The sequence below is a fragment of the Pinus tabuliformis genome, chromosome 4_1, assembly GCF_031772625.1.
Source record: "Pinus tabuliformis cultivar Carrire ecotype Pingquan chromosome 4_1, CPIR1, whole genome shotgun sequence".
Classification (NCBI taxonomy): Eukaryota; Viridiplantae; Streptophyta; class Pinopsida; order Pinales; family Pinaceae; genus Pinus; species Pinus tabuliformis.
In genome coordinates, this window is record NC_142303.1 from 273,850,962 (window position 1) to 273,923,050 (window position 72,089).

A 72,089-nucleotide genomic window follows, 5' to 3' on the forward strand; every position below is an offset into this window, starting at 1 on the left:
AGACACCCACACACACTTACTCTTTGCCTAGTGATCTTCTCCTTATATAGCCTTAGGCCTTGTTCAATACCAAGAGCCAAAACCATAGAAACACAATACCATCAACTTCAAAACTAGGGATCGACACGCCCGTCGAGATACAATGGTCCGAAACCATAGGCACAACTTCCAAGGACTAACCGCCATGGACCAAAGGTGCTTTTCCACATACACGCGCTTTTTCTGAAGCCAACCTGCGTGTACACGCGACTTGGGCTTAACAAACCTGCGTGTATGAACTTCCTTGGCAAGCTGTACTAGGATCTGTCTTCTGAGTAAGTTGCCATCACCTGAACCAACTTCTGAGTATCTGTACCAACCTCTGAGTGAGTTTCCATCAAGGACAACACTTGAATCATAATGCCAACAATCTCCCCCTTTGGACTTGATGGCAACCACTACACCAAGTCACTCTCCCCCTTTGACATCAAGGGCAAAGGGCGGACCAAGATATTCTCTTCTTTGGTATACCTTCTGCTGTCCATACTCCCCCTGAGTACTTGCTGAAATCTCCAACTATGCTCCCCCTTTGTGTATGCCAAAGTGTACCAATCTATCCATCCTGCTCTTGCTGAATTGTGCTGTTCATGCTCCCCTTGACTGTAGGCAAGATCTGCAAAAGATGTTCTTCAAGAAGAACAAGGACTTATACATTATAGAAGACCTTCCTATCACCAAAAGACTCAACATACATTCATCATTCATCCCAGGCATAGTGGGGAAACCAACATAGGCCGTTACATGACCTTGACACCATAAAAGAGATATCACAAGAGATACATGACATAGAGACGAAATATCTAGACCAAGACTTATGAAAGCCACCAACAGCATCATGATATAAGCATCAGCCTGCAATACCATTCCTAAACAGTAAGATGTATCATTTATCTTCATAGACTTTATCAACAACTTCTAACCATAATGCCAACAATGCATTATTTGAAGAATATTCTCCCCCTGAGTGTGAGCCAACCATGTCTGAACCATTTCCTGAGTCTGTTCTGCTGCCCTTTCTCCATATAACCATCTGTTCTGCTGCCCTTTCTCCATATACGCGACTTTGCAGCATGTAACTCGCGTATATACGCGACTTGTCTTCATTATCTCAGCGTATGCAGGATGGAATACTGAATCTCATCACTTTCAGATTCCCCTGTGTCTGTTATGTCAGCTGACTGAGTTGTCCCACACCTTTCTGTCTCTGTCTTCTTCAATTCCTGCAACTGTGATGATGTATGGTCCCCTTGTCTTGAATTTTGAAATCTGCTTCTGCATTCCCTTGCTTTATGCCCATAGTTGTTGCATGTATAACACCTTATATTTTTCATGTTCCTTTTATCACAATCAATTGCTTTGTGTCCATATGCATTACAGGCAAAGCAATACCCTCTGAAATACCTGGGATGAGATGATCTTTCTTGAACCATTCTACTTCTGCATCTGGCTGCAACATGTCCAAGATTATGACATACATAACATTCAACTTTATTCAGCGGAGGAAATAATCGTCTATCACGTCCATAGTTAGGAGTAAAGGATCTTCCTTGAGGAATTTCTTTTCTTGGTTGTTCCTTGAGCATTTCAGATTTCTCATTAGAGTTTCTTGTCTCACCTTGTGAACTAGATTCACCTTCAACATATTCATGAAAACCAAGACCAGTCTTGATAGCAGGAGATCTTTGACTATTAAGAATATCATCCAAGACTTTAGAACTATCTTGAAATCGTAAAAGCTTATCCTTTTCTTCTAGTTTACCTTTCAAGATATTTACCTCAACTTGATGTTGTTCTTCCTTTTTCAGATACTGCTTCCTTAGGTCTTCTTCAACTTTTCTCCCTTCTTCTACTTGTCGCTTTAGTTTGATCACTTCATGTTCTTGATCTTCAAGATCTTCTTTTAGAGAGAGGATCTTTGATTCAAGTCTCTGAATAGTTGTGCTCTGATCTTTTGCTATATCCTGCAATTTCTCCCTTACCCTGGTTTCTGTTTCCAATAGTTCTTTTAATTTGGCAGCTTCTTCAGTTTCTGCATTCTTCTCTTCATGTGCCATGAGACTTTTAATATCCTCGCTATCATTAAATGAACTTTTAATATGGGAATAATAGCTTCTACCATCTTCTTCATATATCCTTTCTTTGTTATGAGGACATCTAGCAGCATAGTGACCAACTCTACCACATAGAAAACATTTGAAAGGCAGCTTATCTTTGAACCGTCCAGTTCCCCGTTCAAGATTCTTGACAAAATTTACCTCATCTTCTTCCTCTGACACTTCGAATGCGGCCTCTGGTGGTACCTCTAGTCGCATTTCAAAAGCAGTTAAGATCCCGTGAAGCTGTGACATGGTAATTTTTCGCACATTCTCCTTTTCTTCTATGGCAGATACTTTAGAATCAAATTTAGTAGACAGAGATCTCAAAACCTTTTGAACTAAGACAACTTCCTCAAATTCTTCACCCAGATCCCTCATACAATTCACAATCTCATCCATACGCAGGAAATAATTAGCTACGCTTTCATTACTTCGCATCTTAAGAGTTTCATATCGGATTCTGAGAGTTTGAAGCTTCGCTATTTTTACCTGATCATCTCCTTCGTAGCTTGTAACGATTTTGTCCCATATTTCCTTAGCTGATTTGAGATGCATGATCTTCATAAATTCTGATTGAGTCAAAGTACTCAATAGGACATTAACTACTTTGGCATTGAGCTCATATTGCTTTTTCTCTGCTGGATCTGTAGGAGTTGCTGATGGGAATTTGTATCCTCCTTCTATGAGTCCCCAAACTTCTGCTCCAAGAGACTGTAGATATGCAGTGGTTCTTATCTTCCAGTGAGTAAAATTGTTCCCGTCAAAGACTGGTGGCCTGATGTGTGCCTCTCTTTCTGGATTAGCCATTTTGATGGATCTTTTCCTTCAAGCGATCAAGCTTCCTCTGAAGGACCTGCTCCGATACCAATTGTTGGAAATAATACTGAGAGGGGGGGTGAATCAGTATTATCAGATCAATAAAACCTTTTCAATTTCATACTCAGAAACATATACGCGACTTCAGTTAAGTGAACCCGCGTGTACACGCGACTGTGTCTAAAGCAACTAGCGTATATGCAGATATCTTATGATTCAGTTAATCTTATCTTCAGTAAATGCATCAGAACATTATTAAGCAATTTAGCAGTAAACAGGTGCAGTATAACAGAACAGAACATCACACAAGAGCCACACACATGAACACCATGATATAAGGTGGAAACCCAATGTGGGTGAAAACCACCTGCTGCAATTCGTCTCTTTCTTCTTTAATGAGAAACTTCTTTTACAATATACTGGTGCAGTCCTTTACCAGTATGCAGGCTACAACCTGCAGAGGGCTACAACCCTCTCTCTCGTTTTCCAACTACTTTTGGAAGGGAGCTACAACCCCCTCAGCTCTTGTACTAGCTGATCCATTTACTAGTACGTAGGTGCTGACCCTACAACCTTCAGGGACCACGTTTCATCAATTTTCAGACTGGATCCAAGAGTACAAAGCAAACATTACCGCAATACAATCATCAACTTATACTTGCATCATAATTCATTAAACAACCCAATACCGAATCACTGAAACCCTGTCATCAAGAACACAGAACCCAAACCAGAATCTAGAACTCTGCAACAACCACCAGAATCAGCAACAACCTGAAATATCAACCCTTATCATGCATACGCTACTTCACTGTACCAAAACCGCGTGTATACGCGCTTTCTCCAAAGGCAACCCGCGTGCAGATCTAGAAATGATTACTCCTGCCTTTGCTGTCAGATCCGACCCTTGCCAAGCGTCCCGAACAGATAACCAGCAATACCAGATCCTCTCACTGCGTCAGACACCCACACACACTTACTCTTTGCCTAGTGATCTTCTCCTTATATAGCCTTAGGCCTTGTTCAATACCAAGAGCCAAAACCATAGAAACACAATACCATCAACTTCAAAACTAGGGATCGACACGCCCGTCGAGATACAATGGTCCGAAACCATAGGCACAACTTCCAAGGACTAACCGCCATGGACCAAAGGTGCTTTTCCACATACACGCGCTTTTTCTGAAGCCAACCTGCGTGTACACGCGACTTGGGCTTAACAAACCTGCGTGTATGAACTTCCTTGGCAAGCTGTACTAGGATCTGTCTTCTGAGTAAGTTGCCATCACCTGAACCAACTTCTGAGTATCTGTACCAACCTCTGAGTGAGTTGCCATCAAGGACAACACTTGAATCATAATGCCAACATCCTTCAAGATACAATCTTCTTCTTTTAGGCCTTGAGACCTTCCTTTCCCTTAACAAGTGAACCTCTTTGTGTCCTTTCAGCTGCCTTCCTTGCTCACATTATCTCTGATACCATGTTATAAAATGTAAAGTAGCAGCTTATTATAAATTATTTTCCTAATCTTGATACTTTATTGTGAATCTTAGATATCCTCTTTATGTTCTTTAGTTAGATTTTTTCATCAAACAATATCAAGAAACTGCAACAACAAAAGAGGACACAGATATATGCTCTCAACCGAGGAAAAATCCCTCCAAGGGGAAAACCCAGAAACTCTTCTCTTCTTAGAATCTACTTCAAATGAGATATTGTGACCCAAGCTCTAGTCCAAGTCCTCTCAGTACCAAGTCAGCCCTTTCCTCAATACCTTCCCTTAAATTGCTTCTTCGTTGCAACTTTGTCATGCTAGCAACTGCCTAGCTACTTCGCCAAACAACTTCATCCCAGAAAATACTGCGGTAACCCTAATCTATCTTCCTCTAGATACCTTCCTGGAGCAAAAAAACTCTCCCCAAGGTCAACAAGGTCAAGAGAAGGATTTCACTCTATCTAGCAATTTTTTCATGCAATACTACTCCCCAACAACAACTTCACTCCCCAACAATTCTAACCTACAACTTCGACCACTTTGTGGTTGCAGAAACCCTAGCTTCTTCGCACAAGTGAGAGAGATAGAGCTAAAAAACAACAAGTTTCGTCCTCCCAACTTCTCCTAGAATTTCACTCTCCTTTTCCTTGCTTCCCAACTACAAATTGAACTCTTTCCTTGATAAATCGAACTTGTGAGTGAGTGTATCAAAATAAGGTTGAACTACTTCCTTGTTTAGCCTTCTCAAGGGGTCAAATTCCCTCCTTTAGGTCGACTTGAGGATCGTAGGGCTGACTTGTACTTTTGGAGATTCCAGGACTTTCTAGACTTGAAAATAATTCTTTTTACATTTACAAATTGCCTGGAAGGGTCTAATAAACATGATGTTGACTCTATTGACTCATGTCAATAAATATTAATACCTAAAAAACCCTAGAAATATGAAGAACGTGATTTTACCTAGAATACCATCAATAATGAGCATGAAACCCATGCTTTAATAGTAATACATTTCTTCATTCTTTTATTGTTTTCTCACAGGATACATATTGAAATGAGTACGACAATTATGATGATCGAAACTAGTTACATTTCTCAACAATGGTGACAACACAGTTGACTACCATCTCTAGAATGGGCTACTCTACAAATTAGATAAGTTATGTGTTCCTAAAGGTGAGTGACTGCATATGATCAAAGAGGATCATACCTCCAAGGTTTCAAGGCACTTTGGTGTATGTAAGACAATGCCAAAATTGCAGAGGTATGTGTATTGGCCCAATATCCAAGAATAGGTTAGATAATTTCATAAGAGGAGGCATGCTTTGTTGTACCAGCAAGCCTAGTAACAGGAAATAGGGTCTATACCATCCCTTTCCTACACCCACTCATCATTGGGAAATAATTTCCATGGATTTTGTGGGATTTTTACCAACAACTAGGAAGGGATATGAGTAGTTATTTATGGTAGTTGAAAGATTCAACGGTTTTTTGTTTTGTTTCCCTGTAAAAATACCATCAGTGGGAAAGAAACAACGAACTTGTTTTTTGTACAGGTCTGGATGCATTTTGAGATACCAAGGAGCATAATTTTTTAAAGGGAAACAAGATTTCTAAATTCATTTTGGACTACATTATGGGATAAGATGGGCATGAAATTTAAGAGGTATACAACATTCCATCCACAGACAAATGGGAAAACATAAATAGTCAACATGAATTTGGTGCAACTTTTGAGGGGTTACAATCAGAAGCATATGAAGACTTGGAATGAAAACATGGTATATATACAACACTCTTATCACAAAGAAATCCAAATTTGTACTTGTAAGTCCCCATTTGAAACCTCTCTTGTATATTTTCCACCTTCACCTTTAGATATTGTAGATGGGCAGTAAGGAAGGATGAGCGAGGATCTCACTTGGGATGCCTTAAGGGTGGATTTTTTTTTTTTGATAAAATAAATAAGATGCATATATAGGTACATGAGACATTGTAGAAGTCACAAGAAAAACACAAGGCCAAGCATGGTTAGCACATAACAAATAAGCCATTCAAGTGGGAGGCAAAGTATGGTTACAATTGAACAAGGAGAGGCTACAAGGTACTAGTAAGAAAATCAAGCCTTTGCAATATGATCCCTTTGAGATAATGGAGAAGGTGGGATAAATTCCTATAGACTCAGCCAACACCCGTACATGTGCATTTAATCATGTTGGAAATGAGCTCACTACTGGGGGATGGGGGGGGTGAATCAGTAATGTGAGGGTTTATTAACTTTTTAATTTTTTTTATCAAAACAACCAAGAATCAGTATCCCATCAACTAACATAAGTATTCAACATAAAATCAAAATATTAAAACATGATGAACAACATCAAACATGCACATTCTACTCAAATATTTTATTAATAGTTGAACAAATTTGTACATGGAGTAGCTAGCACCCACAAGATGGAAGACTCAACTGCACACGAACCACATTTGATGCATTTTCAAATTGGGCTCTCAAACCTACTCAACATGAGAAATCTAATAGCCTCACTGATCTAAATCTAAAAGTGATAAGTTGATATGCACACTCTACTCAACATGACTACAAATATGCAATATGCAAGGAAAATGTAACACCATCCTCCCACATCTACCCAAGTAACCAGCCAATGGGGGTAAACATGTGACGAGAGGCTACTATAATTGGATTCAACCTCCTAGGTGACCTTAAGGAAATGTAATTGATGGAAAAATAGCATACAGACCTTCCACATCAGCAACAGGACCCCTAAGAACCATCCCAACACTTCTGGTAACCAACCCCTGGGTCACGATTTAGAAAAGAAGAAAAGGAGGTTTGGTTCTTTCATTAGAGAGAGATAGATATTAGACTTCAGTGGGCAGAGAGAGCTCAAATTATGCACAACGAAGAAAGGGAGAATCAAGTTGTAGAGGGGTATTGAAGAAGAAAGGAGAGGCAACAAGCCTCTAGTTTTATATGAGTATTGTTTGTACTTTATTGGATAGCTGGAGGGTAGAGATAGTTGGCCTCATGAAATCCCTATAAAATTGGTGAATTGTTGAGCAACTAGTGGGTGAAGGAAGAAGGACCTGTGGAGTCCCTATTTCAGCTAGTAGATTGGTGTTTATTCCCTTGAGCAAGACCATCTCCTACCCTTGGAATTTGGATCAAGGGTGATGGCTGCAAGTAGCTTGGCTACAACTTGTCTATGGTTGGGTGGAGAATAGAAGTTCCAAACTCAGTGCCCCATCACTTCAAGATAAGTATTTTTACATACCGGTAAATCCAATGAATATATGTCTACATTTCCAGAATGGATATAGTGTATTATGTGTGCAATGCTCATGTGCATTGTCTTTAACTTGAAATGGTGTTGATGGGTAAGGCTTATGGACACCCTTTTCACTTGTGATTCTAATGACATGATAAACATTGTTTTTGAACAATAAGTTGAACCATGTTACACTTATGTATATGAGAATCATGGTTATAACTTCAATATGACAAAATAAATGATATGTGTAGTAAGCCTAAAAGCATTAAAATAATCCATAAGGACCTGAAAAACCCATGGAAGTAACTTCCATAAGTTTATTTGTATTAATGAGTAAGGGTACATTGGAGATACTTGTTTAACAAGGTCTTTGTATGCATACTAGATACAAGCATTTATAGTTACATGGCAATGTATTTCCTTTGAGGGTATCCCCTCTCTTTCTTGTAGTACCCTTTGAATGTTCCTAGAGGCCTCTTTGACCTTGCATTTTCAGTTGCATGCACCCTTGCTATAAGGAGGTTTATGTTGATGGTCATGCATCCTTGCCAATAGCCCAATGCTCTCTAAATCCCTTTGTGGCCCCATAGAGCTACTTGCATGATTTCTTAAAGTTGTGAATCTCTTGGCGTGTAGTAGGAGAGTTGAATTCCCTTCAGCAGACCACTACAGGTCCTTAGCAGAGAGTGGTTGTAGGAGCACCTATGCCAGCATATGTGGAATTCCTTGTCCATGAATTGGGAATGTCTAAGGGCCAGAAGCTTGCTAGATTGGTTTTCTTATAAGCTCAAGAGAGGTAGTGTTGTAAGGTGCTTTAGTAAGCCACCATCGCCATCACTAAGCATTGTTTTCGATCTTGACAATTTCATAACTTTTTTGGTAGAGTCATGGCCAAAATGACCAGCATAAGGTGCTTGATGAAGAGCTGGAGCAAGCTTTCATGATACTCATCAAAATCCAAATTAGGCGCATCGCTTAAGGATGGGAAAATTTCCTCTGGTTGGACCATGGTAGAGATTGAATGTAAGTAGGTGTTTCAATGCAGGAAGGGCAGAGCCCTAAACTTTTAAGATAAATTTGGGCTAACCTTATCCTTCATCTAGATTCAAAAAACTTGACATGGCACCCATGGATTAGCTGTCGGGATTTCCCCAATATCATCATTGGATAAAAACGACGATGTGGCATGGAGCTAGTGCCCTGGAGGCTTGTTTTGTGCAACAGAGGGATCAACCAAGATGACATTAGTCGGGATGATTTGGTAGACACGCCAGCCCTGCAGGTACGCCATTAGCTAAGAGGTGGGTCAGGATGCGCTGACAACCACGCCAGCTCGGCGATTACACTATTGGCTGAAGGTGTGGCCCATTGATCATATGGCCCATAGGACTTGTCCCAGAAATGAAAAGGAGTATGTAGAGGAGGCACCAGGGTAGCCAAAGCGGGATGACATGGAGTTGTAACCACCTTGGGTGAATTAGAAGTTAGGAATGTGCAGAGGTGAGACCTACCAACCCACGCAATCCCAGAGGTCTCATCCGAGAGGCACAAAAGGTGACAGGAATGAGAGCACCGAGAGGAAGAAGGTAAGATGATGTGATACAAGCCTCGCTGGCACAGTGCACACACCGATTGGTGGAAAAGTGATCCCACCAGACAGGTTAGCCCAACACTATGACCCCCAAAAGAGTAAAGATGTGAAACTAGGGAGGGCATCGAGATAAATGGAATCGAGGTGACGTGGATGAAATGGAAAATGAGGGTTGGAGGGATGGATCAATAGGGAAAGAGGTCGTGTGGCTCCACTACACACACAAGCTCAGTAGAGAGGCCCAAACTAATAAACAAAGGAATGCACTTAGAAGTTAATGGGAGGAGGAAAACGATATGACATGTTCCAGAGGGTTATCTAGGAGGCATAAGGAGGGATAGAGTGAAGCGTCGGGACAACGTGGTTAATCATAGTCATTGGATTAGGTTGGGCTCAGCAGAAACTTGGGAGCTCGAGCTAGGCATCATGATAGGCATGTAACCTCACACACACACACGCACACACACACACACATATATATAGATATATATATATATATATATATATATATAGATATAGATATATAGATATAGATATTAATTAGCCTAGTTACGAGGTTTCGTGGATGGTTTGAGAATCTCAGATGATGTGTCCAAACTTTAGATTGAAATCTGATTATTCAAATGAGAAAAGGATAAAAAAAAATATTATCCCATTCCTCTAATAACACAAGAGAAGTTGGATTAGTAAGTGGCACCTATCCCACTAAGGTAAGTAAGGTGGGGTAGGTTGTTACAAGGTTTCTCAGTGTAAAGGGGCCCAACAAACAAATATATTCCAAGAGGCACTACCTAAAGTCAAGCACTAATAAATACAAAGTTCTTTGAGATCTAAATGAATTAGAGAGGGAAAATGAAGGGAAGAGAAAACATTAGGAGATCCTAAATCTAGTTAGATAATCTTAAAGATGGTGTATATCCCTCAAAATTCCACCACAATTTTGGTTGAATTAAACCTGAAGATAGTGTGGATCCATCTTGAGTGGATCAAAAGGTCAACACACCATTGAAAAAGATATACGTCATGGAGGGAGAATTGGAAGAAGAGAAGGTGGAGGAATTAGAAAAGGAAAAAGAGGAAGCATAGTAAATAGAGGAGGAAGTAGATAAAGAATATGTGGAGCAAGGAAAGAATATGCCCATTGTTCTAGCATTGAATGCTCATCCAATAGAGACGTTTGAATATATTTCTTTCACTGGAGTCTTCAAGAAATCTCCAAATCTCTTCCTTCTTTTCTTATGGCGAAGGAAATATAACTAGGATAAGAGAGATAGTGAGATAGAATTGAATGTCCTTTTAGTTCAATAGTTAACCTAAGAATCTACCCTATCAAAGCGAGAGGACCACTCATTAGAAGAAAATCATGTTTTGTCTTTTCCATATTATAAGATAATCAATTATTAAGAATTCATCTTTGTACTCATGAAAAAAGGCTATTGTAACAACCCCTTTGTTAATCCCTCTTGTAAATATTATTATGGATTGTAAATTCATGTAAATAATATGAAATTATAAATATTGATTGGCTTAGAAAAGTGGACATGGATTTAAAGGATTGAGGAACAAGAGTTGCTTGTAAACCCAAGCCATTGCATTTAGTTCACCACCTATCTCCTTGTTAAAGTTATGGCACTTCTATGTAGACATTAAAGTGAGGAAATGGGTTTCCTAACTGGAGGAAAAGCCTATAGTCCATGTCTTTGCAAATCACGTTAGAGTGGTCAACACGTCAAAAAGGAAAGTGAGGAAAAATTCAAACGAAGGAAAAGAGGGAAAAAGGTGAAAGTGGGGGAATAGAGGGAGATAGTTGAGGAGAATTTGCATCGTTCTAGAAGAGCAAACAACAAAGAGATTGAGTTGACCAAGAGAAGAGCTCTCTAGAAAAGGAAACTCATAGCGTTGATTGGAGTAGACGTAAATATTCTAGGGAAAGATAACTTGTGTAGCCTGTGCACTATTTGGGATGGCATTCCTTGTGTTTATTGAGGCTAGTGATTATGCATGTGAGTTTATTTACTATAGAGAGTTCGGTGGAGTTGTGACACTCATGTTCTAGCCGGGGCTAAGAAACCAGATAAATGCTTGCTTAGAGAGTTGATAAACAATTGAGTATTGGCTTGCCTTGGGGATGAGAAATCGTTGGGGAACTTAGTTTGGTTACAAAACTAATTGATAGGTGAGGCACCCAGGAATTATTGAAAGGTCAAATTTACTCCTTAGTGGCTTGCCTTGGGGCTGAGAAACCACATGGATACTGGCTTAGTATGATGAGAAATCCCCTGAAGGTGTACTCTTTACTCTTGTAGTACTAATCCGTTGAAAAAAATTCCCACAAGGATGTTAGTTGGGTTGAGAAACTACTTGACTTGTTGAGACACCCAGGAATTGTTGAAAGTTTAGATTAACTCCTGAGTGGCTTTCCTTAGGGTTAAGAAACCTTCTGGATATTGGCTTAGTACGCTGAGAAATCCCTTAAAGTTGTACTCTTTACTCTTGTAGTACTAATCAGCCGAGAAGCCTCCATTTTTATTTATATACATATCTAGTCCTTCTCTGAAAACTAAGTTGAATTCTTTGAACCATGTATTAACCTTAGGGTTGATGTTTTATCAAACATAGAATCACTGTGGTGTTACAGTTAGGGGTTATTGAGAAATCACCTGAGAAATGGACCTTGTTTCTTACCATTCGTTGATTAGTTGTTGGTGAGAGCACTCTTGAGCTATTATCTCCTTAGACTCTAATCTGGCTTGGGGGTGGTTGGCTACAAGAAAGAATAACAGTGAAATTAGCCTACAGTCAGGTGGAGATTTGAAGTCCCTCCCCTAGTTGCTAGACATATAATTAAAAGATAAGTTGCTCACTCATATCATTGTACATCTTAATGCAACGTAAATATTATATGTTGTTGTTATATGGCAAACATTGTTATTGAAGAATGTGTGCATTCATGTGTGTTGGCGATAAGATATTTATATGTTTACTCTCTTGATATGAGGGATTTGGAAATCCATGTAATATTGGTATATTCATGGTAGTTACATGACCATGATGATTTTTCAGAGGTTTCATATAAATGTTGTTATGGTGTGTGTATTTTCATGGTCTATTTATTATACTTTAGAAAGGAATCTGTGTTAAGAAATGGTTGTTTAAAGCACTAGGTCTGCATATTACGTGATTATACAGCTTGCAGGGTTTGCAGACTATTATTTTCCTTACTCATAGAGTAGTAGAAGGAAGGTTATAATTGCATTGATACATCGACAAGGTTGAGTATTGTTGTGGATGAGCTCACAAGGCGTTGTTTGCCATGATTTGACTAAGTAAATGCCTAAGTGAAAGACGGGATCATGCTTCAATGAATGTGTATAATCATTGTTGTTTTTCACTTGAACATGTCTTGTTACCTTGAGGAGTCAATTTCTTGTGTTTAAGCATAGTTGGGACAAGTCTAGGCTCTCAGGAGAACCCTAGTCAAATCCCTGGAATGGCTAATCCAGAAAGATATTCTAAGTTTTAAGGAAGATAACATGTAATGGTCATTTTCAGGCCGGACTGAGCAGGTATGGAGGGCTTGGTAGATTTTTTACATAGCTTGAGTCTAGACCCTAACTAGGTCAGATGTGTGTGTGTGTGTGGATGGGTGGGTGTGTGTGTTATAAAACTATGGCGCAACAGAAATGGTCGGGCCCAGACCTGGGTTAGTCCGAAGTGGGACCTAGTCATAATAAAATATACATATAATACTATGAATTGGGGCATGACGGACAAAGTTCTATCTGTCAACTAATGGGACCACACTCTCCATTAGTGCGCCCTTCCCAAGTTTGGGTGTGATGGCAATGGCATGCTGACATGGTTGGTCCCATGTGGTTGACCATAGCTGCATCACATTCATTGATGGTGTGGATAAATTGAGGTGAGGTGGACCCACCACATCGTTGCCATGTAGCGGTTCTGGTTAACATGGCCAGTTTTAATGATCCAACAATAAAATGAGCATACATTTTGATTTGAGTGTCACATTTCAATAAAGTTAAAATTGTTGGAAAGATCTCGACGAGCCAGATTTGATGGTATTAACCAAAGTGAATTCCACTCACTTTGTGGATAAAGCATTTTAGTAGCCCCATTTCCACAATGAGATAGTGGAGTTTGGGTTAAGTGAAGGTAACACCTCCCATCATAAGTCCAAAGGGGGGTGGGAGAGAGTGTTACACCTATATAAGGAGTTTGATTTCTTCATCAAATTGATTTAATAAGAAAAAGAAAGAATTTGCTTCTAAAATTGTGTTATCACATAATATAATACTAACACAACTCTTTTTTAATATAGTCTCTGATATTACCCGGATGCGGGTGGTATCAAGTCATATTAATGATGAGCCGCATAACACAGGCAGCTGGCCTGGCAGACGGCAGGTGGAACGTTTGCAGGGTACGCGTAGCAGGTGGGCAACAGGGCTTAAGTGTAAGTGAATTCAATTCTGGGCAGTCTCGAATGTTAGTTCTGCAGTCCGGCGTTAATGCAGGCATGCGTGATTGGCATAGAATTTGGTATATTGACATGGATCGGTTCATCACGCCTGTTTCAGTCACTGGAGCGATTCATAGCGCGGCAGAGCAGTCTCAGAACCTCTGTCTAGTGTTCTGAATCTGGTTGTTAGCGTGGAGTTGTAAGTTCCTCGAAGCTGTTTGCGTTCCTCAGGTAATAGATCTTCTTTGTTTCAATCTCTCTGCTCGTCAATTTGTGCTTCTGAGGATGCCTCGACGCCGCGGTGTTCCTCGCAGAGGTAGTCATACAGGGAATAGAGGCCAACCTTCTCGCCCTGTTCCTCAGAATGTCATCCCTATTGCCTCTACTTCCCCCTCTTCTCCGCCTCTGGAACAAGCCAGGCCCATTCCGAATAGTTCATTCCAGACCGCCAGATTCACTTTCCAAAGCCGGCTTAATAGGCCTGTTTTGACAGCAAGCCTTACTATTGTTCTCGCGGAGGAAGACAGTAACCAGGTCAGCTCGGCTACAACTACCCCCTCTCAATCTCAGGGAGACAGTGTGCTTCTCGGGGACCTGACAGGGATGGTGTTCCAGGCAGATAATCAGCAAGAAGGTGGTCATGTCTCGGAGGTGCCACAACAACCCGTGGATCCGGCTCAAAGTGATATTGTGCCTTGCGGCCCGACTCAGTGGGCAGGCGGGGTTTTAAATTTGGTGACCACTCCTGATGGTGGCGAACCTGTTTATGATGACAGTGGGTTTGTGACCTGGGTCGCTTCTCCAGTCAGGTGGAAGCGGAAATGCCAGACACATCAAAGCATGCAGATTAGAACTGTTTCCTCTCTGTCGGGTGGTCCAAGCAATTTTGGGTATGTGTCGTCAATTCTGAGGATAGATGTCTCTGTCTGGTCCATTCTCTGGCTACGGAGAGGGGCCAATGTCACTCCAGTCTCTGTTTTATGTTATAGAAATGGTTATGTTAGTTGCTTCTCAATTTTTGTGGTCAATGTAGGGCATGATGAACTCAGTCTGGGTAATCTTTTTAAGTATGTCAGTGCCCGAACCAAAAATTTTGTAGTATGTTTTGTAAATTCGGCACTAAGCGTGAACTGTAAGGTCTCTGAGTCTTTGGTAGAGGAATGGCCGCGGCCTCCTCAGAGATTCTAACCTCTTTGTATATATTTTTATTTTTTCTTTAATAGAATTAGCATTTACGAAGAAAAAAATATATATATAGTCTCTGATATTTTTATATATATTTGATAAGAATTTTGATTTTATCTTAATTGTTCAAATTATCAAAACAATGTTAAATAATACAATGTTAATTATTTACTAAAATTTTACATATTATTTCATATTTAAGAGAAAAAATATTTTATTTAATAACTCATTATGATGTTTAAAAAACATAATAAAAATGTTTTAAAATTTCAAAATATATGACTAAAAATATATTAAATAAATTTTAATTTACACATGTTTTGTATAATTAAATATAATTGATAGGAAACATATTTTATTTGTTAACTCATTATGATGTTTAAAAAGCATAATAAAAATGTTTTAAAATTTCAAAATATATGACTAAAAATATATTAAATAAATTTTTTATATAAATTTTAATTTACGCATGTTTCGTATAATTAAATATAATTGATAGGAAGCACAATAAAGAAAGGGGTTGTTTAACTATTATGCTTTTTTTTAACTATATAAAAACAAAGTTTCCTATAATTAAAAAATATAACTAGCACTAAAGTTCAACATTATTAAATAAATATAATTTATAGAAATTAGTGGTTTAATTGTTTAATGTTTTTGAGTTTTTAAGTATTATTTTTTTTTTTTCAATTTTTGTATAAATTAATTCAAATTGCTAAATGTATTTACACACTCGAAAACATCTTTTAAACAACTTAATTTATGGTTTGACTTGGTCGAATCCCAATTGAAAAGAAAAAATATATAATAATCATAATCAAAATACTCAAAATAGAAATGAAAACGTTTTTAAGTATTATTTTTTTTTTCAATTTTTGTATAAATTAATTCAAATTGCTAAATGTATTTACACACTCGAAAACATCTTTTAAACAACTTAATTTATGGTTTGACTTGGTCGAATCCCAATCGAAAAGAAAAAATATATAACAATCATAATCAAAATACTCAAAATAGAAATTAAAAAAAAAAAAAATAGTGGTTTAATTATTGCATTTTTAAATTATAGAAAAAGAAAGAAGAAAGAAATTATTTTAATCTCTATGATGTTAAAGATAGTCTATGAGACATTGTTTTTTCGTCTGTTTGATGTATTCGGTCTTTTTTCTGTGAAGCTTCAAAATAAATGCTCCCAGCTTCTCAACAAAACCCTCGCTAAATAGATTATCCCAAGAGCTAGCTACGCATAACTTTCCCTATTGTCTTTAAAGGCCTCACATCCTAAAATGAAATGTTTTTTTTGTTTCCACTTTTCCGGAAGAATAAAAAATGCATACTCTTTCCTCCCACACTTCCTTTGGCCTTTTCTAGTGCCCTGTTTCACAACGGAGTTGATGAGAACTAGTCCTTAACTGAGCAATAAAAATTTTGGCTCTCCAAGAGATATTGGCCTCTATGCATACTTTTGGTTGTTGGAATTTGACAACTAATTGTAAATATGAGTAAAATAGTATTTGCTGCCAAGTTGGTTTTATAACAAAAATTGTTATGTCACGGAAGAGCCTCCTATAAAATGATGAATGATGAACTGTTGTAATAAGGAGAATCATTATTGGTTTAATAGAAAATCCAATCCCTTGCCCCGTGGATGTATCACAACGATCTATTGAGTGAGCAGTGAGTTGAGACCATGCTACAAATGCGCTAAAGGGAGATGTTGCAGCCATCAAAGAGCAGTGAGAGGAGTAGCCGCCGGACGTGCAGGGCCCGCTGATCGGTCAACAAAGTCAAATGCCTGTCTGACGCAACAATCTTTTTATTTTTGAAGGACATAGAAGTAAAAACCGCAAAGGGGATTTCCATTGTTCAGGCAGAAAAGATTTCCACTGTTCACGAAGAGGGCTGCCGATGTGGAAGAGGATTGTCACTGCCCTTTTTTTTTTGTTGTTTTGCTGCGGGAAAAAAAAAACAAAAAAAAAGGGAACCGTCTATTGCTGCCCTTTTTTTTTTGTTCTGCTGCGGAAGAAAAGGAACCGCCATTTTTTTGTGAAAAAAGTTCTCAGCGGAGACTCTGCCGCTGCAGCCACAAGAATGCTCTTGAGAAGGGACGCATTGTGAAAATCGAAAAACATCTCTGCCGTTGAGAAAGGAGAGCTGCCAAGATAGCTGCACACCCTTGATGAACTACAGAGATCTGAGCCTGTGCTGAGTTGGGGAAGTCCGTTGAAGCTGAAAGCAAACTGCTAATTGAACAAACCAGAACAACGGGTACTTTTTTTTCTCCTGCAAATCTGTTGAAGGGTTTCTGGTTTATAAAAAAAAAAGGGGCAAATTTTCTTTCTGGAAGAGTAACAGAAAATATGAATAAGGATTTTATAAGGAAAACAGATTTAGATTTTCTGTTTATAAACGGGCTCAATTTGTTTTTAAAAAAACTCAGAATTGTAGAAAAGAGTTTCTTTATTAAAAAAGCTCAGACTTCTGAAGAGGAAACCAGAAATTAAAGAAACCCTAAACCCTTGTTTTTTTAGAAACCTTAGTTGGAAGAAGGGAAATTAGCAAGGGAAATCATAAATCATAATTGTTTAAAGAAACCCTAGTTAAAAGAAGGATTTGTAGTTAACTTTTTTTTGCGCGCGCTCTCAACTCTCCTCTGCAGCGATTAGGTCAGGGATCGCTGTGTGGTCTGTGCCGCCGCCATGGGTGCGCCAGGGGGCGGGGAGCCCTCTCCCCCCCCCCCCCCCCCCCTCCAAACTCTTCTGCAGATGCATTTCGTAACCTCCTGTCTCAGAAAGGGAAAAAATGTCCAACACCTGAAGTCCCGACGTTCATCAAAAAACTTGAAGAAATACCAGAGATTGCTCTGCCTGAAGAACAACCGATCAAAATAGCTCTTGCCTTGGCTGACAGAGGTTTGGTCGGGAAATTTATGGGTCGATGGCCATCAACAAAATCGACAGATGAATGGGTTCAACGAAATTGGAGGCCTCTGCTGACGAACAACGTGATCTGTTATGCTGTCGGTAGAGGATTTTTCATTTTCGAATTCACTACCAAGGAAGACCGTGACCTGGTGTTCAGAAATGGTCCGTATTTCATGGGAAATCAAGGCCTTTTCCTGAAAAAATGGACCCCTGACTTCGACCCTTCAGTCGATGTCCCAAAGGAGGTTCCTGTTTGGGTCCGGCTCCCCAACCTGCCGATCCACTGCTGGAGCTACCAATCCCTGCAAAAGATTGGAAACGGGCTGGGTCGATTCATTGACAAAGCTGACAATAGGGGCCAATACACCTGTGCAAGAATCTGCGTGGAAGTTGACTTGGAAGCTGGTCTGCCGGAAGCCGTTAAACTTACAGTTGGAGATTGGCATCACTTCCAGAAACTGGACTATGAGCAACTGCCCTTTAAGTGCAAAATCTATCACAACCATGGTCACTTCCAACGAAACTGTCCTAAAGCCCCATCAAGGGACAAGGTGGAAGAAGAAGGATGGAAAGAGATAAAAAAGGGCAAGGTAGTCTCAAAGCCTTCTGAACAGACAAAATCTAGAACAATGGGGAAACCCCAGTCCAATTCTCAGACCAAACCAATCACAAAAGAAGGCCCCCCCCAGTTGAAAAGGTGAATGTAACAGAGAATCACGAAGAAACTGAAGACCACTTGAATAAACTGAAAGAAACCATAGAAAAATCAACTGTTCCTCTAGTAGCTGCTGATAAAAGGGGAACCAAAGGTACTGAGGAGCACATCAGTCTAGCCTCTAACTCAGGGGAAGAGTCAGAAGAGAGAGACACCGAATCAGATGGCTCACAAATCACTCCTATCAAGTCGGCTAGGGGTCGGAAATCCAAGAAGAAACAGAGAGAGGAGAAAACTTATCTGGACGTCCTACAAGGCTCCCAGAAAACTCTCAAAGGAATGATGAACACCAGATCCGGGCGCAAGCAGAGCAGGGCTCCAAAAGGAGCCACCACCTCCCAAGTCAGTAAATAATGAAGTACGTCTCCTGGAACTGCAGAGGGTTAGGCAGCAGACTGAAAGAAGAAGCCCTGAAAGACATTGTTAGGATGCATTCGCCTGAAATCCTTCTCATCCAGGAGACAAAGATGGAGGATAATCTGCTCCTCCAAACTAGTAAGACATTCTGGCGTAAAGGTCCCGGAAGAGCTGTCAGTGCTAGGGGCGCCTCTGGCGGGCTTGCCTCCTTCTGGGACAGCTCCAAATATGAATTGATTCAAGAAGAAAACTGCTCTCATTGGATTTTCATCCAACTCCTCCACAAAGACTCTGGTCAACAAGTAAGTATGTTCAATCTTTATGCTCCGGTCCTTCCAGCGGAGAAAAAATTTTGCTGGGACTCGCTTCAGTCCTTTCTTTTATTGCACAACCTAGAAAATATCATTATTGCAGGTGATCTGAATGTTACTCTAGCCATTGATGAGAAAAAGGGGGGTTCCCCAGTAAGGGATCCAGCTAGAGAATGGGTGGAAGACATAATGCTAGACTGGGATCTTGAGGATATCAAGCCTTCTGCTGGGAAATATACCTGGACTAACAAAAGATTAGGGCCCAACCACATAGCTGCTCGTCTGGACAGATTCCTTGTCCAATCCTCTTTCCTTACATGTGGTCTAACAGCCTCTTCTAAAATCCTTCCAAACTGCACTTCTGATCATAAACCTATTAGCCTCGAGCTCTCCCTTGATGGAAACCTTGGTCCAATTCCTTTTAGATTCAGTCCTTTGTGGATTCAGCAAGATGGTTTCCATGAAGTGGTTTCAGAAGCTTGGAATCGGCAGATCCTGGGATCCCCATTCTATGTGTGGGAAGAAAAATTGAGGGGCCTTAAAAGAAGACTCAAGGAGTGGGCTAAAACTCTGAAAACACCCACTGCCAAGAGAAAAGAATCCTTAGAAAACCTTGCTGCCCATCAATCTGCAATGGAGAATTCTGTTGTTTCTCAAAGTCTGCTTCAAAGAGAAGTTGAGTTGCAAAAAACTCTCCATAGAGCTAGTAGGGAAGAAGAGGAGTACTGGAGACAAAAATCCAGAAACTTATGGTTACAGGCCGGCGACAAGAATACTAGTTTCTTCCATAAGCAAGCCGAAGCTCGCAAGCAATTCAAATCTATTTCAGAAATTCGCTCCCATGATGCTGTGGTCAAAGATTCTGAAGGCATCAAAAGAGCTACTTTCACCTTCTTCAAAGAGCTTTATACGGCTCCTGAAAACCCTCCTATAGACTCCCAAGCCTACCCTTTTGATCTAATTCCTCATTGTGTTCACGATTCTGTTAATTCTATGCTGACTGCTCCGATCAGCATGGATGAGCTCAAGAAGGCTTTGGACTGCATGGAGCCGGATAAAGCTCCTAGGCCTGATGGGTTCAATGCCAGATTTTTTCAGACTTGCTGGTCTATAATTAATAAAGACCTCCTGAGAATGGTCAGGAAGTCTCAATCATGTTCCAAGATCGGAGGCAGCACCAACTCGGCCTTCCTTGCCCTGATTCCGAAAGAGAAAGGAGCTTCTGATTTTGGTAGATTTCGGCCCATTTCACTGTGTAACACAAGTTATAAACTGATCACCAAAACAATAGCCAACTGTCTCAAGAATGTTTTGCCGGACATCGTTCCGGAAAATCAAGGAGGTTTCATCAAAGGGAGAAAGATTCTGGACAATATTGTGCTGGTGCAAGAAGCAGTTCATTCAAGTTGCCACCGAAAAGAGAAAGGAATGGTGATAAAGCTCGATTTGGCAAATGCCTTTGACAGGGTGAAACATGATTTCCTCTTTGCTGTTATGAAGAAACTGGGCTTCTCTATAACCTTCATAAATTGGGTGAAAGCCTGCATCGCCTCCCCTTGGATTGCACCGCTGGTTAATGGCCGATCAACAAAGTTCTTCAATGCCTCAAGGGGCTTAAGACAAGGTTGCCCGCTGTCCCCGCTCCTCTACGCTATTCAAGCCTCTGTGCTTAGCTTCCAACTTGACTGCTGTCAACAAATCCAATCTCTGCCAGGCCTCAGAATGGTTCCCAATGTTAAAGACATTAACCATGCCCAATTTGCCGATGATACTCTATTGCTTGGAGGAGAGAGTATAAATTCTGCAAGATCCTTTAACAAGGAGTTGGACATCTACAAGGAGGTCTCGGGCAGCAAGATAAACTATCTAAAAAGCACTATCTTCGGCTGGAACTACTCAGTCAAGGAACTGGCTGATATCACCAGGTTCTTAGAGATGAAAGGAATTCAGACCTGGGAGTTTTTTAAATATCTGGGGATTCCAATCTTCAAATCCATTCCTAAAGTTGCCCACTGGATGCCCCTGCTTGACAAACTAAAACTTAGAATTCAAGCTTGGGGAGCCTCTTGGTTGAACAATACTGGGAAGGTTATCCTGATGAAATCTGTTCTCATAAGTTTGCCTCTTTATCAACATTCCATTCTGCTTGCTCCCAAAACCTTCCTCGGTAAAATGGACAGTCTACTAAGAAGATTCCTCTGGGAAGGGGGGAAAATAATGAAAAAATACTTCATTTAGTTAAATGGGACACTATTAAAAAGCCAATTCTGGAAGGAGGTCTTCAATTAAGAGATCTGGGTGCCCAGAATCTCTCCCTGGGCTCCAAAATTTTGTGGAATATTGTTGCTGGAAAGGCTAGCTGGAGTAAGAGAGTACTGTGGAAGAAATACTTCAATGGACAGCGGCTAAGGTGTTTGGACCAGCCCCCAAAAACCATTAAAGGTTCTCCGATCTTCAAACTCTGTCTTTCTGCTATGGAGCATTTCAGTCACAACCTTTACTGGATACCAGGTAATGGAAAAAAAATAAGAATTTGGGATGATCTGATCCTTGGTGAACAGCCTCTGAACCATGTTGAAGGCCTAGCAAACATTAAAATCTGGCTATAGTCCAACAACCTGAATACCCTGTGGGACATCTCAACTTGGACGGATGATACTGGAAGACGATGGGACAGTTGGTACCTGGGAGAGATTCCCCAAAGGCTGCAGGTTGAAGCATCGTTACTTTTAGATAAGCTCCAAGGAAAATCTCCGACCAAAGCAACAACTAAGGACAAAAGAGGGTGGGGCTCCCTCACTGGCAATTTCTCAGTCTCTGAAGGTTACAAAAGTATGACAACGATTCCTAATGTCCCTCCTGACCCTACTCAATGGAGATTTATTTGGGCCTTTCCTTCGCTTCCCAAAATTGACTTCTTCTGTTGGATGTTAGCTCATAATAGCATTCTCACTAGAGATATTCTGAGAAAACGTGGAATGGAAGGGCCTTCCAGATGCCCTCTGTGTGTGTCAGAGGAAGAGTCTGCTAACCATCTGTTGTTGCTTTGCCCTTTTGCCCGTGATGTCTGGAGGGGGGTCCTGAGGTCAGGGGCTGACAAAGTTGAGCTTCCTGGTAATATTCCAAACCTGCTTCACAACTGGGCCAATTTATCTCCATTCGGTCTATCTAAAAAATGCCTCCTCAAGACAGCCTGGATATGGATCCCTAAATTCACCTGCTGGAAGCTGTGGTTGGAGAGGAACAATAGGTTGTTCAGGGATGAAAAATGTACTCCTGGAAAAATTATCACTAAAATCCAAGCTTTATTGGGAGAGACTTTGGATACCAAACCTGCAATAAGGAATGAAGCAGCTTTGGATAGTGAGGAGGAGCTTTGGCTCAAAGATCTTGTTCCAAATCATGTTTTCAAGCCCTTGCCCCCTGCAATTTCCCATGCTAATTGGGAAATCCGCCTGGAAGAACAGGAGTTTATCAAATGGCGCTCTGCATTGGATGAACACTGCCTCTTCTTCGACAGGGCCTCTAAAGGCAACCCCGGAGCTGCGGGTGGGGGTGGGGTTCTCCTGAATCCGGATGGATCAACTGAGTTTCGGTACCAATGGGGGCTAGGCATCGAATCTAATAACAGAGCTGAAGCTCTGGCTCTATGGCAAGGGCTTAATCTGGCTATCAAAAGGAACTTTCTGACTCTGTCGGTCTTTGGAGACTCCAGGCTGATCATCCAAGTGTTGAACCTCAACTCAAATCCTTCGCAGATTCACTTAGTTTCCATTTTCAAGAAAATCAGGTTTACTCTGGCCCAATTCAGAAAAATATCCCTTTTCCATATTCTGAGGCACCTGAACACTCAAGCCGACCTTGAAGCTAATCTGGGCTCTACCCGTTGCAGAAGATCCCTGTTAGTCAACTCTGATGAGTCTAATTGCATCATTCCTTAATCTCCTAATGGTCGACCTGTTCACAAAATTGTTTTCAAAACCTAGCCCTGTAAGCTCGATCCATTTCATGTACTCAAAGATTTTGATCCCAGTCTCTATCTGGATCGACACGCCAACATCTCTCCCGACTTTTCACGACCTCTGCTGTCTCAGCAACTGGACAAGCAATAGGCGAACTCTGTCATCTGGCTCTAAGGGTGATGTTACGCTGAAATGGAGGTTCGTCAAAGTAAAGAAGCAGCCCTCTGGCTTCAGACTGGGACCTGTCCGTTTTACTGGCTGGTTCATTCAAGCTAAGGGCGTTCAAAGCCGTTTTAACATGCCAGTGCAAAGCCTCCATGGATTGATTAAAAAATCCAACCTCAGCTTCCAAATCTGCAATAAGGAAGATGCAAAGGCTACGCTGGACTATCAAGACCACCACTGCAAGCGTTGTGTAATTTCAATTAAGATTTCAGACATTACGAGGCTCGATTTCCACCGCGACCTCTTTAATTGTATCAAAGAACGAGATCCTTCACTGTGTAACAGGAATCTCAACTTCAGACATTGTTGTAACGCTCCAGTCCGCAGCAGCTGTTTTGCCGCTCATTAATCTCATTAATCGTTACAGTAAAAAAAAAGAAGGATTTGTAGTAAAGAAATGGCTAAAATGACAAATGCAAAGTTCATGGTAGAGAAATTCACCGGCAAGAACAATTTTGCTCTATGGAAACTGAAAGTTAGGGATTTGTTGGTGCAATAAGGGTTGCACAAAGCATTAGACGGGGCAAATAAGAAACCTGCTAGCATGACGGATTCAGACTGGGAGGACTTGGATGCCCGAGCTCTAAATACCATCAGGTTATGCCTGGTGGATGAAGTTCTTTTCAACAATGTTGAAGAGAGTACAGCTGCAGACTTATGGGAAAAACTATATATGACAAAATCGTTAACCAATAGAATTTATTTAAAAAGACAATTATACAGTCTTCAGATGAAGGAGGGTGCAAAAGTTGCAAAGCATTTAAATGTTTTTAATACACTTATATGTCAATTATCGGATATGGAAGTTAAAATTTAGGAAGAAGACAAAGCTATAACCTTGTTGTGTTTTTTGCTCAAGTCGTGGGACCACTTCGTAACTTCAATCAATTTGAGCACTGTTGATTCTTTGAAATTTGAATCAGTTGTGGGAGCTCTCTTGTCTAAAGAAGTACGAAGGAAATCCAGTACTGAAACCACTGCACTAGAAGCCATGATAGCCAAAGGACAGTCAAAGGAAAGAGGAGAAAAAACAAGGGGGTCTTCCAGATCAAAATCAAAGGGAAAGAAGTGTAAGGTAAAATGTTGGCACTGCAATAAAATTGGACACCTTAAGAAAGACTGTTGGAAACGAAAAGAGTCTAATAACCCGAAGAAGGAAGCAAATCAGGTTGATTTAGGTATAATAGACGAAGTTTTATCTGCTAAAGAATTATGTATGATAGATGAAACTTTACCTATATGTAATGTCTCTCAGGATTTTGAAAGTTGGCTATTAGACTCTGATGCTTCTCATCACATGTTTCCACATAGAAATTGGTTTACTTCATATGAAGATGTAAATTGTAGTTCTGTGTTTATGGGTAATAATGTATCATGTCACACTTTTGGGATGGAAAATATCAAGATTAAAATGTATGATAACACAATTAGAACATTAACTAGTGTTAGACATGTTTCTGAATTAAAGAAAATTTGATTTCTTTGGGAGTTTTGGATTCGGATGGTTATAAGTTTACATGTCAGAATGAAGTGTTGAAAGTCTCTAAAGGCGCCCTAGTTGTTATGAAAGCAGAAAAGGTCGGAAATCTTTACAGACTCAAAGGAAGTACTCAGGTCAGTGAAGCAACGATTGTGTTAGAGAAAGAAGAAGAAGGTACTCGCCTATGGCATCAGCAATTGGGTCACATGAGAGAGAAAGGTCTTCAGGTACTGATGAAACGTAAATCACTTCCTGATTTGAAATCCTTGAAGTTGGATTTCTGTAAACATTGTGTGTATGGCAAACAGTGTAAACAGAGATTTAAAGTTGGAAGTCGTAATAGTAAAAAAAAAATTAGACTATATTCATTCTGATCTGTGGGGACCATCTCCTATTGTATCATATGGAGGTGCTCTATATTTTTTAACGTTTATTGATGATTTCTCTCGTAAAGTTTGGGTCTTTATGTTGAAAAAGAAAGCTGATGTATTCAATGTCTTTAAACAATTTAAAGCAATGGTAGAAAAAAGAACAGGAAAATCAATTAAATGTTTAAGAACTAACAATGGTGGTGAATTTACTTCAATAGAATTTGAATAATATTGTAAGGATGAAGGAATTGTTAGACACAAAACTGCTATTTATACTCCTCAACAAAATGGTGTTGTTACACGTATGAATCAAACTCTTATGGAAAGAGCCAGAAGCATGATTAGCAATGCTAACTTGCAAAAGGAGTTGTGGGCAAAAGCAATATCCACTGCTTGTTATTTAGTTAACCGATCACCTTCAGTAGCAATTAATTGTAAAATTCCTAGAGAAGTTTGGTCAGGTCAATCTTATGATTATTCACATTTAAGGATATTTGGTTGTGATGCTGATGCTCTTATTCCTAAAAATAAGCGTTCAAAATTAAATCCAAAATCGAAATGTTATGTATTTGTTGGGTATGACTATGCGGTCAAAGGGCACAGGTTGTGGGATCCTACGTCACAAAAGATAATCATTAGCAGAGATGTAACATTTGATGAATCTTCTCTTTTAAAATCAAATGTTGAAATAATTGAACAGGAACAGGTATTGCCAAATCAACAAATTCAATTGGAGGCTAGACCTTTCTTTAAAAGACAAAAGGAAGAAGAGACTTCTGGAGGAAAATGTATTGAAGATACAAAGGAAGCTGTTGAAGTTTCTAAACCAGTTCAACGACTAGTGACTCTAAGAAGGTCTACAAGGGAAAGAAAAACTCCCAAAAGGTATGAAGATTATGCTTCATCTTTTGTTTTGATTACTGAAGACGGGGAACCTTCTTGTTATCAGGAAGCAGTGGATGATACGGATAGTGAAAAATGGAAAACGACTATGGAAGAAGAAATGGATTCCTTAGCCAAGAACAATACATGGAAGTGTTGTTGGATGCAAATGGGTCTTCAATCTGAAACAGAAAGTTGATTGAAGTATCGAAAGGTATAAGGCGAGATTGGTAGCAAAAGGGTATTCTCAGGTTGAAGGTATCGACTTTCATGAGATTTTTTCACTAGTTGTAAAACTTGTTTCTATTTGTACTGTGTTGGCACTAACTACATTACTTAACCTTGAGTTAGAACAATTAGATGTTAAAACAACTTTTCTACATGGTGATTTGGATGAAGAGTTATATATGGAACAACCAGAAGGTTTTGTACAAGGTCGCAACAGAAGATTAGTTTGCAAGCTCGGGAAATCATTGTATGGTCTGAGGCAGTGTCCTAAGCAATGGTACAAGAAGTTTAACTCCTTCATGGTGAGCCGAAACTTTATTAGAAGTGAGTATGATCGTTGTGTATACTTTAAGAGTTTCAGTGGCATATTCATTATCTTAGTTTTGTATGTTGATGATATGCTTATTGCAAGCAAAAGCATGGAAGAGATCAACAGGTTAAAGGCTCATCTCTCTAGGACGTTTGATATGAAAGATCTTGGAGCAGCAAAACATATCTTGGGCATGGAGATACATAGAGATAGAAAAAATGGTAAGCTTTGGTTATCACAGCAAAAGTATGTGGAGAGAGTACTTGAAAAGTTTTGTATGAACAATGTGAAACCTGTTAATGTTCCATTAGCTTTCCATTTTAAGCTTTCTTTAGTTTTGAGTCCTAGAATTAATGAAGAAAAGTAGTGTATGTCTCATGTACCATATGTAAATGTTGTAGGCAAATTAATGTATGTGATGGTATCTACAAGACCTGACATTTCACATGCAATTGGAGTTGTCAGCTGGTTCATGGCAAATCCAGGCGAAGAACATTGGCGAGCAGTGAAATGGGTGCTTCGATATCTAAGAGGCACAAGTGACCATTGCATCATCTTTAATGGTAGTGAAGAATCAGTCTGCGGATATGTAGATGCTGATTATGCAGGTGATTTGGACAAAAGGAGATCTACTACAGGTTATGTCTTTACTCTTGCAGGTGGAGCAATTAGTTGGATGTCAAAGCTTCAAGAAACAGTTGTGTTGTCCACTACCGAAGCAGAATATGTAGCTGCTTCAGAAGCCAGTAAAGAAGCAATCTGGTTAAAGGGTCTACTTGATGAGATTGGAAGGACGCATGAGAAAGTGAATGTACTCTGTGACAGTCAGAGTGCTATTCACTTGGCTGCAAATCCAGCTTATCACAGCAAGACCAAGCAAATTGATGTAAGGTATCATTTTCTGAGACATGTGATCGATGGCGGAAAAGTAGCTCTCAAACAGGTCCATACTGGAGAGAATTGTGCAGACATATTCATGAAGCCAGTGACAGTAGAGACGCTGCAATGGTGTTTAGCTTCTCTTGGCTTGCAAAAGAGATGATAAATGGGCATGGGCAAGGGATTAGAAAAATTTGTTGTCAAGGTGGAGTTTGTTGGAATTTGACAACTAATTGTAAATATGAGTAAAATAGTATTAACTACCAAGTTGGTTTTATAACGAAAACTATTACGTAACGGAAGAGCCTCCTATAAAATGATGAATGCCCGAACTGTTGTAATAAGGTTTTACCACGTAAAATCTTGTGTTTTTGCCATTCTTTTAGATTTCCATTCAATTTTTAATTTCATTTCTTTATTGTTTATGTTAATTGCTTAACTACTCGAACCAACATTAGTTGATGACTATGAATAAGATTAAACACTCAAATATAGCAATTTGTTTTTCTTCGTAACTCTTTATCCCAAAAATACATGAAAGATATTATAAAAATCCATTAAGAAATGACTGTTGCAACTCTGTACGGGTGTTGTACACATGAATGCGGTGTGAGTACGTGGATTCCCTGTCCTTTATCTATACGTCCACGTCAGCATTGGGATAAGCTGTTAATGGACGATGACGCGCCCCGACATCGACAATAAATCCGCAGGTATGACACGTCTTACTACCAGTATGACACGTAGGATGGACACTGAATCCTCACGTACGACACGTCTGACTAGTTGTATGACATGTAGGATCAACAGCCAACAATTTTCGTGTTGCCTGGTTGGCACGACATTTGCCGGGAGCCTGACACTGCGAGATCTGATAAAAACTCAATCCACCAAGGTCGCGTGGCAGATAGAATCGCTACCCAAAGACGAGCGATCATCTGCCTGTGTCAAGGTGCCGAAAGAGGTATGTAATGGGAATTGGAAAATTTTAAAATAGTAATGGGAATTGGGAATTGACAGTGAGGACGAGCTAGGCTTTTAGGCAGCCATGAAGAGGCGTGAGGGATGCTTCGAGGTCGCCATGTTGGAGGCCCGAGGAGGCCCTAGGCGAGGGCATTCTGCTGAAGGTTCTCTACAATATTGGCGACACAGGAGACAGGAATTGATGTCTCTTGCCTGCAAACGGTTCTATCGACTCGGCCGGCAAGAGAAAAATCCGGTTGCTCTGAGGCGAAATGCTGCCAAGGATTCTCCAGAGATACAGAGCTGTAGAGCACCTGGACTTGTCCCTCTGTTCTCAGATCAGCGATCGGTGCCTAGGGCTTGTGGCCGCAGCGTCTGGGCCTAGCCTGCGCTCCATAGATCTTTCGAGACTCGTCCGGTTTAGTCACCTGGGGCTCTCGTTCTGGCTAAGGGCTGCGAGAATCTGGTAGAGATTGATGTTTCTTATTGCGGGAGATTGGGGATATGGAGGCTGCTGCCATTTCCAATGCCAAGAATCTGCAGATGCTGAAATTAGTGAGGTGCCAGATGGTTTCTGACTTAGGTTTGAGCTTAATAGTCGTGGGGTGCAGGAAGCTCCAGGATTTGAATCTCAAATGGTGTGTGGGAGTTAGTGATTTGGGTGTTGAGCTGGTGGCTATAAAGTGCAAAGAATTCAGGTCTCTGGATGTGGATGTTTCTTACTTACAGGCATGCTTACTTCCTTGTAAGGTGGTCACATGGGCATTTAATTTCCAAAGAATAATTTCCAAAGAAGATTGAAAATTATAGATGCCAACTATTATCAATTTCCAAAGAAGATTGAAAATTTATAGATGCCAACTATTATCAATTATCAATTGGAGTAATCTCGTAGCAAACTTCTTCTGGGTGTCGAAATCTGGCGGTGTAGCAAGTCAGAGCTCCCTCATTCGGGATTTTTATCGAAATTCGATAATCTAGATTGACTCAGGTAAAAATTTTAGGGGTATTTTGGATCATGGTGGAACTACATGGAAAAGAGCAAAAAAAAAAATCCATTTAATTTGGCCTCATATTGAACTGTTTCCCAAATATCTGTCTTTTATAAATATGGACTAGGATTAACATAAACTCATTTAAAATTCATTTTAAATTTAAATTTAGATATGATAGGAGAATGAGTGAGCTTAATCATTTTTTTAAGAAGTCATAGGTTCAAAATCAGAGAGTAAAATATGTATGCCTCAATAGCTGTGCAGAGGTGAATACCTTATCCCACACACAAAAAAGTCTTATACGCCAATTTAATATCTAACTTAACAATAACTTTAAAATTAAATAATAATAATAATAAAAAATAATCTCAAAATTTGATATCTTAAATTCCAATATTTACCCCAGTGTATTTTTGTGAATTGAGTTACGCACCCTATTTTGAGAATCTCGTCATTTGATACATTGGCTATTTTTGTGAATTGAAATGTGCTCCCTAATCTGTTATGCACCTTGAGGTAGCATATCTTGAATTTCAGTATTTGATACATTGGCTGTTTTTTTAAATTGAGAATTGTACCCTTGAGCTTCGTAACGTTGAAACTAGGATTTAGATGAGTCAGCGGCTGTTTTTTTGAATTGAGAATTGTACCCTTGAGCTTCGTAACGTTGAAACTAGGACTTAGATGAGTCAGCTAGTGTCTACGTCTGATGTACTCAATAACACTGTCTAAATTCAATGCATACAAGCACTTTGATCGATGACTCATCCCCACCTGGGCTGTAGAGCACTTCGGCTTCGAACCATAGTTACCATGTGTGAATCCCAATTTCATATTTGGTACGATACTTAAAAAATCTGGATGGAAAAATTCTAGTACAGTGAAAATTAAGTAGTATACAATTTCAATAATCATCAAATGCCACCGTTTCCTTCCTAAATACTCTACTTAAATGCCAGAGCTTGCACCCTACGCTGATATGCACCTTGAGGTTGCATGTCCTGATTAAAATATTTGATATTTTGCTGTGTTTGTGGATTGAGATATGCGCCCTTGAAACCAGGATTTGGATGGATATGAGATATGCGCCCTCTAGCTTCGCAACCTCAAAATTAAGATTCATACAGGTCTGCTAATCTAATCTGCCTAATACATTCTTTAAATTCAATGCAACATTACACACGTGAACACACAAAATGTTTGCTCGATTGCCTGCCCCCTACCCCTACCAGGGGAAGAAAACTTGGCTTCCAACCATGGTTACCAAGTTTTGAATTTGAATTTGGTACTGTATGGAAAAAATTCAGTTGGAAAAGTTCAAGTACAGTGAATTTCGGTAGTATACATCTTCAGTATTCTGCAAATGTCAGTAGTTTTCCTCCTAAGTACTACTTAAATGCCAGTGGTCTGACAATACATTGGAGGGCATCTATCATAGATCCCAAGGCATATGAGAATGAGCTTTTATTACTGATTTGGCATTTCAATTCATGCCTAACAGTCCTTCAAAGGCACATGGAACTGGAATCAGCCTCCATGGACAGTGATCTGGCATGGCTAGGGATTTTAAGGATTTAATGGCTCTTTTGGGCTCTTGCCTTCTTACCTCTTCTTACCCGCAACATCTTGCTCAATTTTCCAATCAACTTGTTGAATTATCTGCAAGGGAGGATGTCCAATGTATTTTCAAACTAAAAAGGAACGTTTGATGACGATGATGTGTTTTAATCACGTCCACCAGCTCAAGCAGCCTAATGGACCCATAGGTAACCATCAAAGAAGAGCTTGCACAGCCCAAAACACTGCGCCTAAATCTCCCTTTCCTTCTGCATCTTGGATCTTCTACTGTGTATGTTGACCAGGAAATTTGCAACTCTTATTATCTTCTCTTTTTCAAACAAATTACTCAATTCGTTCACTTTTAGTGTCTCAATATAATTGATCTGGATATCCTTGTATGCTGAACATTCCATGATGTAATGCCATTCTGTCTCTACCACTTCTTGAGTGCAATAACTACACGTTTTGTCTGCCCACTCCTCTTTAGGTATCATCCATCTTCAGGTTTCCCTTCTAAATTGATGCAAACTAGTTCTTATCTAAGCGATTATGTCTTGAGCAGAAATTGATCGTGGACTGAAATTCATATTAAGTCATTGTAACTGATGCTTTGAACAAATATATGATACCACTTTGAAGTTTTTTCCCTAATTAATGCTTATTAACTTAAACTAACAAAGAATAAGCCATCCACACCAAAGTATTATACAATGAAAGATAAGAGTGTTATCACCAAATAAGTCGTTTGGCATACTGAACACACAAGGTGTTTGGTGGAACCCCACTCCAACCTGGACTGTAGAGCATCTCACTTTTTTTGGTGCAAAACACAAGTCGTGTGATAATTCTTTGGATTATTAACCCAAAATAACAAACAATAAGCCATACACATCTAATATTACATAATGAAAAAGCTAAAGAGTAATATGAGTGATCGAGGGTCAATGCTCCACATTACAAGAATTGCTATGAGTTGCACAACAAATCTTAGAATATATCCAAATAACCTAAAAGGTCATTTATGAAATAGACATATTTATGTGTGTGTGGGAGAATGCTGTAAGCTTTATATATAATGATTTTCCCATCATTTTTCATGCAGGCCAATTTCTGGTCAACCTACTGGTTAATTATGCAAGTGTCCTTTTCTTGGTTAGAGACACCATATGAAGAAGAATCAGTTATATTAGTTGAGATTAGAAATCGAGATTTAGTGTTGTCTTATGAGCAACTGAACTTGTTCAGTGGATAAATGCTTCTAGTAATTAGATGTATTGATTATGAATGCATGCGCTTTCTAAGTATCTTCATTTTGGAGTTGCTCCTAACTTGGTTGTTGTTGGTGCAGATAACAAACAAATGTATTGCCTCCATCACGCAACTTTCTTACCTAGAGACTTTTGTATCAGTTGGTTGTTTCTGTATAGATGACTATGGCCTTGATTCGCTCAAGAATGGTTGCAAATCATTGCAGGTATTTAACATTATTGATTTGTCACTGGCAGTATCCAGCTAGTTCTTGCGTAACAATATCATATGGTGTCTTTTTCCTGTGGATTTCAAGCTTAGTGAATGCTATAAAAGGCTGTGTACAATACTTTTTAAATAACTGTGTTATTATAGAATAGTAGGTTAGTTGACCTATGGTTAAATGGTATATGGAATCTGTTGATACTAGATTTTATGCATGTAGGATTCACTTCATTTTATCATTTGGGTAGAGAGTTTTCTATTTGGCTTACACATCCATCTTGTAAACTGGATTGAGTTGGGCTTTTAGGATATTTTAATTACTAAAAGTGTGACATTAAGCTGATCCTATATTGCAGAGGCTTGATGTTTCGAAATGTTAGATCATGAGTTTGACTGGTATAATTTCCCTTCCAAATGGATGTATAGCCTTGTGGCAACTAAGCTTAGCCTATTGCGTCCCTGTAAGTAAAAGGCAAAGATGGAAGTGATTGGAACTGTATACTTTTAACATTTTAGCTCTATTATTGAACCATACATTTCAGCTCTAGTATTGAACCATATAGTAGTGTCTCAAAACCTTCCTGTATTTGGTGAACAACAGGTCACAAATGCTCTTCTTGCAAGCTTCGACAAATATGACAGCCTGCAGTCGATACGATTTGATGGCTGTGAAGTTTCTGGCTCAGATTTGAAGTCTTTTGGGAAAAGCGGCAAGTCTCTGATGGAATTGAGCTTAAGCAAGTGTTCTGGGGTGACAGATGAAGGAATCTCAGCACTTGTGGGAGGATGCAGAGAGTTGAAAATTCTAGACACAACCGGTTGCCATGATCTCACTGATGTTGCTATCACAGCTGTTGCAACATCCTGTGGAGATCTTTCATGTCTTAGGATGGAATCCTGTGCCCTGGTCACTGAGAGAAGCTTAAATATGCTAGGAGAGCACTGCCCCTTCCTAGAAGTACTAGATCTCACCGATTGTAATGTAAGCAATACAGATTTGTACATTCTCTTGATGCCCAATTTAGTGTAGTAATTGGTGATACCTATATTGATGCATTTGATGGATATTTATATCTTTCTAGCATATGTTGTCCAAGAAATCTGCAAAAATGCTTAATCCTGGATGCTGCCTATCACTGCAGGACTGAAATCCATTTCCAGGTGCACTGGATTGACTACCTTGAAACTAGGCCTATGCGAAAATATATCCAATGAGGGTTTAATCCATATTGCTGCTTACTGTTCAAACCTCGAAGAGATTGATTTATACAGGTATGCATTCTCTTTCCATGACACAATCTCATGTTTTCAGCAACATTAGCTGACCATGTGTAAGTTTTGATACATTTGTTGTTCAGGTATTTGATTGGAAGTGCTTTTTTAAATACCCTGAACCTGTGTTTTTCAGACTAATCATGGATATTTTCATGTCAGATCTGTGGGAATTGGTGATATTAGCAGCACTTGCCAGTGGTTGTCCAAAGCTTATAATAGTTAATCTCTCATATTGTATAGGTATCACAGATCATGGGCTGAAATCTCTGGCTCAACTAGAAAACTTTACAACCTTGAGATTCGGGGTTGCTTCCCCGTAACATCTGCAGGGCTCTCTGCCATTGCCTCGGGATGTAAGCGTCTGGTAGAGTTGGATATCAAGAGGTGCTACTGTGTTGATGATATGGGAATAATGACTGTAGTTCAATGTTGCATAAACTTGAGACAGGTAAGGTGTTTTTGTGACTTTTAAGTTGTTTATGTTATGTGAATATGTTTATCTCACCGTTTTTGGAGATGATTTATCTTTGACTGTGAAAAGGTATGGCTTGTGCAGATAAATGTTTCATACTGCCCAATTTCAGATGCTGGCTTTTTGGCATTGGTGAATCTTAGTTGCTTGCAAAACGTGAATCTAGTGCATCTCAGAAATGTTTCTTTGGATGTATTTTCATTTGTTCTGCTAGCTTGTGAGAGCCTAAAGAAAATCAAGCTTTTAAAACAATTAAAATCCTTGCTTCCATCCAATTTAATTAGACATGTAGAAGATAAAGGCTGCAGAATCCGATGGGCGGAGAAGCCTCTTTTTATTTAATCGTAGAAAATAGCTAAACTTTGACCCATGTAGACCTCTTAATCCATGGTGAGAGCATGAGGTCTAATAAGTCCGGAGCCTTGTATTCAGCCTCTTAACTTGGCCATCTCAAAATTTCAAAAGAATTTTCAAGTAACTTGGCCATCTCAAAATTGCAAAAGAATTTTCAAGTCATGGTTGTTTGAGCCGAATTTTTTTATGGTAAGTTATTGTCTATAAGGTAAGTTCTTGTCTATATGAAATTTTTTACTAGGATATTTAAGTTTCAATGGGTAATATTATCTAATCAGCGTAGATTTATGTTAACTTTTAGGGTAGTTCAATTAGTTGAGTTTCTCTTGCTTAGTACCTTGTCAATGGGGAGGCTACAGGGTCAAATTTCTTTGACACCCTTGGGGTTAGACCCAATTAGATAAGTTGGGTGGGTATGCGAGATTATTACCCTCCAAATTTATTTATCAAATATACAAAAGAAATGTAAATTATTTTATCATTTAAGATATATGGGCATAGATGACGAAAGGGTTAATAATATTTGTATGTAAATATTATATTTATATTTATATTTTCTCTAACATCTTTTATACCAGTATGTATATCTAATTTCACCTTTTACCTAGTTTTATTTTTATAATATTAATCTTAGATCTCAAAGTTTTGTGATCCATATCGATAATCAGTATGTCTTCCAGATTAATCACATGTTATAGAATGGGTCGATATTTCGAACCAATTAATGTGGTTCATCTTCAGGACAAATGGTGAGAAAAACATTGGTCTTGAGATAGTCGTTAGGAACTAGCCGTTAAAAACTAGCAGTTAGGGGGTTAAGAAATAGTTAAGTGGAAAAGATATTTAAAAAGTGAGTTAAAAAATTAATTAAATTATATCTTAATTTTTTAAATATAAAATCAAATTAGAGTTTATAATAATAAATTCCAAAAATTAAAAATAAATAAATAAATAATAAATAATAAAAACAATTAATAATAATAACCTTAAAAATATTTAAATAAATAAATAATAATAAAATAATAAAAACAAATATAGTAATAAAAAACTAAATAAATAATAATAACCTTAAAAAATTTAATATATATATATATATATATATATATATATAATAAAACAATTAGTAATCCCTTTAAAGGAATGACATGTCGTATAATTTGCATGTCATATTACCGAGAGGGGGTTAATGAGGACAATGGCGACGAGTTTAGGGTTTCTCTGCAGAGACCGTCTGTAGCCCTCTGCTTCTGCGGTACGACATCGCCTGCCCCCGTAATAGCTCTGATGTCGTTCCCCCCCTGTTTCTCCACTACCCTTAACTGGAAACGGGCTCTCCACCGGCTCATTAGCTTCAAGTGGTTTGTTTTCTTTCTTCTACCCTCCCTCACTTCATCGACTACCTCCATTCCTGTTAGCATCAACCTTAAGGTAGTTGTTAGCAGGCGGTCTTGACAGTTATGGATGAGATGGTTGATTATTTCGCGGATCCTTCGGAGGATGTGCCCATCTGGACACACCCCAGGACCACAGCGGCGGGTTACTTTACCTTCAAAAGTGAGCTCTCCGATGAAGTTGATGCTCTTCCGCCCATCTCTCGCTCCCGTGTACCTTCTGTGACGCTGCCTGAGGACGCCCCATCGCTTCCAGACTTCATCTCCTAGCCACTCTCTCCACGTACTCTGGCTTTTGTGGATCCTTTGACAAACCCTAGCGAAAAAACCCTTGAAGCGGTTTCGATATCAAACCCTCCTTCGTCTGCCTCCTATATACCCTTGGCTAACCGCCTTTTGGTCTCCGCTGCACAGGAACTCGTCTCATCTGCTTCCTTGACCATCGAGGCTCCCCCTCTGGGAAATTTCACGGGATCGGTCCCATCCCGGGTATTTTTGCTTCCATTCCATCGACGACAGCTGCAGGACCTAGGGCATCCCCTTCATCGTCGACTGCACAACCTGCCTCGGCGCCAGAGACTTCTGCTGCTAAATTTTTCGGGGTTTCTAAGAAGAAGCGGTGCTTGAAGCTCTAGAAGTGTGAGGTATTCCTAAAACTCACCGAGGACACTCAATTACTGGACTCCATGGATACCGCAGAGAAAGTGCTTGTTGGTCGGGTTCGTGGCAGACATTTCAGTGTGGAAAAGCTTCAACAATGGACCTCGGAGGTCTGGGGTCATCACCTGAAAGATCCCCCAAAGGTTCAAACATTTGTTAAAGGTTGGTTTGCTCTCCGGTTCAGCTGTCTTACACACACCAACTAGGTGCTTTCTACAGTCTGGCACATTGATCAAGCACCAGTGTTGCTCAGAAGATGGACGCCTATGTTTGACCTGAAACAGGGGAGGGTTGATGCTGGACCCATATGGGTACGCCTTCCAGGGCTACCTCTACATTTCTGGATGGAGGATGTTTTCAAGCAGATTGGAAATTCCATTGGCACCTACCTCACATATGATGACTCTTTTCAGAGTACAGGGCGCATGGCTTTTGCCAGGATTCTGGTTCACCTGGATCTCTCCAATGGCCTTCTGGAGCACATTAACATTCAGTGGAGGAATGCAGCAAGGAGGCAGATACTGGATTATGAGGGTGTCCCTTTTAGATGCAGACGATGTCACAAGGTGGGTCACTTGTATAAAGATTGTCCACTTAACGGCAAGGGCTTCAAAAAGACCCCGATTCAGGAACTAGTGGCACAGGAGTCCCCAACTCAGGAGGAGCAGCCTTAGAATACGGAGCCTACAGAAGGGATGGTCGAGAAGCAGATGGCCTCAATAAACAAGGATACGGACCCACCATCAACCACTCTGAAGAAGCGTGGCAGACCTCCCCATCGACCTCCTCCCCCGCCTCAAGCACGAACTTGGGCGACCTTCGGTGACTTGCATTGTCCATGTAAGAGCTTACCCTTCACTTCATCCTCTCCTTGCTGCACATCTTTTCTTGATATCATCACATCTGGTTTATTTTCCGGTATATCATCTAGTGTAACATTTGGTTTGGGTTCGGCCTCTGTTTCTACTGCCTCTTTCCCGATATTTTTCCATGTTGCATACAGACCTGTTTTTACCCCCACTCCTTCCTCCCCTTCGATTTCCCCTCTTCCTCCATCTTCCACATTCTTTTAGGCACCCCCTGTAACTGGTTATCTAACACGCTCAAAAGCCAAGAGACAGGCTTTGGACCATGTCGGGCTTGATATCATTCCCTCCCCCCCTCCGCATAAGCTCCATAGGGGAAGACCCTCCTTGCTCACTATTGCTCAATCTGTGGCAGGAGATGAGATTGCTTTAGGCAAACAATCCACTATACCTGGGGTACTTAGAGCCAGAGAAACCCCCTCTGAGCCCCCTCCATGAAGATCATCTCCTTCAATTGCCGGGGGCTTGCTAGGCCTGACAAAAAACTAGCACTTTGTCGGTTAATTACAACCGACTCGCATGATATAATCTTTCTACAGGAGACTCTTGGTCCTGCTACTGTCATTTCCCATACCCTTCAAAATATGTTTCCTGGGTGGTTATTTATTGGATTGGATGCACATGGAAGATTTGGGGGTATTGCCTTGGGATACAACTCTCGTTCTATTAAGCTGCTCAATTGTTGGGGAGGGGCTGGCCATATTGGTGCTAACATTCATTCAGTGGACCTGGGAATGAATTTCTGGATTTTCAATATATATGGACCTTGTCAAAACAAACCTGATTTCTGAGAAAACCTCTTGGATTCGGACCTATTTTTGGCAGACCATCTAATTCTTGGAGGGGATCTCAATTTTTCCATTGGTCATGTTGAGTCTTGGGGACATAGAGCACAGAGGGGCTCTCTATCTGATTATTTCTCATCCATCCTGGATTCACATCAGTTGATTGATATCCCTTCAGCTAAATTACAAGCGACCTGGAGGAATAACCGGACAGGGGAACATGGTCTGGCTCGCAGACTTGATCGCTTCTTGGTCAAAGAGAAGGTACTTGATCTGGGTTTTCACATCAGACAATGGGTTGGATCTAGGGGGATCTCTGATCATCTTCCCATCTATATGGATATTGAAGGGGGTAGAACAAAGCCCAAGGGACCTTTTAAATTCTGCTCTGCCTGGCTCAGGGAAGACTCTTATATTATTATGGTCACTGAATACTGGAAAGAAAACCCTCCTGGGGTTGGGGGTAACATCACAAATGGTTTTATTCAAAATCTTATAGAGTTGAAGAAAATGTCTAAACAATGGGTTCACAACAAAAGGACCTTGGATGAACACTCCCTGCTACAGATAGAATCTGAGTTATCTGTCTTTGAAAATGATCAGGGAGGATTATTCACTTCTATTGAACACAAGGAGAAGTGGGGATGTAAATACCAAATTCTATCATAAGTTCGCCAATGGAAGGAAGGCGACCAATACTATTTGGCAGCTTCAGAATGAACAGGGACAAATTGTCAACACATTTCAACAATTGGCTGAGTTGGCAACCTCTCATTTCAAACGAATTTACAGTTCCCCGTGGGAGGCAAATCTGGCAGACATCATTAGAGTGGCACAACTTTTTTCGAGGTTCATAGATCAAGAGGAGGAAGAGGCCCTGACTAAAGCAGTTACTCTGGAAGAGTTGGAGGCCACCCTGAAGTGGTTTAAAAAAGACAAAAGCCTAGGACCTAATGGATGGTCAATTGAGTTCTACTTGGATTTTTTTGACATCATAGGTGAAGATCTGCTAAAAGTTGTTGAGGATACTAGAATCAGCGGAAATATAGTAGCATCCATCACTTCTACCTTCATAGCGCTCATCCCGAAAACTGATAACTCGGTCTCCTATGAAGAACATCGCCCTATCTCACTCTGCAATTGCATTTACAAGATTATTGCAAAGATCATTGCCAACCGGATGTGGCCCATTCTATCCAACCACATCCCACAGGAACAATTCGCCTTTCTACAAGATTGACAGATTCATGAGGCGGTGGGCACTACACAGAAAGTATTACACACTCTACATATCAGGAGATGCAAAGGTATGATTCTGAAAGTTGATTTATCCAAGGCTTTTGACAGAGTTTTTTTTTTTTTTTTAAGCTGTGGTTCACGGTCGGCTTTTGACAGAGTTAATTGGCTATACATTAGAATTATTTTAACCCATCTGGGTTTTCCATTCATATTCATCAAATGGATTATGAGCTGTATAACTAACATTCCCTTCAGCATTTTGGTTAATGGAAGTGCATCCCCCTTTTTTCTTCTCTGAAAGAGGTTTGTTGCAGGGATGTCCGCTGTCTCCATTACTCTTCCTTCTTGTCAAGGAGGGCCTCAACAGACTCATAAAGGATGAACATAGAAGAGGCAAATTACAGGGCATAAAGATATTAGACGGTTGTATGCTAACACATATACTTTTTGTGGATGATGTCCTGATATTTCTCAATGGCAGCATTGGTGATCTTACCATCATCAAAGCCTCTTTCTCCCTATTTCAAATGGCTACTGGTATGTTGATAAATGATACAAAATCTATGTTGACAACAGTGGAATGCACACCACACAAGATCCTTTTTGCACTTCAACGCTTCCCATTTACTCAACTGAGCTTGGCAGAAGGTCTGAAATATCTGGGGTATAAGTTAAAGCCCTTGGGCTACAAGATCGCCGACTGGACTTGGCTCATCTCAAAGATGGAAAAAAGACTCAATATCTGGTACCTCAAATATCTATCTCGTGTTGGTCGACTCACCCTCATCAAGAGTGTCTTAGAAGCCACACCTATTTATTGAATGTCTCTGGCATGGTTTCCCAGGGGTATCCTCACCAGGATACAATCCCTCTGCGGCAGATTTCTCTGGAAGGGTAGCTTGCAAGGAAAGAATTTTGCTTGGGTCAATCGGGATGCCCTTAATTTACCAAAGAAGTGGGGGGGATGGGGCGACCACACAGATGTACATCTGGGATTTCTATTATCTAGAAGACAGTTATTAACGCATTGAATCCTATCAGAGTGGATATTACTTGGAGAATCCACTCAGGAAATAAAGTGCGCATTGGTATTGATCCATGGATTGGCTGCGGGAACATGCATAGACTACCTAATGAGCTCATTCATCACCTTCAAAATCACAATTCTACTCATATAGCTCATATTGCAAATGATGATAATACCACTTTCCTGCAACAGGCTTGGAAAGCTGCACTTCATCTACATATCCCTTCTCAATGGGTACAGCTATGGGAGGATTATACTCATGCACTTACGGATGCTCACATTCGCATCATTGAAGGCGATGATGAGGTAATTTGGGCCCTATCTAAATCTGGGAGATACTCCCCCAAAGATGGTTACTTGGCCCTGACAAAAGCTAGAAGACCTCATATCATTGCAGATTGGTGGAGGCATCTCTGGAAGCTTAAGGCTCCCTAAGTCTCGGATGCTAATGTGGACAATCTTGTCGAACAAAATACCTACAAGCGATAACCTCCTCAAGCGAGCACATTATGGCCCTCACTGGTGTTACCTTTGCAGAAGTGATAATGAATCCGTTCAACACTTGTTCCTTGACTCCATAGAAGCCCGAAAATTGTGGGACATTATTATTCCTGTTGTTGCTCCATCAAGTATATGGGTTGGCATAACTATTATTGAGGCCTGGCAGACCTGGTATACCTCCACTTCTGCTCCTAAGCAACGCAATCTGCCCCTTCTGATATGCTGGCCTATTTGGATCGCCCGAAATCACTTAATTTTCCAGAATTCACCACCTCGTTGGTCTATTACTGCTGCCAAGGTTTTGGCCGACTACACCCTCATCCCGGATGACCCACCCCCACAGAGGCCCAGGAATATTATACTTGAACATATTGATCATAGCAAGCCATGGGCTTATTTCGACGGGGCTGCACAGGAGACTGGGTGCGGTGGGGGAGCTATTCTACATATCAACCATCATCATTCTTACAGCATGCTCATGGGTTTCAGAAGAGGCACTAATAATTTTGCAGAACTACTAGCTGCAAAACATCTCATACAATTTGCTTTGGAGAAAAATTGCAGAGACATACAATTATTTGGGGACTCCAAAATCATTTGTGACTGGCTGAATAGAACATCTAGATGCTCTACTTTTTCTTTGAGTCATATTCTGGATGAAACTCTGAGATTGATTTCATCATTTGACTCCTTTACATGTAAACACATTTTCAGGGAGCGGAACGGGGTTGCTGACAGCCTATCCAAAGAAGCTGCGATCGGGGAGCCGGGCATCTGGATGATCCGGGAACTACGCGATGGAGATCACTATCAATACTACCACTGATCGTTTATGGATATAATTGCATAATTTTCTATTGGCATATGAACATTATTATTTTGTGTATATATTTATCGCATGAAGGACTTCACAGTGTTTATATATTGTAGTTTGTACAATTTTATATATATTGCTGCGTCCCTGCATGGATCAAGGCAACAATTTTTTGATCACTGTTGATGATGACAATCATGTCTTTGATATGATCTGAATATGCATTTATGCATCTACAAAATGTAATTCCCTTTTATTAATGAAATTACGATTTTTTCCTGAGGAGAGCGGCGGGTGAACAACTAGGGTTACAGGTGTTCGCAGAGGTTGTTCGCCATGGAAGGATGCAAAGGAGGGAGCTCCACTCCCTCCTACAAGCAGGCAGTGGTCAGCAGGGGTAAAAAAACATTGGAAAATGATAAAGGTCCTTCAGAAGGAAGGAAAAGGAATAATGAAGAAGAGCAAGATGGCAATAAATCAAGGAAGAATACTAGTACTCAGCAAAATGAGGAAGAAGACAAGGAACAGGGAACAAAAGACAAAGCACAAAAGGGACCATGCAAATCCAGAGTGGCGATCATTCCCAGAGTAGTTTTAAATGAGCTTGCTTTGCAGGCGCATAGGGACCACATGTAGACATATACAATCATTTGTAAATTCATGGGTTTATGGCCCACTGAAAAAGCCTTACAAACATGGATTAAATACCACTAGAAACCAAAGGGAAGTATAGACCTACATCTTGGGTCAAAGGGATTCTTCACTATAATCTTTGCAAATATTGAAGATAAAGACAGAGTGTTTGAAGGAGGGCCCTACTTTTATGCAGCAGCAAGCCTCTATATGCGACCATGGATTATGAATTTTGTTCCGGAGCATGAGACTTTTACGTCGGTCCTAGTTTGGGTAAGACTATACTCTCTACCTCTTGATTACTAGCAAACAGACTCCTTATCTGCCATAGGAAATAAGTTAGGACGGTTTTTCAAAGCTTCTGAGGCCACTAGAAGAGGAAAATATACTTCCTTTGCAAGAATATGTGTGGAGATGGATCTCTCGGGATCTCTACCAGATGAGATAATCTTGGAAGTGTTTGATGAAGAATGGGTGCAAACAGTAGACTATGAACATATTCCATTCAGATGTCGCAAATGCCATGAGCATGGGCATCTATTTAGAGACTGCCCTCTCAGTAAAATAGAGAACAAGAATAAAGCTACCACAATGAAAGATACTGAAAGCTTCCACAAAGTGGTGCATAAAGGAAAAGGAGGCAAAAGGGGGCCAAAGCTACATCAAACAGAAGGGCAACAAGCTAGTCAGAACAAGTTCCAAGTACTTGAGGAAGAAGAAACAATAACAAAAGCAGATCAGACAAAGGAAGGAAGTCCAGGGGAGGAGGAGAAGGAAGAGGACGGTGAGCAAACACAAGTTACTAATAAATAGAAAGAAATGATGATGGGTGATGTAGAACTAGAGATGGACCAGGAAATGACCCAGAGTGAGATGGAAATGGAGGATCACGAACTACAAGAAATTCTGGATAAAGAAAACCTAGATCTGGAAGGATTCTTGAAACAAGGAACCAGGGAAGGGGTAGATTCGTTACCTCCAGAGGAGTTTAATAGGGTTCAACAACTGTTCTTATGGAAAACTCATACCAAAGGGAGGGAGAGGCAAAGAAACAACGAAAGGCAGGGCAGTGAAGGTGTGAAAACGATTAAATCCACACCAGGACTAGCACCCAGAAACCCAGGAAAGAAAAAAGGCAAGAAAAAGCAGAGTGAGCTATTGATGGAATGTGGAAAGCTAATGATAGATTCAAGTAAGATGAAAGACCTAACCAGTTACTCCTTTACAAATCTTTAATAATGAAGTTCACTTCTTGGAATATTAGGGGTCTAGGTAGCAAAAGAAAACAAAGATTACTTAGAAATAGAATGAAACAAGTAGCTCCGAATGTGATCTTCATCCAGGAAACTAAATGTTATGTTCAAAAAATAAAATAAATTCATAGCAAATGGCTCAATCGATTTGAGTTTCTGGAAGTAAAAGCAGAGAATACAGCTGGAGGCATACTCACTCTTTGGAACCCCCAAAAAATTGGCATAATAGATGTGGAGTCATCTAGGGATTATCTATTAGTGGTCATTCAACCTGTAGGAGATAAGGAAACCTACCTGGTCACGAATGTATATGGTCCCCAAAGAATGGATGATAAACTCAGGTTTCTAGATTCTCTGGAGGATCTCAGGGACAGACATGCAAGAATACCATGGATCTTGGGGGTGATTTCAACATGATCAAATCACTTTCGGAGAAGAAAGGGGGAACTAGAGTTCTAAGCAAGGACTCTATAGATTTTCAAACCTTTATAGATAACTTGAAGCTAGTGGACATTGTAACGAGTAATGGTCTCTTTACTTGGAACAATAAAAGAGGAGGAGAGTCTCAGGTTGCCTCAAAATTAGACAGATTCATAATCTCAGAGGACTTTATGCTTATTGACAAGGAAATGATAGCAAGTGTTCTCCCCTTCGGAGGTTCAGACCACTGGCCGGTTCAACTGGAGGTTCAAGGCATTGGTACTCCCAGGAATAGACCATTTAGATTTGAGAATATCTGGCTCTCCCACCCAGATTTCATCAGCAACATTGCCAACTGGTGGTCAGAAGATTTGAATATTCAAGGCTCAAGAATGTTCCTTCTTCAAAAAAGACTAAAACACATCAAGCTCAAGCTCAAAGATTGGAACAAGAATGTGTATGGCAATATTTTTGAAGCAAAAAATGCTGTTGAAGGTAAAATGCAGGAACTCAACCAAGCCCTTATCACGGATGGCTTTGATAAAGTCAGAAGTGATCAAGTTACCAAACATCAGCAAGAATGGGAGAATTTATGTAAACAAGAGGAAATATTTTGGAAACAAAAATCTAGAGTTCAATGGCTAAAAGAAGGAGAGCGAAACACAAATTTTTTCCACAGATCCACTATAGCGAATAGAGCTCATAACAAGATTTCTTTGATCAAGGACGAGGGAGGTAATCTTCTCAATTCTCATGAAGAAATAGAAGCGGTGCTTGTACAACACTTCCGAAGTATAGCAAAGGAAACTATTTCAGATAGAGTACAGTCCATCAAGGACTTAACAAGACATATACCTAGGCTGGTGTCTAGAGAAGACAATTTCAACCTTAATAAACTAGTGACTAAAGATGAGGTTAGTGAGGTCCTCAAAGAAATGCAGAATGGTAAAGCACCAGGTCCTGATGGTTTAATGTGGATTTCTTTAAAGCTTGTTGGAATATTGTCAAACATGATATTCTGAATGTAGTAGGATATTCCAGTTTGAAAAGAACTATTTCGAAAGTGCTAAATACCTCCTTTATCTCCCTGATCCCTAAACAGGACCTGGCTCAAACTCCTGACAGGTTTAGACCCATAGCTTTGTGTAATGTGGTTTACAAGATTATATCCAAGGTTGTAGCCAACAGACTCAAACCTCTTCTTCCTTCACTAGTTTCTGTGGAACAATCAGGATATGTAGAAGGTAGACAAATTCTCAATAACATTATTCAAGCACATGAGGTGGTGCACTCTCTGACTAGCAATAGAAGAGTTGGAATGATCATGCAATTGGACATAGCTAAAGCTTATGACAAGCTGAACTAGACCTACATCAAGAAATTTCTTATTGCTTTTGGGTTTGATCACAACTGGGTAGATGGGTCATGGCCTTGGTCATTTCTTCCAACTTTTCAATTTTGGTTAATGGTTCTCCCACGGAGACTTTTATTCCTTTAAGAGGGCTCAGGCAGGGAGGCCCACTCTCTCCCTTTCTCTTCATCCTCATGATGGAAGGATTGGGTCGGTCTATTAAGCATGCAAAAGAGGTAGGTAAGATTGAGGGTCTTCAACTGTCTGACAATGGACAGGCCTTGACTCACCAATAGTTTGTTGATGATACCATGTTGCAAGGAATCCCCACGGTCAAAGAAGCTCTTGCGTATAAACAAATCTTGAGTGATTTTGCCATGGCTTTAGGTATGGAAGTTAATCTCTCCAAATCTAAGATTTTTTTCTTTAATACTAATATTGCTATTTAGAGGAATATCTCCAGAATTCTGGGCTTTCAAAGGGATATCCTCCCATCAAAATATTTGGGAGTTCCTCTAACTGCCAAACCTTTGCACAAGAGCATTTGGGAGCCAGTGATTAATAAGATGCAGGATAAAATCAGGAAATGGACCATTAGATCGTTAAACTTGGCGGGTAGGTTGGTGCTCACAAAGGTTGTTCTTCAATCAATCCCAATCTTCATGCTCTCAGCTCTCCCAGCTCCAAAAGGAGTCTTGCAACAATTCAGATCCATACAAAGAGATTTTCTTTGGGGGAAGGGGGAGGAAAGAAAGAAATGGGCCTTGGTTGCCTGGGATAAAATCTACAAACCTAAAAACCATGGGGAACTTGGATTGGATGATTCGGAGATCCTTAGCAAGGTTTTAGGGGCTAAATTATGGTGGCGCTGGGTCAAAGATCCAAAGGCTCAGTGGGCGAGTATCTGGAAAGAAAAATATGCCAGCACTTGGTGTAATAATGATCACATAAGAATGTCTTGATGTAGAAAGGGCTCACGCATCTAGAATAAGGCCTGGGAGAAGAGAGGATTAGTACAAAAAAACAGCTTCTAGGAAATCAGAGAAGGAAATCTAGCTTTATTTTGGGAGGATAAATGGCAGCAAGAACCTATACTGTTAACAGAGGACTTTTTGGATCTCAAGAATGAGACAGAAACCAAAGGGATATCTAAGGTTAAGGATTTTTGGGATCAAACCAATAGTGCAAGAAAATGGAGAACCTGGAGGAACATGGAGAAAAGAGATGACAGTCCCTGTAAAGAAAAAGCAAATGAGCTCATGAATTTGTTAGAAAAAAGGAAGATATTAGTGACAGGAGGGCATGACCAACTTAGATGGGGCAACAATAGTGAGGGTTCCTTTAATCTTAAGGAAGCAAAATGCTTACTCCTTGAGCTGGACTCTCATGTGCCGAACAGGATTTGGATGAACCTCTGGAGGCATCCAGGCTGGATGAAGATCAAACTTTTCACATGGCTGGTTTATCACAAGAAAATTTTGACTTGGGAGAACATAAGGAAGAGGGGTGTTCTGGGGCCTTCCAGATGCCAGCTCTGTGAAGCCCAAGTGGAAACTATGGAACACCTTCTTAATAATTGCAGTTTCACCCCTTGGCTGTGGGATACTTTTGCGTCTATTTTCCAGCACACTGACAGGGACCAAGTGAGTATTATCAATACCCTAACCAATTGGAGACGTCAATTTCCAGATTATGAATTTCTGAACACTGCTTGGGCTCTTACGCTAGGCTTCATCATTTGGAATGTCTGGAAAGAAAGGAACAAAAGAATCTTCCAGAATGAAAAAAGTCCCTCCCAACGCCTTTTTGAGCAGATCTTAAAACAGCTTAAGGAGACGGTTGGTATCACTGTGTGTAATCCCCCTAAGAATCCACCCTCAGAAGAGGAAATGAGAATTCTCAGTCAGCTGGGCATGCAGGGGATTATTCCTCAAAGCCTGAATAGGAAAGTAGTGAATTTGGATACTGAGAAGGATTTCTGGCAACCTCCCCCTCAGGGTTTTTTGAAATATAACATTGACGGGGCTTCAAAAGGCAACCCAGGAACTGCTGGCTTTGGAGGGGTTTTAAGAGATGAAGAAGGAAGTATTCTCTTTATCTTTCATTGCCATTTAGGAAAAGCTACTAATAACATGGTGGAATTAATGGCTCTGGAGCAATGCTTAGATTTTCTGAAGCAGGATAACTGTCTAAATGTGATCATAGAAGCAGATTCTGAGTTAATCATTAACTCGGTCAAGAGAATTAGTTATGGCACGCTGCTGGAAAAAGTCTCAAAACACTGGAGGTTGATCTAGGTTTTCCAAAGAATTCAAAGTCACCTCCAAGGCCTTCGCACAGTAAGTTTTAACCATGTGCACAGAACGGCCAATAAACTGGCTGATATTCTGGCCAATCAGGGAGTAAGCTGTATTGAATGTAGGGTTTCGATGGGTTGGCAAGAGCTACCTCAGAGCAGACTCAAAGGCACATTGCCATGATCAAGCGGATGAAGACAGGGAGGTGTTTCGATACAGAGCCATGGAGGCCAGTTCTAATTAACTTAATTTCTTTATAATTGGCTATTTTTTTCATAGTCCGGCGTTGGATTGGATATAGGCCACTTACGGCCCCAGCATCCCTGGTAATTACAAACTCAGGAAACCATTATGGAAGCTGCTCGGATGTCTTAGTTTATCGGTTGGTCGACCAGAGGGCAGAAACAGCACCTTCCATGGGTTCATGTATAGGTGGAGAGATGTTGGTGCAAGGGGCCGGAGTCCCGGCTTTTCTGGCGGCCACAATACCCTCGTTTCTATTTTTTCGGAGGCAAAACCGCTCCCCTAGTGGTATTCGGCTTGTTGCAAGATTTTCAAGCGGGAAGCGGTTTTCTCGATTTTGTAGCAATTCCACTCACCTACCTACACGTGGCATGGGAGCTGGTCGCGCACTAATGTTCGGGGCTTTAGGCCCGTGCGATATCACCCTCGGCCATTGGATTATGCTGAGCAGATCAACGGTCAGGAAGGATCGTGCATGTTGGTGGGTCCTGGTCGTTAAGCAACGAGCGTCTTTGCATTGCAATATATTCCTCTATCGTTGGATCGAACAAGGAGATTGGATGGTAGGGATTAAAGATGTTAGTCTAGTGGTTCGGATTCGTAGGAGGAATCGGGGTCTTACGCATGTTCTTCTAATTGTACAGCCCAAGCATTGTCTGTCTTCTTAGGGTTTAGGGGTTATCATTGTTAAGTTGGAGGTCCATGCCTTTGGCAGTTTTAGCCTAGATTTTCTCTGGTCCATAGCGGCCTGTGGACGGCTGTACTTTATGTAAAATATTTTCTATTTCATTGAATAGAAGGAACGACTCTTGCTTCAGCAAAAAGAAATTACGATTTTCCTAGGAATTAAAAAAATAATAATAATAATAACTTTAAAAAATATTTAAATAAATAAATAAATAATAATAACCTTAATGGTAATAAAAAATAATAATCATAATAATAATAAAATAACTAAATAAATAATAATAAAAACAAATAATAATAACATTAATAGTAATAGTTATAATAATCATGATAATAATAATAATAACGAAATAAATAATAATAAAAATAATAAAACAAATAATAATAATAACCTTAACAATATTAAATTTTTAATTAAATAAATAAATAATAATAAAAACAAATAATAATAACCTTACTAAAAAAAAGAGAAACTATCACGAGGAGAGGGCAAGAATCCAGCTCCTGCTTAATTTCCAACCATCATCTCGATTGAGGTTGATAGATTGCTTCTCAATCTCAATGGATTCTCTAAGTTTCCGATGATGGAAATGATCAACCCTAGTGATGACCTGAGAATTCTCAATGCACACATGGTGCTTTGATTTTGCAGCATGTTCAACTAAGGCAGAGGAACGAGAGCGATTATGTCTAATGTCTGCCACATGCTCTTGGATTCTCTGGTTTATGGAGTGACCCGTCTCACCTATGTAGGGAATCCCACATGAGCATGGAATAGAGTAAACCCCTTTCATATCTTTAGGGTCAATCGGGTCTTTGACCGACCTAAGAGAATTTCTAATGGTATTAAGGGGTTTAAAAGACGCATATATTTTATTCTTTTTAAGAATATGAGCAATCCTATTAGTGGTCCCTTGGATGAAGGGAAGCACCACATTGGAAATGGGATCATCACGAGATGGCTTAACACGAGTTTCTTTACAGGCCCTTTGAAACGCTCTGAGGCCTAGATGTCTGTTGTAGCCATTATTTTCAAAAACTTTCAGAAGATGAGATTTTTCTTCTTCTAAGTGATTCTCATCAGAAATCCTAAGGGCGCGAGTGGCAAGAGTGTTAAGCACTCCTACCTTCTGGGCAGGAAAATGATGAGAAGAGGCATGGAGATATTGTTCTGTGTGGGTTTCTTTGCGAAAAACTTGGTGAGAAATAGTACCATCATCATTATGGGAGAGAAGAATGTCAAGAAAAGGGAGGCGCCCATTAACTTCAACTTCCATTGTGAATTTGATGAATTCAGATTGGGCATTGAGGTGGTTGAGGAAAAGATCCAACTTCTCACGACCATGGGGCCAAACGGCACAGGGGTCATTGAAAAATCTCTTCGAATAATAATAATAATAATAAATTCTTTAGTCATTCTAAAAATGTTATTAATCTTTCTAGTGTGTTTTAAATCCTTTTGTTTTTCGGCTCTTAAATAAAGGGCTTAATTTTGCCCTAACCCCCAGGAAAATTCTGGTCGATGACATTATTTGTAACATCGAATTTGGAATTCGTGACCTTCCTGATAATGTCAAGGAGGTTATTCAGCAAGATTGCACTATTGTGCTTAGGAAAGCAAAACCTCCCAAAAGCAACATTAGCAAGAATGAGTTTCTTGCCCTTAAATCTTTAAGGGATAACCCTGAGATTGTCATCCTGAAAGTTGATAAGGGAGGAGCGGTTGTTATTCTTGATAAGGTTGACTATGTTAATAAAATGATCGATCATCTTCACAATAGTGGCAGTTACATTAAGCTTAAAAAGAACCCCCTTAAAAGAGTTTCCAAAGAAATCGCGTTTGCCATAAAATCTAATAAGACTCTTAATCCTTTTAGCAAGAAGCTGATTGAAAGCAATCCTCTTACCCCCAGGATTTATGGCCTCTTGAAGGTCCATAAAACTGGGGTCCCCCTAAGACCTATTGTTAACACGATAGGTGGTCCCTCTTATCATCTTGCCAAATTCTTGGCTCGTAAGCTCAAACCTCATGTTTGTTGCACTGAGTCTCCTGTCAATGAAGTAAAAGAAATGAGGCTTGACCCCGGTGATTTGTTAGTTAGCTTCGATGTTGTTTCCCTTTTCACAAAAATCCCTATTCAAGAGGCTATCGAAGTCATTAATTAGATTACTGATGACGACACAACCTCTTTAGTAGGTCTTTGCCTCACCTCCACGTTTTTCAGCTTCCAAGGTGAGTTTTTTGAGCAAACTTGTGGGGTGGCGATGGGTTCCCCCCTCTCTCCCATAGTGGCCAACTTATTCATGGAAGATTTCGAGACCAAAGCTTTGGCCTCTGCTCTATTCCGCCCCAAAAAATGGAAGAGATTTGTCGATGACACCTGTGTCGTTTGGCCCCATGGTCGTGAGAAGTTGGATCTTTTTCTCAACCACCTCAATGCCCAATCTGAATTCATCAAATTCACGATGGAAGTTGAAGTTAATGGACGCCTCCTTTTTCTTCACATTCTTCTCTCCCATAATGCTGATAGTACTGTTTCTCACCATGTTTTTCGCAAAGAAACCCACACATAACAATATCTCCACGCCTCTTCTCATCATTTTCCTGCCCAGAAGGTAGGAGTGCTTAACACTCTTTCCACTCGTGCCCTTAGGATTTCTGATGAGAATCACTTAGAAGAAGAAAAATCTCATCTTCTGAAAGTTTTTGAAAATAATGGCTACAACAAACATCTAGGCCTTAGAGCGTTTCAAAGGGCCTGTAAAGAAACTCGTGTTAAGCCATCTCGTGATGATCCCATTTCCAATGTGGCGCTTCCCTTCATCCAAGGGACCACTGATAAGATTGCTCATATTCTTAAAAAGAATAAAATATCTGCGTCTTTTAAACCCCTTAATACCATTAGAAATTCTCTTAGGTCGGTCAAAGACCTGATTGACCCTAAAGATATGAAAGGGGTTTACTCTATTCCATGCTCATGTGGGATTCCCTACATAGGTGAGACAGGTTGCTCCATAAACTAGAGAATCCAAGAGCATGCGGCAAACATTAGACATAGTCGCTCTCGTTCCTCTGCCTTAGCTGAACATGCGGCAAAATCAAAGCACCATGTGTGCATTGAGAATTCTTAGGTCATTGCTAAGGTTGATCATTTCCATCATCAGAAACTTAGAGAAGTCGTTGAGATTGAGAAGCAATCTATCAACCTCAATCGAGATGATGGTTGGAAATTAAGCAGGAGCTGGATTACTGCGCTCTCATCGTAATAATTTCCCTTTCTTTCTTTTTTTAGTAAGGTTATTCTTATTTGTTTTATTGTTATTTATTTATTTAATTAAAAATTTAATATGGTTAAGGTTATTATTATTATTTGTTTTTATTATTATTACGATTATTATTTTTTATTACCATTAAAGTTTTTTTTTTTTTTTTTTTTCAATGTGGTTCACGGGCACTCAATGAGTGGCCGCTACGTCCACGTAGAGAAGCGGGGCAGTTCCAGCCGAAGGATCTGCCGGTCGGCCATATCAGGCCTAACCCCGAGGGCGTCGAGGAGATTTGACCCCGTGACCTCCCAACTGGGAAAGTGCTTAGCAACGGGAACTCGACCATTTGAGCTATCCCTTGGGGCTTTATTACCATTAAAGTTATTATTATTTATTTATTCAAATATTTTTTAAGGTTATTATTATTAATTGTTATATATATATATATATATAATTAAAAAATTTTAAGGGTATTATTATTTATTTAGTTATTTTATTACTATTAAATTTTATTATTATTTATTTATTTAAATATTTTTTAAGGTTATTATTATTAATTGTTTTTATTATTTATTATTTATTTTTAATTTTGGAATTTATTATTATAAACTCTAATTGGATTTTATATTTAAAAAATTAAGATATAATTTAATTAAATTTTTAACTTACTTTTTAAATATCTTTTCTCCTTAACTATTTCTTACCACCTAACAGCTAGTTTTTAACACTTAGTTCCTAACGGCTATCTCAAGACCCAGAGGCTTCTCTGCTATTTAAACTTTTGTTAAGATTGTTTTTCTCACCATTTGTCCTGAGGATGAACCACATTAGTTGGTTCGAAACATCGGCCAATTCTATAACATGTGATTAATCTGGAAAACATACTGATTATTAATATTAATCTTATTATTATTTATTCAAAATTTCTCAGCCTAGGTTGAATTTTTATTTTGTAATAATATTAATATTGAAAGTATGTACATCTAATCTCACCCTTTAGCCAATTTTTTTTAATAATATTAATCTTATTATTATTTATTCAAAATTTCTCACCCTAGGTTGATTTTTTGTTGTTGTTGTTGTAATAATATTAATATTGAAAACAAATTCTTTTGGAATAAGCACATAACAGTGATTTGATGTCAACGTTTAGAACCCACCATTAGAGTTCGTCATCAGAACAAATAATGAGGAACATATCTAACAAGGAAAATAAATAGTGTTGAGATGTTGTAATAATATTAATATTGAAAACAAATTCTTTCGGAATAATCACATGACAGTGATTTGATGTCAATGTTTAGAACCCATCACTAGAGTTCATCATCAGAACAAATAAGGAGGAACATATCTAACAAGGAAAATAAATAGCCACCACTAGAGTTCGTCATCAGAACAAATAACAAGGAACATATCTAACAAGGAAAATAAATAGTGTTGAGATGCTCCATAAATTTCCAAAATAATATGTTAGAGAGTCAATCCAATAAAAATAGTAAAAAAACTAGCTACCAAAAAGGTCAAAAATTGATCTAGACATTAGAAACAAAAAAAAACAAAAATAAAAAGAATAAATAGAATAATGTTAGATATTACTAAAAAAAATAATCAATGGAGTTCATCATCATGACAAATATGGAGGTACATATCTAACTAGCAATTGTCCCAAAAGGTACAAAGAAAGGCCGATTGGATTATTAAATTGGAATTGTTGAATTTTTCTAGAAGAGATGTTGGTTCAAGCCTAAAGGATGAGCAATTTGAGCTGGCTAAAGGCTTTCTAATTGTTTTTTATTATGGTAAAATTATATTGATAAATCATTGGTTTTACTTTCAAAAGCTTGAAGGAATTTGAAGAGTAGGTATAGAATTGCTTTGTGGGATTTGATCCCAAAATCATTGATTTGTAAATACATACTCAATGAAATGTTAATTGGTTGAAACCCTCCACAAATGTTTGATATAAGCAAATAAGCCGAAAAGGTTGAAAGCCTTGATTGGTTTGTGGAAAACCTTGTTTTCTTGGACTGGATCATTGTGCAATTACTTTTCTTTAGATGTTTTGTTTATATCTATATTACAAGGAACACATTGAATGTCTTATTTCATTGAAAACCAATATATTTTATTGAAAACCATAATTGTATATTGCATTTAGAAAGTCAAAACATAATATTAGAAAACATGTTGATATATTGCTATTAAAAAGTTAATTCGATTAGAAACCATGATATTATTATTATATTTTATAAAGAATAATATACATATATAGAATGATACTACATTGAAAACCATAATTGTATATTGCGATTAGAAAGTCAAAATATAATATTCGAAGCCATGCTAAATATGACATTACAAACCTTAAATGTCAAAGGGAGAACTTAGAAGTTGGAAATTAAATGACCACAACCATTCCGAAGACCATGTCTATAGAGACGTTAAAAAACTATGGTCAATGCCAAATTAGGAGGCCAGAAGGCAAAAACAAAAATAAGAAAATACCAAATCGTTGCTAACATTACATGTAGCAAGAATAATAGAAGCACTTTTCCCCCATGGATGCCTTTCTAATTGTGATCTCACGCTCACCTGAAGACGACCATCTAAACATGAACACACACGCTCGCCTGAAGACAACCATGCCTGAAGACGACCATCTAAACATGAACACGCACGCTTGAAAGGAGGAACAACACATCGGACACTATTCAGAGCAACTAATGAAGTGAAGCAGTGATATATTATAAAGTCTCAAAGATGCCGACTTGAACAACGTTTCATGAAGGACAACATAAAACCAATATCCCAACTCATTCATTTCATTATCCCAACTGATTCATCTCATGATAAAATGAGAAAATCTGAACATCTTTTAACAAATATAACACCTCAATTGGAGGAGAAAGGAGCCGCTGGCATTGTCACTATATCCAGGAATACTGAAACCATGATCGAAGACACAAAAGAATGATCAAACAAAACACATGCCAACTTATAAGACAAAACACATCATAGACTCTCTAGCTCATGATGATGAAGGCAGATGGAAATCAGTGCAGAAGGCCACCCCAAATGGTCATGATCGAAGCCAAGAAGTAGAAAAACCCATTCATAGATACAACAATAGCGTGCACGCCAGGAGCTATGACAGTCCAATGATCTGACAGGTTTAAAGCATGGGAAAATCAACCCTCAGGAAGCCACAAATAACTTCGCAATAAAATATAAAATATAAAAGCTTGCATGCCGCCTTCTTCATTTAAGAGAAAGGGTGAGCAAGATATTCAGACATCTCTCTAAATCATAAAAGGCAGCCCTTACAAAACCTGCATGCCACCTTAGTAGACATTCATGATATGTGCTGATTCATATACATTCATTATATGTCCTGACTCATAGAAGGCGACCCAGACGAGTTGGAGAGGATGAAATCACCTCTATGGTTCCTGTAGTGCAATAAATGGCAAGGAAGACATTCAGACATATCCGCTGATTAGAAGCAGATATGCAATCAAGAAATGATTCACGCTCCCCTGGAAAAATGATGAAACGAAGAGCTCATCTAGCTCAGAAACCTATCTTGAAGATGCAAACATACCATGGAGCCAATTGCCAATTTAGAGAATTGAAGACCATGTCCAAAGATCCATGTAGATATCTTCGAACACGCTCGCTTGAGAAGAACTCATCTTGCTCAGAAACCCATCTTGAAGATGCAGCCATGCCATGGAGCCAAGAGGCGATCTAGAGAAGTGAAGAACATGTCCAAATACCCATGTAGCTAAAGAACCAATCAAGACCATAGAAGTGTTTCAATGCACAGCAGAACTCGGAGGTGAAAAGAACACAATACAGTCAAAGCTAAGAGAGAGTGAAGACTATTGAAGACAGTGGCCAGTGCAACAAATTAAGGAAGATGTGAAAAGGTTAATAGAGAGAACCACTCCGAAGAACAATCGGTTACAACCACAACTGAAAAGTTACCCGCAATCCTACTGTGGCAACTCAACCAATATTGCAACATTGGTTAGAAGTTTTTGACACCAAAAAATACAAGCGGACATAGAAGTGGTTTCTATGTCTTTTTTAAATACAAAAACATGTGTTTACTTTAAAACACAAAAGTAACATAAACATGGTGTATAACAATCCGATGAGGGAGATAGGAGAGTTAACTTACAGAAAGGAAAATTGAATTACTGAATTATATGCCAAAGGCTTTCAGGTAACGAAGAGACGAGCTTTTGAGACCTTTCAAAAAATAACCATTCACTGGCAGACCCCAATGAAATATTGCTTTGCCACTTCAAGGCTGAACCATTACAGCACAACCTGTAGATATAGCTTGATCCAGTACACCTTCATCAGAGAGAATACCGCTTGTCTCAAATATATTAGACCATAAAAACCATTACACCTTCAAGATACAGGCCCAAAAGGAAAAAAAAGGGGGGAAAAAAGTGACCTATTTGGAATTGTGATCCTTACTATTCCCAAGGAGAATATGGCGACTAGGCATCCAAAGCAGACCTTAATAGCCAGAGGCTTTTCAGGTACCGGAGAGACGAGCTTTAGAGAGATTTAAGAAAATAAGCATTCATAGGCAGACCCTAATGAAATATTGCCTTGCCACTTCAAGGTTGAACCATTACAGCACAACCTGTAGATAGCTTGATCTAATACACCTTCATCAGAGACAGAATACCGCTTGTCTCAAATATATTAGAACATAAAAAACATTACACCTTCAAGATACAGGTCCAATAAGAACAAAAAAAAATCATCTGTTTGGAATTGTGATCCTCACTATTCCCAAGGAGAATATGACGACTAGGCACCCAAAGCAGCCTTCAAACATTGAAAACACACTTCTGATCCAAACGTATTATATCCCTGCTTATCCTCTTGTTTTACTTTCACATGAATGGCTAATATGATATTGCAGATATTGCAAACAAATAGAGGTAACTGCAACTAAAAACCACTCATCAGAGTTTAATAGCAAAACTTTTGGATGATATTTTCGATCCAAATACGCCTTTCAATCCATTGTCCTGCACAATTTATGCCTAGGGCTGCAGATTGTGGAGTAATCATAAATATTACCAAAATATCAATAAATGGACCAAACACACTTGTTCAACTAAAGTGACCGATCCATACATATTATGCCCCTACTTATCCACTTGATGTAGTTTCACATCAATGGCTCATATAATCTTGCACCTCTAACAAACAGAGAACGTGAACAAATAACTCCAACTAAAAATCACTCATCAGAGATTAAACAACAAACCTCTTGGATGATGTTTTCAACCCAAAAATGCCTTCTAACCCCACCTTTCATCCACTATCCTGGACAATTTATGCCTAGGGCTGCGGATTGTGGAGTAATCATAATATATCACCGAAATATAGGTAGACAGACTAAGGTAGAGGAATATGTTTAACCTGCAGCCCAAGGACCAATTCTTTACTAAATCAGGCATATCAATGTTTAGAGACAACATTAATGCCAAATAGACTTGACTACATGAATATAACACAACAAATACTCGACACCAAATCCGCCTATGTAGATCCTGTAACAGCCCCCTAATTAAGTCTTCTTGAAGAAGTTGCAGGAATCAATCCGCTTCCTATGATCGAATTCCAAAATTAGGGAAAGGCCCTGCAGCCCAAGGATCAATCATCTCTCAAATCAAGTATGAGAAGGACCAATAGCGCCAATGCTAAATACTTACAACGAAATTGATTCAGCAGCCACTGAGCCCTCATTGTCCTGCCACTAAATATGGAAACCATCTAAACAAGAGAAGAAATAGTGTTGAAGGGGACGAAATGATTCAGAAAATACTTTCAATTAATTGATTCAGCAGCCACTGAGCCCTCATTCTCCTGCCACTAAATACGTAAACCATCTAAACAAGTACAGAAATAGCGTTGAAAGGGACGAAATGGTTCAGAAAATACTTTCAAATACAATAGCGAATGGTGTGGACGGCATACCATCTTCAGATCTGGTCATCTAAGATTGAAGTGGATGAAATGGTTCAACTAATACTTTCAATTGCACTAGCCAATGGTGTGTACGGCCACCCCCATCTTCAGATCTTGTCATCCAGATAGACCAACACAAGCAGATCCCCTTCGGGTAACCCAAAAGCATAAGATCATACGGTCCTGTTATGAGCGACTAAAAGGTTCCGCTTCTTTACAAGGCATGAACATATAGTTATAAAGCATACACAACCCACTTCCTAAGAAAATATAATTAACCTAATTACTTACAGAGCGAAGCTTCCACTGATCTCTATTGATCTTCAAACCACAACATATAACCTAATTACTTACAGAGCGAAGCTTCCACTGGTCTCTATTGATCTTCGAACCACAACAGGAAAAACATATTTAACCTAATCACTTGAGTGAAACTTCACAAAAATACCTGAAAGAATGCCCTAGATTTCTGAATAAGCAAACTGAAAAGTGTCGCTTGCTATCTCCATAGACCTATGGAAAACCCATCCCCAACCCACAATCGCATCCTAGTTCACATCCCAACATAAGCATACGTAATAATTTAAGGTGTTAGAATATATAATAGTAGAAACAAGAAAAGTACAGAAATTAACTATAGACAACACCAGAGAAAAATAAGGTGGAACCGTAAAAAAAACTGAAATTAGGGACAGAGATGACCACTGATGGAAAACCGTACGCCTCTGTATCCCGGGAAGAAAAATACCAACGAGTAATGCTATTTTAAACTGTTGCAGGCAATCTCAAGCAAGAAGATGCGGAAGACAGATGAAAACCCTTTAACCCTTCCATCACATTTGACTATACGATTCTGATCCCTTCATAAACCCGAGATTCTCGGCCTGTTTAAAGAGTTCCATAATTTTTTCCTCTGCAACTATCAGCAGACGGGGTCGCTTCGCCACTAACTGTGATAATGTTTTATCATCAAACCCTGATCTTAGAAGAAGTGAAGCTCTCGATTTAAGCTTATCTTCGCTGAGATTAAGTATTCTTGCATCTCTAACAACAATTTTGGATATATCTTCTTCTTTTATAACAGTTCTAAGGAAGCTGAACTTAGGTTTCATCCCCTTACAAATTACTGGCATTCAATGCTCCATCTACCTTCAAAACTAACAAAAATTATATTCCCACTCCCACTTACAGTCGTTTTAATGAAGTGAAGGAAAAATGTCGCTCTTTTTTTATCAGAGGCTTCAGCTCTGCCTTCCGATCCAAACCTAAGATATATCATTCAGAATGAGCTTTCTTTTGTAAACGCGGATTGGAAGCAAGACAAGGGTTCTGCTCCTGTTATGCCATTTATTAATTCCAATAACACCCTCCCCCAAAACCTTTCGGCTATCAGTTTGTCATCTTTCTGGATCACAGATGTAGATCCAAACACGACTTCTGGAAAAATGGTGAATGTGAGTGGGGTATTAAAGTTGGCTTAGTTGGTCGTAGAACAAGGTTTTCAAAGCACCGAATTTGTTGATCGTGCACGACATAACCGGGTTTTGGAGAGAGCTAAGGAATAATGCCACCAAACCAGACGCAGAGAAACCCCGAATAATGATGCATGTGGGAAACAGATGTCAAGTGGATAGAGAAAAAATTGTGCCAGATGTCAAATAGTAGAAGATCCAGATGTCAATCAGAGGATAGAGAAAAAATTGTGCCAGATGTCAAACAACAGAAGATCCAGATGTCAATCAAGTAATCAAAGTGTAGACTACTAAACTGATTCAAAGGAAGGCCTATCGGCCTAACAAGGAAAATAAATAGTGTTGAGATGCTCCAGAAATTTAATATGTTAGAGAGTCAATCCAATAAAAATAAAAATAAAAACTAGCTACCAAAAAGGTCAAAAATTGATCAAGACTTAAAAAATAATAATAATAATAAATAAATAGAATAATGTTAGATATTACTAAAAAAATAATTAAAATTTAGAGAAAATAAATGTAAAGTTAATAAAAACATCCCAGACTAAACAATAGGGAGTAGTCTTACTTATAGACAAAATGGCTTTTTTGGTTAATTTTAATCAAAATCCGACATAGATTTTTAAGTTTAATCTGCATAATTCGACCTCTCTAGGGTTTTTAGGGTGTTGAATCTATTTATACATTCAAAAAAGTATTTTAAACAACAAAAAATCTTGAAATTGTATAGACGGATTTTGGTGAATTCTAGTGAAAATAGCTATTTTGTCTATAAGTTAGACTACACCTAAAAAATATTCAAAAAGTTAATAAAATAATGAATATTTTATTTATATCATCAAGAAAAAATATAAAAAATAAAAACATATAATAAAAAATGACCATTCCAACAAATTAATCGGAAAAATAAAAATAAAAATAAAAATAAAAAAATAGAAATAAAAGAATAAATTATAAATATAAAATAATATGAATAGATAAATTGGAATTAAAAAAAAAAATGAATAAAGTCGAAATATCAAATAATTATAATAATAAAACAAACAAAATCAATTGAATGGAGTATCATTTCCAACAAACTATACATAAAAGGTATAACCAAAATATGAAAAATAGAAAAATAAAAACTCCAAAAAAATATACGAATAAATAAATTAACCAAAGAATAAAAATATCATACAAATCAATTAAAACAAAAACTAATAATTAAACAAAAGTATATGAGAAAGTTATTTATAAAATTAATTAATTAATTAATTAAAAAAAAGACACCTAAGGGTAGGAATCCAATTGTTGCTTATCTTCCACCCCTCATTCTTGTTCAGATTGCTAGCATGCTTCTCAATTTCTATAGCCTCCCTTAACTTCCTAAGGTGGAAGTGGTCAATCTTTGCAATGACTTGGGATTCTTCAATACAAATGTGATGACAAGTCTTTTCTGCATGTTCCTAAAGGCCGATGAGCGAGATCGATTATGCTTGATGTCTGTGGTGTGCTCCTGAATCCTTGCTTGATCGATCGACCTATTTCTCCTATGTAGGGTGTTCCACATGAGCAAGGGATTAAGTAAACACCCTTAGAATCCTTAGGGTCTACACAGTCTTTGAATGATCTCAGGGAGTTACGGATGGTGTTAACTCCCTGAATTACCACTCCTCAAACTCTCAAGATAGAAGGATATATCAAGAAGAAAAAGGCAATAGTGTTGATTGGTTTGGATAGTACCCATTATTTTATTCTTTGTAAGATAGTCAAGGAATTGAATTGCTTCTTGTATCCAACACCAAAGTGTCAAGTGACGGTTGCAAATGGAGGAACTATAAATTTCTCTGGAAAGTGTCATAATATGAGGGTAACAATGGGGGAATATGTATTGAATAGTCTAATGCTTTTCATTCCAATGGGTGGTGTTGATGTTGTAGTAGGAGTCCTATAGTTACAATCTTTGGGAGCAATAACTTTTAATCTTCAATAACTTTTCTTGAATTTTTTTGGAAGGAAAAGAAGTGCAATTAAAGGGTGTCGTAGGGAAACTAGGAAAAATAATCATCTCTAATGGCATGACAAAATTTCTGAAGAAAGAACAATGAGGAGTAATTGCACAATTATGCTCACTAGGGGTTCAAACATCGAAATCATTTATTTCTCCAGATCTTTGAAAAGTATTGGATAATCATTCCAACGTATATGAGACCCTTGAAGGCCTCCCACCTATTCGTGATCATGATAATGCTATTCATTTGTTCCAGGAAGCGTTCCTCCAAACATCAAGTTTTAAAGGTATCTTGTTAGTTTTATATAACAATGGTGTGTTCTATGCTTTAACACAATTTACTTCAATGTTCCTTATCAGCCCAATGACAATTTCCAATTATTTCCAGTAGCAATTACATTAACTTAATCACATTGACAGTAAATGTAGATAGAACATAAAAACAAGTGCAAAAGACAGGCCAAGACAAGAGGACACAAGATTTGGTGGATGTTAGGGAAAAACCTCAATGTAGGGAAAACCCTTCGATAAAATCTTCTTATTTTTATTCAATAGTTAACCAAAGAGAGAGAGTACACATATCAAATTTACTTGCCCAAAACAACCCTGTCAAATCTGTAGTCAACAGCAGTGAAACTTCATCCCTAACTAGAAAGTCAACGTTGGTCAAAATAGCAGCAACACGTCCTTAATGCAGCTCGGTCAAACTTGGCTTGAACAGGAGGTCAAAGTCAACCCAAAATAGTTCGGTCAAAGGAAAGAAATATTGTTGTAATTTTCTACGGTCAAATCTAAAGTCAATGTTGAGGTCAACCTTGGTCAAACTACCCAAAACACCTCAGTTTTCGTGCCCAACAACTCGACTTAGGGAAATCAAAATTATGCCCTGAAAACCGAAGTCAAAGATGGTCAAATGAGCCCTGATCAACGCTGGTCTATTTCTTTGAAATTTTGGCCTGCACATCTGAAATTTTCATCCTCCTATGCCACATGTGAGAGAGAGAGAGGTTGCCCAAGTCGTATGAACCAATCAAAAGAAGAGAGAGAAGAATGGTGGGATGAGTGATGTCCAAATGAGGAGACATGGCACTCTTATTTATACAATTCATTGAGGGTAACAATGTAAACTTTGAAACGGGAACTATAAACTCAAAATGGGTATTCTAGCAAAAAAAAACATGAAAAACAGTGTTAAAAACGAAAAGTGTTGATGTTGGAATAACATTTTTTTTTTCTAGGGTAAATTTTCAACATGTTTTAAAATTGGTTGTGAAAACCAATTTTTTGTGCAAAAATTGTGCAAAAGACACCCTCAAAACGAAGTGTTGATGTTGAAATAACACTTTTTTTTTATAGGGTAAATTATCAACATTTTGAAATAATGGTGTAAAAGATTTTATCATGACTCTGAAAAACGTTAAAAATTCAAAAGAATAATAAAAACATAAAATTAAAACAATGAAAAAAAAGTAAAAGAAAAAACAAAACTTAAATAAAAATACATATTAAAAAAAAAATTACCCAAAAAAGATAAGAATTAAAAAACTAAAAAAAATTAAAAAAATATAAAAAAATAAATAATATATATATATTGAATTTAAAAAAAACCATTAAAAAAAACCATATATTTACGATTTTAATATATATATATATATATATATATATATTATCGATTTAAGAGAAAACATTTAAAAATTTAAAATATACAATTTTTAATAAATAAAAATATTATATATATATATATATATATATATATATATAAAAATATTATATATATATATATATATATATATATATATATTCGATTAAAAAAAAACATTTAAAACTAAAATGAAAATATATTTTTGATTTAAAAAAAAAACATTTAAAATATTTTAAAAATATATATTTTTAAAAAACATTTAAAATTTATAAGATTTAAAATATATATCTATCTATATATAACATTAAAGATATTGTTACTTCTAAGTTCAAAGAAAAATTGTGGCGTGAGAAAGATTTAGAGGCTAAAAGAAAATTAAGTTATTATAAGAAGGTCATCAACCTCACCCTGGAAGATCAAAAGTATCTCTCTATTTTAACTAGCTCAAAGAAGAAAATTAATATAGCAAAGATTAGAACGAATTCTCATGAGCTCCATAGTGAAAGAGGTCGTTGGGCAGTTCCTAAAACGCCATGGATGGAAAGGATTTGCCATATATGTGAGAATAGGAACATCGAGGATGAAAACCACTTCCTTTTAGAGTGCCCCGCGTACAACCACATTAGATCTCAGTTTCACAATCTTTGTTACAATACTGACCTTTTTAGCCTTTTACAATGTCAAAATTATAATGAGTTCTGGAGGCTTCTCTCCAAGCTTTTTGAGCATATGAATAAAATCTTAAATCAAAATAAATAATTTGTTTCTTTAGGTCCGATAGACCAATGTTTGGTCTCAGCAGATGTTAACCACCACCATCATCATCATCGTCATATATATATATATATATAGATATATATATATATATTAAATTTTAAATGTTTTTTAAATATATATATTTTTTAAATGTTTTTTTTTAAATAAAATATATATATATATATGTTTTTTATTTATTAAAAATATACGTTTTAATTTTTTAGTTGTTGTTGTTGTTTTTTTTTTTTTTTTTAAATCGATATAATATATATATATTATAAATTACTTTTTTTTAAATCTTAAATATATGTTTTTTTTTTTTTTAAATGTTTTTATTTTTTAAAAATTGAAAATATAGGTTTTTGTTTAAATTTTTAAATGTTTTTTTTAAATAATAATCATATATATAAATATTAAAATTTAAATGTTTTTCAATTTATATATATATATTTAGTACATTATGTTTTTTTTTGAATGTTTTTAATCTTAATTTTAATAGTTTTTTAAATTTTTTCCTTGGTTTTTTTTTTTCTGTTTTTTTTTTTTAATCTAGTTTGTTTTTATTTTATTTTTTCTTTATAGTTTTTTGTTAATGCTTTTTAAAAAATTTCTATTTTTAGTTACTTAATTTAATTTTATTTTTTTCAACCTTTTTTATGTTTTACGAGATAACTTTTTATTTATTTTTTTATATATATTTTTATATTTGCTTTTTTAAATAATCAACATTTAAAAAAAAAATAAGACAACTAGAAAATTTGTTAAGTAATCATGATTTCAAAAAAAAATTGACGTAAAAAATTTGAAAGTGTAAAAAATAAGCCTTCTAAAAAAAAGTTGATGTTGCATCAACACGTTTCAAAATCAGCATGAAAATCACTAACATTTAAAAAAAAATATCCACACTTAATACATTAAAAAATTTAAAGTAGCAAAAATAAGCCCTCTAAAAAAAAAGTTGATGTTGCATCAACACGTTTCAAAATCAACATGAAAATCACTAACATTGAAAAAAATATATTTATATTTGATATATAAGAAAATTTAAGTGTCAAAAATATGCTCCGAAAAAAAAAAGGTGTATTCTGCATTGCCACTTTTCAAAATCGGGTCACTTTTTGCTACCTTTATGAAATGGGTAATTGTATCAGTTCTCATTTCAAAGTTTACATTGTTGGGTGAGGAGACACATCCATTGGGCTTCTTGATCCTACATTTGATTGAAGCCGACCTTGACAATTTGTACATGAAAGAGAATAAATTCAAAATTCCACTTCTGCTTATCTGAATGAGATGATAATTATATCAAAACTGGAGCTCTCGAAAAGAGAAATCCAATGCAATAATCATCTCCATCATATGAGTTGTCCTAAGGTGGAATTTGGCCCTAGTTTCTAATTTTAACACTCTCTCTCAACTAGGGAGAATTCCATCTGTCATCATGTCACCCCTGTCATCACTGATCTGCTCTGCTTTGTTGAACCATGAAGTAATAATGAAAAAGAAGTGATAGAGAGTGAGTCACAAAACCTTACCACTCTCCACTGAGAAAAGTTAGTCCTTGATCCCAGATAAAGTTGTTGAACACCATGCATCTTAGTCATAGGGAGTACAACAGTACACAATGCGTCCATCGATAATGATATGGTCCCTAACCACTTTTCCTAACTCATTGCCCAGATGAGAGGTACTTCCCATGAGTCTTGGATTCCATGGGTAGGATGTGTGCTCGGGCATCGGCAAGAAAAGGTGAACCACTCATCCTGCTCGTATACCATATGAGAAGGTGAACCACTCATCCTATGCATATGAAAATCATAGGATAAGGTGAACCACTCACCCTACGTACATGTGTCTGCAATCATAGGGGAAGGTGAACCACTCACCCTACACACATGTCAACCATCATGGGGTATCACAAGGAAAGGTGAACCACTCACCCTGTATCTAGTGTGCCACTGGGGGAAGGTGAATCACTCAACCTATGGTTGCTCATAGCTCCAAGAAGTACCCCAAGCCCCTAGGAGCTCCTAGAGCTTAGTGTCCAACTCATACGAGACCCTCATAGGAGGGTCTTTCCATGACTCCAAGTCTCTCTCGGAAAGTTAATAATTTGACCTTCCCCAAAGGCTTCGTGAGATTTTCTGCAACATGCTCATCCGTTATGATGTGTTGGAGCCTTATTTCTCCCTATTGTACCATATCCCGGATAAAGTGGTACCTGATATCAATGTGCTTGGAGTGGTCCTGGAACAGAAGATTCTCTGATAGGCGAATCCCACTTTGGTTTTCGCAGAAGATCACAGTGGCATCTAGCACGTGCTCAAATAGCTCACTGAGGAGCTTCCTTAACCAAACAACTTCACAACATGCCATACTCGCATCAATGTATTCGGCCTCGATGGTTCTCAAAGCAATCGATTTTTGCTTCCTGTTCATCCAAGATATTGAAGCAGACCCCAAAGAGGAGAAACACCTAGACGTGCTCTTACAATCCACCCCACTGCCAACCTAGTCAGCATCTGAATATCCATGTAGCCTCAAGTTCCCGATAGTGTATCTCAATCCATAGTGGATTGTGCCCCAGAGATATCTCAAGAGATTCTTAGCAGTAATCCAATGAATGTGATGAGGCTCGACCATAAATTGACTCAACGTGTTCACAACAAACAATATGTCAGGACGGGAGTTCACGAAGAACATCAGGGCTCCCACAAGTTGACGATACTTAGAAGGGTTCACTAATATGGGCCCAAAAACACTTCCACATAGATTCTTGAAGTTGAGTTCCATTAGAGTAGATATGGACTTGTAGTGCACCATCCCACATCTCTCAAGTAGCTTCACAATATATTTTCCTTGAGAAAGGAAAATTTCACCCGGATTTTTCCAAACCTCCAGTCCTAGGAAGTAATGCGTCAGTCCTAGGTCCTTCATCTCGAACTCGAAAGCCAACTCCCTCTTGCATTGATGAATTAGAGAGTCATCACCCGTCAGAAATAGATCATCCACATAAAGGACCAGAATGAGAGGCCTCTCATTTTCAACCTTGAAGTATAGGTTCGGTTCAGTGTTGCTCCTTGTAAATCCCAACTTCATAAGATAGCTATCAATCCTCTCATACCAAGCGCTAGGGGCTTGCTTCAACCCATATAGGGATTTCTTCAACTTGCATACATGTGACTTACAATCTTTAACTTCGAACCCCTCAAGTTGTTCTACATAGAATTAATCTTTAAGCGAGCCATGCAAGAAAGCAGTTTTGACATCCATCTGGTGTAGGCTCCAACCTTGCGAGGTAGCAAGAGCTATGATCAAATTAATGGTGGTATATTGGCCAACCGGTGCAAATAACTCATCATAGTTTACTCCTTCCTTTTGAGAGAAGCCTCGAGCAATGAATTTGACCTTGAACTTTTCAGCTCTCCCATCAGCTCTATGTTTGATCTTGTAGAACCATTTTGAAGTGACCACTTACTTGTTTTTGGGTTTAGGAACCACATCCCATACATCATTCTTCATGATCGACTCATATTCCTCGTTCATAACATCCTTCCAAACTTGGTGTTTCATGGCTTCTTCGAATGTACAAGGCTCAGATTGTACAATGGTACTCATGCTAGCTAGGTACCCTTGGTACCTGTTCAACTTCTTCCTTTCATGAAATGTCCCCCTCGGTGTAATGTGTTTCTCAACATCTTCAAGAGTAACTTTGGGCCATAAAGGTATTTTCTTGAAGTAGAGGGCTCACTAGGAGATGGATCAATGGGACCCATCAGACCTTCCACATCGAATATCGAGTCATCAAATGGAGTTTCATCCTGCTTTCCTACATCATCATCATCATTGTCCTTCCTAGGGATAGGAAGATCTCGGATTTTCATTGAAAGTGAAATCATGACTTATTTCCACTTCCCTTTGACCAGGCACATAGATTCTATATGCCTTCTAAGTTTCACTGTAGCCCACAAATGTTCCTTTCTTCCCAAATGCATCTACCTTGTTTCTTTTCTCTTCTAGCACATGAAAATATACGAGACAACCAAAAATTCTAAAATGAGAAACATCAGGTTTCTTACCGGTGAAAACTTCTTTGAGTGCCTTGAAGCCCAATGCTTGATGTGGGCATCTATTTTGAACATACACGACAGTGTTGGCAACTTCTCCCCCTAAGAACTTCGGTAGACCTTGGTCATGAAGCATGGCGTGGGCAGATTCTATGATAGTTCGATTCTTCCTTTCAACAACACCATTTTGTTCAGGAGAATATGTAGTATTGATCTCCCTCTTAATGCCAGCTTCTCTACAATGGTCATTGAATTCATTTGACTCATATTCGGTCCCATTATCGGTCCTCAATATTTTGATCTTCTTCCTTGTTTGATTCTCGACCAAGGCTTTGAAAGAGCGGAACCATTTGAACACTTCATCCTTCTTCTTTAATAAATAGATCCATGTTTTGCAAGAGAAGTCATTCACAAAAATTGCATAGTACAAATATCCAGCCAAATATGTCACAGGAAACATACCTGATAGACCAGAATGAACCAATTGAAGAATATCAGTAGTTTGACTTTGATTTGAGGGGAATGGTCCCCTTGTATGTTTTCTAGCTGCACAACCCTGACACAATCGTTCATGATCTATGTTGAATTCGGGCATACCTATGACCATCTTCGTTACATCAAATAAGGCTTTGTAATGAAGGTGAGAAATTCTTCGATGCCACAATTCAAATTGAAGAGAAGTATCACAAGTCATGGCTCCCAACGTACTTCCTCCAACCTGATAAAGACCTTCAACCCTGAATCCAAGAGTGAATGCATCTCTTGGGTTCCTTTTCCAAACACGAACCTTCCCATCAATGAATGTCACCTTGGAACCTTTATTCTCCATCGCAAAAATAGAGACTAGGTTCTTTTTCAGATCAAGTACATACAACACCTCTTGTAAATGAAGGATTTGACCTTGATTTAAGTGAAGAGTAACAATGCCAATTCTTTTCACAGGATAAGTGGCATTATCCCCAAGTATAATCTCCATATTTTTCTTCTTTTCAATCAAGTTTGAGAGAGCTTCTTTGTACCTAGTGAAGTGTCTTGAGGCACCATTATCAATCAACCAATGATCCAATGTATCCAAAGGAGAGGCAATGGTGAGGGAAGAAATAAGATAAAAAAAATTCTGCTTTCCTACAACATTAATTTCTTCATACCTGGAGTTTCTCAACTTCTTATGAGAACGACCATTTCCATTTCGAATAGCGGGAGCATTCCTCTTTCCTTTGTTGTTGAACCTAATTTTCCTTTGATTTCCATTGCCTTTGTAGTAATTGTTGTTGTTGACATCATCTCTTGGAGTATCCTTCTTGTGAGGACACTCTTTAGCAAAGTGGTCAAACCCGTTACAAGTAAAGCATGTTCCTTTTCTTCCTTATTTGAATCCTGACTTGAACCCTTGACCTTGTCTTCTTAGACCTGCATTGTTTTTCCTCTTAGCATGAGCGGATAAGGCGGTAGGATTGTTTCCAGTTGAGGGCTTGTCTCTTTCCGTCATCCTTATTTCTTCTTGAGTGCATCTAGCTAATAATTCATCAAATCCCGGAATCTTGTCATTGTTGAGGATGGTAGTGTTAAATACATCCCATTCTTGTAAGGCCTCCAAGTGCAATAAGAGTGAGCTCCCTATCACCAATGACTTCTCCAATAGATAGGAGATCATTCTTGATTTCGTTTATCCTCATGAAGTAGGATTGAATGGATTCTCCTCTATCCATATTGATGTCTTTCAACTTGTTCTTGAGAAAGAGTATTTGATTTGCATTATTTACTTTGACCATCCCAACCAGCTTGTCATACATCTCCTTAGATGTTTCCAAATAATAAACATAGGAAACCAAAGGCTTGTGAATAGAATCAACAATAATTTTTTTAGCTTTAACCTCACCTTTCTTGTATTTTGATTGTGCAGCTGTGAATGCATTTGAAGGAGGTTCCACTACTCTTCCTTTGACATAATTCATGGCATCATTTTCTTCCAAAGTCAAATCTAGAGACATCTTCCATGCATGATAGTCGGATTTGTCCTTAAGCTTGTCCTTGGATTTGAAGTAAGATGTAGTCGTCATTAGGACTAGTTCCAAGTTTTAGTCCAACAAGTTCCCTTCGTGATTTTTTTCTTCACTCTTGTTTGGGCTTTGTCTTCACCTGAGTTCTAATACCATGTTAATTTTAGATAACAATGATATGTTCTATAATTTAGCACAATTTACTTCAATGTTCCTTATTAGTCCAATGACAATTTCCAATTATTTCCTGTAGCAATCACATGAACTTAATCACACTGATAGTAAATGCAGATAGAACATAAAAACAAGTGCAGAAGACAAGCCAAGACAAGAGGACACAAGATTTGGTGGATGCCAGGGAAAAACCCCAATGTGGGGAAATCCCTTTGATAAAATTTTCTTATTATTATTCAATAGTTTAACAGAGAGAGAGAGCACAAATATTAAATTTACTTGCCCAAAACAACCCTGTCAAATTTGTAGTCAACTACAGTCAAACTTCAGCCCTAAGCAGAAAGTCAACACTGGTCAAAATAGCAACAACACGTCCTTAATGCAGCTCAGTCAACCCAAGTCAAACTCGTCCTGAACAGGAGGCCAAATTCAACCCAAAACATTTCGGTCAAAATTGGTCAAAGGATAGAGAAACACTAGTGTAATTTTTTGTAGTCAAATCTGAAGTCCATGTTGAGGTCGACACTAGTCAAAATTCCAAAAACACCTCGGTTTATGTGCCCAACAACTCGGCCTAGGAAAATCAAAATTCTGCCCTGAAAAATGATGTCAAAGATGGTCAAATGAGCATTGGTCAACGCTAGCCTGATTCTCTGAAATTTTGGCATACACTTCTGAAATTTTCGTCCTCCTTTTATGCCACACGTGGGAGAGAGAGAGAGGTTGCCCAAGCTATACAAACCAATCAAGAGAAGAGAGAGAAGAATGATGTTGTCGAGCGATAAAAATGGTCTTTTCACCTCTAATTATCTTCACATTAATTGTCAACCCAGGGACGACTTTTTATTTCAAGAGTGTACTCAGTCTGAGGCGGCTATTTACTCAAGAGTAATGTTTTGCAGTATAGTGCTTAAAATCCAAAAGTAAATAAAAGCTGGAAATAAAATCTACTTACAATTAAAAGAAACTTATCACTCTGAAACTTAAATCATTCACTCAGAAAACTACAGCAATTTATCAGTCGAGGGTACAGTAACAGTAACTCTTCCCTCTGTAAACTGATGCAATTAAAAAGGCACTCAAAAGAAGGATCATCAAACTGGGAACTAGACAGCAAATGTCAATGCCCACTACAGTTTTAGATCATTCTTCACACCAAAGCAAAGATAATGCGAATAACAGGAAATGGAACAATAGCTAGGAAATGTAGCGACAACTAATTCTTATAAACAACACCACCTTAATCTACAAAAATAAGTGCAGCAAGTGTATCCTACAGAAATCAGATAGCAATTTTTACTCTAAGAATAAATCAAACAGCACACAGCACGCCTTAGTATTGAGAGAAATAGTAATATAACCTTGGTACCACAAATATCAATCTCAGTTGTAAACAAGAACGATTGTAATTCGTAATGGAACAACAACAACAATCGCGATTAAGTGTAAACCATGGACGAATATAGTAATACCAACTTATGAAGGTCACAACACGGTTACGCTGTAATTGAACAGCAATAACATTCTGTAAGGATCAGCAACGTTATATCAATGATTAAAAGAATAGTAATGCGTTACCAAGTCAAGATGAATCAATACGACATTCCTGGCATCGAGAACGATATTACTCAGTTGAACATAAATCAAATATAACAGAACCGTGATGTAAAATAACAAAACACATCAGATTACGGAACAAAGCTGATAATGAAAACCATGCACAAACTACAGATATAATATACAGCAGCAGCATAATCCACCAGAGGCTGGGCCCTTAGCCGCCAGCGGATGCTACTGGGCTACTTCAGATGAGAAGAAT

The 72,089-nt window shown here is 38.5% G+C and overlaps 1 protein-coding gene and 1 pseudogene across 2 annotated transcripts; both read left to right on the forward strand.

The window, feature by feature from the left end:
* The first annotated feature begins 28,809 nt into the window (after positions 1 to 28,809).
* Positions 28,810 to 34,816, forward strand: LOC149175315 (F-box/LRR-repeat protein 3-like; annotated as a pseudogene). Its single transcript, XR_016258322.1, has 7 exons — positions 28,810 to 29,329; positions 32,504 to 32,629; positions 32,985 to 33,089; positions 33,230 to 33,620; positions 33,768 to 33,900; positions 34,063 to 34,351; positions 34,460 to 34,816. The product of XR_016258322.1 is annotated as an F-box/LRR-repeat protein 3-like (transcript).
* Positions 34,817 to 36,806: 1,990 nt separating this feature from the next.
* On the forward strand, positions 36,807 to 37,454 carry LOC149175316 (uncharacterized). The gene is made up of 2 exons (XM_089421111.1): positions 36,807 to 36,923; positions 37,065 to 37,454. The coding sequence occupies exons 1-2, from the start codon at positions 36,807 to 36,809 to the stop codon at positions 37,452 to 37,454; spliced, it is 507 nt and encodes a 168-aa protein (XP_089277237.1).
* Positions 37,455 to 72,089: the final 34,635 nt, after the last annotated feature.

Coding starts and splice junctions, on each gene's coding strand:
- LOC149175316 (XM_089421111.1), top strand. CDS start 36,807: ATGGATACCGCAGAGAAAGTGCTTGTTGGTCGGGTTCGTGGCAGACAT. Junction 36,924..37,064: donor ACCTGAAAGATCCCCCAAAG/GTTCAAACATTT, acceptor GACCTGAAACAG/GGGAGGGTTGATGCTGGACC.